The sequence below is a fragment of the Balaenoptera ricei genome, chromosome 8 (genome assembly GCF_028023285.1).
Source record: "Balaenoptera ricei isolate mBalRic1 chromosome 8, mBalRic1.hap2, whole genome shotgun sequence".
Taxonomy (NCBI): domain Eukaryota; kingdom Metazoa; phylum Chordata; class Mammalia; order Artiodactyla; family Balaenopteridae; genus Balaenoptera; species Balaenoptera ricei.
Window position 1 is genome coordinate 28,283,027 of NC_082646.1, and position 72,089 is coordinate 28,355,115.

Below are 72,089 nucleotides of genomic sequence, written 5' to 3' on the forward strand. Positions count from 1 at the left end.
TTATCCTCAACTTCAGGGAAAAGAGAGCCAGTTAACCTTAAATTTGTTTTTAGGAACTACATAGTGTCTGTCAAATGGTCTCATTTGATCATACATTTTGTTAAGGTGGAGATTACCTTACCTTTTCTGTTAAACTATCTCTTTCCAAATCTTTGAGCCTGGGGGAAGAAACAAATACTTGTTCAGCAACATTGTCTACCTGTAAGAATACCACAGTTTAAAGAAGTTTGGAAAGAAGTTTAACATGAATGTTAGAAAAAAATACAATGGCTTTTCCCTCCCCCAGTGTCTAGAATGCCCTAAGGTAATGCCTACACGTTAAGAAGTTATTTTCAATATGAATGAGGTCCCCCTTTTGAGGGGTGGTTTTCTGATGTGGTAAGAGATGGTATAGGAGCTCTAGACCAACATTTTTTCTTTTTTTTTTAACGTTATTTTAAAGACACAGGGAAAGGGGAAGCAGGTCACACAGTTGGGTTCCTTCCCAAGCTAATTGACCTATAGGTGGTCTTCCTCCAGTTGGACCTGACAAGATTTCATAGAAGGGCATACAGAGGTTAGAAAGAGTGGACCAGGGTGACAGGATGCTGTGGGGAACAGCCAGCTAACTTTCCCAAAGGCCAGGATGGGGTGGTGGCAGCATTCTGAGGAGGAATATACGAAAATGGAGGAGTCAAGGCATCTGGGGCAGCAGGGGGTGCCCACAAACAAGCAAGAGAGATGAAGCTAGAAAAGTTGGCTGGCACCTCACCCAAGAGCTCATCCTTGCAAATATTTGTACCTAGTCATTCAGAAGTGCACAACTGTCATGAGTTTAGCTGGAAAATCATGGCCTGATTTGGTTCTTGAAGATTAGTATCTTGCCTCTTTGGGGAGGAAGGCAGCGAAAAGAAGAAAGGAACAAAACTAGAAGACACCGAGGAAATGGGGAGGCTGCTGTTCCTAGCCTGGGCGCTGACTGTGGGCAGTTGGGTGCGAACAGGTCTAACCAGCTGGGCAAGCGTCCCTCAGCAGAGGGGCAGCACCCTGGGCAGGCACTGGGCCTCCACCATCTATGGATCCTCCCCTCCAGCACCCAGGCTAGGTACTCAGTTACCAGCAGCCCAAAGGGCAGGAACAGAGCTCTGCCAGGCTGGCCTTCCCAGAGGGCACGTGTAAGCAGCAAAGCCAGGAAAGTGAGCGACAGGCTTTGCTGGCTTGTCGGGAAGGAGGGCGACGTCTGGCTCGGCACGGCTGGAGTCAGCGCTAGCCTCCCCTCAGACACGGGCACTGGGCCCCCGGCCTCAGGCGCACACAGGCCTCCAAAGCCCTTCCCTCAGGATGGCGCTCAGACCCTCCACCCTGCCCACCCTCCCGCCCCAAACACCAGAAGGTCAAGCACCACTCAGAGAAGGGGGCCTTTAAAGGGCTGTAGAAAATCTTAGAATTCGGATATGGAAGCTACTATGTTTCACTTGTAGCTGAGAGCTCTGCTCCCAGAGCACAGGATGGCTGAGGGGGGCGAGACGGGAGGGTCTCGCTGTGACCCCCAGGCACCGCTGGCCTTTTCAGCCACATGCCTGCATTCCTTGGAAATACATTTCATTAACAGCCGAACGGAACACGCTGAGAAACAGGAGGAATTCTTGGTTGGAACACGCTGAGAAACAGGAGGAATTCTTGGTTCGCTTCAACCCTTAGCAACAGTGAATTTTCACCACCGGGTATTTCGTCTGCTCTCTGAAATGCGCTGGAACTTTCCTTTGGGCTAAACGTGCCTCAGCTGTCCATGGCACCTGACACACTTGGCGACTCCGCCTGACCCGGGAGCACCCTGGGCCCCAGGTACAGGGTCCTTCCTTCCTGACCACCCCCTCGTGGGAGTGCTGAGGCCAGTCAGCCCCCAGCTCTGGGGGTTCAGCGTCCCCTCGGAAGTGACTGCGAGTCAAGCTCCCCACCGACGCCCTCCCCTCTGGTCTCGCTCCCGCCAGGGCCGCTTCGTGCGCGGTGCCGGTCAGCCCCTCCTCAGGGGAGAGGAGACCCGGGCCGACTCTGCTCCACTGACCTGCCGGTGCCCGTCCGGGATGTGGCCGGCCGAACAGCCAGTAGGTGTCGGGGAAGCCACGAGGGCGGGCGCCCTCCCGTACCCTCACGACACGATGCTGCTCCGGGTGGAGCCCGCGGCCGGGGGGGGGGGGGGGCAAGAGGCGCGACGGGGGTGGGAACGAGACGGGGCCACGGGAAGCCCACCCCGGGCCGGGGCGCAGAGGCAGGATGTGGCGGGGAGGGCCGGCCCAGCCGCGAAGCCCGTGCCTCCACCCCGCCCAGGCCCGAGCGGCCCTCAGACCTCCCTGCTGGCCCCTGGGCTCGGGGTGGGCGACAGGCGCGCCGAAGAAGCCATCCCGCTCGAGCCGTCCGGAGAGGCTGGCCCAGGGGTTGTGCCTGTTCGAGGCGTGGGGCGAGCGCCAGGGCCTGAGGGTGTGGAGCCGTCCAGCCGCAGGTCACAGGCTTTGCCTGTCGGAAAGGAGGGCTGCGATGGGGCTGTGCCGACGGAAGGGGAGGATGGAGTCGCCCACAGTCCCCATTTGCCAGGCAGAGCTTCATCGCGGACCCTGTTCTCAGCAGCTGTGCACAGCAGGGACACCCAGGCCTGGGGAGTCTGTGCCCCACGCAGGGCCGCTGGGTTCCTACATGGCAGCCCCGGCATCTCCTGCTGAGAAACACCAGAGACCGTGCTCCTTCCCCGAGCCCACCGCAGCGCTGCAGAGCCCAGGGGGGCTGGGGGCTTCACCTCAAACTTGAGGAAGCCACACCTGGGGGCCGGGGCACAAGCGGGAGTCCCACCTTCCCCGCAGAAGAAGACCCCACGGAGGGTCTATCTTTTGGAAATAAAATTAGACTAACAGTTTTACACACAGAATCTTAGAGCTGGGAAAAGTCCTTTGTGTCATTCATGTAGCTTCGTAAGATTTTTTTTTTAATTAATTAATTTTATTTATTTATTTATGGCTGTGTTGGGTCTTCGTTTCTGTGCGAGGGCTTTCTCTAGTTGTGGCAAGCGGGGGCCACTCTTCATCGCGGTGTGCGGGCCTCTTACTATCGCGGCCTCTCTTGTTGCGGAGCACAGGCTCCAGACGTGCAGGCTCAGTAATTATGGCTCACGGGCCCAGCTGCTCTGTGGCATGTGGGATCTTCCCAGACCAGGGCTCGAACCCATGTCCCCTGCATTAGCAGGCAGATTCTCAACCACTGAGCCACCAGGGAAGTCCCGTAACATGTTTTTTTAATGAGAGGATGGATTTCCTTGAGCAAGAGTTAATTTCCAGGAATGGGTCCCTGGATACCAAGGACTGTTTTGGGAAAGAAAGACGAATCTATTCTGTGAACGCCTTACAGAACTTATTCTATATTGTAGTTCTCTCTGGAAACACATGTACCATTGATCTTTGTAGCAGCCCTTAACATCCTCAATAGAAGCTCTCATTTCCCCATTAGTGCTTGTTATAGACTGAATATTTGGGTCTCCCCAGCATTCACATGTTGACACCCTACCTCCAATGTGATGGTATTAGAAGGTGGGTCTTTTGGGAGGTGATTAGGATTTGATGAGGTCATCGGGATGGAACCCTCACGATGAGATTCTTACCATTGTGAGAGTCATGAGAGAGCTGGCTTTTTCTCTCTGCTCTCTGCCCTGTGAGGACACAATGAGAAGTGGACAGTCTGCAACTCGGAAGAGAGTCCTCACCAGAAGGCGATGATCCTGGCACCTAGATCTCAGACTTCCAGCCTCCAGGACTGAGAATACATTTTTGTTGTTTACAAGCCCCCACCCCGCCCCGTTTGTGGTACTTTGTGACAGCAGCCCAAACTGACTTAGCACTCTTTTCTTCAACTAAATGGAAGAATTTGTGGAGCCCATCCATTTTATGATACAATTTCCCAAATAACCAATATTCTGTCTATACACTCTGATTACTCAACTTTTTTATTTATCAAAATTGTTATTAAAAAAAGCTTCCAGGGCTTTCCTGGTGACGCAGTGGTTGAGAATCTGCCTGCCAATGCAGGGGACACGGGTTTGAGCCCTGGTCTGGGAAGATCCCACATGCCACGGAGCAACTGGGCCCGTGAGCCACAACTACTGAGCCTGCGCATCTGGAGCTTGTGCTCCACAACAAGAGAGGCCGCGATGGTGAGAGGCCCGCGCACTGTGATGAAGAGTGACCCCTGCTCGCCGCAACTATAGAAAGCCCTTGCACGGAAACGAAGACCCAACACAGCCAAAAATAAATTTAAAAAAAAGAAAAAACCTTCCATATTTTTTCCTAATAAATTGTTTCCAATCCAAGTTGTCACTATAATGGTTCTATGATATTAATAATTTGAGCCCTAATACCCTGCTTAAAATAATCATTTATTTGTCTTATGAATAAGTTCAGGGTTCAAATGCAAAAGTTTTAAAAGGATATACTGTGTAAAACATCTATGTCATCCCTCTGACGGAAAGAAGGAGGGAAGAAAGGAAGGAAGGAAAAAACATTGAATTTGCCCTCAGTTTAGCTGCCACTTCCTAAGGGAAGCCCTTCCCAACTCCAGACTCCCAGGCATCACAAATAAGCTCTCATGGGACACTGTCCATACTGTTGCAGGTCATGTTCCCTGAAAAGCTGATTCTGAGACAAGGACAGACTTTCAGGAAGTTTCCTGGGGTGTGTTTTTGGGTATAAACATAGAATTACCATATGACTCAGCAATTCCGCTCCTAAATCATTGAAAACAAACACTCAAACAAACCTACATACACACATGTTTATAGCAGCACTATTCACAGTAGAAAAATCATGGAAATAACGCAAATGTCCATCAATGGATGAATGAATAAACAAATTGTGGTATATACCTACAGTGGAATAGTAATTCAGTCATAAAAAGGAATGGAGCAATTAAATATCAAACAATTACACGTCCAAAAGCATTTTTTTAAGGAATGAAATACTAATACATATTACAGTGTGGATGACTCTCACAAACATCATGCTAAGTGAAAGATGCCAGACACAAAGGTCACACATTGTACGATTACATTTATCTGAAATATCCAGAATAAGTAAATCCATAGAGAAAGAAAGTAGATTGGTGGTCTCCAGGGCCTGATAGAGAGAGAGAAGTAGTATCTTCTCAATGGGTGCAGAGTTTCCTTTTGGGGTGATAAAAATGTCTGTGGGAAGTAAAATTTTTTTAATTGGAAAATGATTGATTAAAAACTAAAGTCTGTGGGGTATTTCTTGGTACTGCCTTTCCCAATTTTCACAGTAAATGGTCAAGTACACAGTAAATGGTCAAGTACAGCAGCCATGGTTTGAGAAAGAAATGATGACCAGGGCTCAGAACACTCACTCAGGGACGAGGGTGAGGGTCACCCCACCAAGTAAGCCATCCATTTTAGCAGAGATATTATCCAAGGATGAGGGGAATTGAGAATGGATGGCACAGGAGGGAGACAATGACTACCAGTTGTGGCCTTGAGGCCACCTACAGTAACAGAGGCTATAGTTCAACACACTGACCCTCCTTTCACTAGTAGTTCATCTCACTCACCCTCTCCCCTAAAAACGATCCATGGAAACTATGAAAGACTTGTTTCCAGAACTTATGCAAAGACGTTGATCCGAGTAAAGGCAACAAAAGCAAAAATAAACAAGTGGGGCTACATCCAACTAAAAAGCACAACAAAGGAAACCACCAACAAAATGAAAAGGCAACGTACTGAATAGGAGAAAATTTTTACAAATCATATATCTTATAAGGGGTTAGTATTCAAATTATATGAAGAACTCATACCAAAAAACTAGAAAATAAATCCAACTAGGGCATCCCTGGTGGCGCAGTGGTTGAGAATCTGCCTCCCAATGCAGGGGACACGGGTTCAAGCCCTGGTCTGGGAAGATCCCACATGTCACGGAGCGGCTAGGCCCGTGAGCCACAATTGCTGAGCCTGAGCGTCTGGAGCCTGTGCTCCGCAACAAGAGAGGCTGCGATAGTGAGAGGCCCGCACATCGCGATGAAGAGTGGCCCCCCACTTGCCACAACTAGAGAAAGCCCTCACACAGAAACGAAGACCCAACACAACCATAAATAAATAAATAAAATTTTTAAAAATCCAACTAAAAAATGGGCAGAGGATCTGAATAGACATTTTTACAAAGAAGATACAGAGATGGCCAGCAGGTAATTAAAAAGGCACCTAAAATCACTAATCAGCAGAGAAATGCAAATCAAACCACAAAGAGATATCACCTCATCCAGGTTAGAATGGGTAATATCAAAAACACAGGAACTAACAAGTGTTGGCAAGAGTGTGGAGAAAAGGGAAGCCTTGTGCACTGTTGGTAGGAATGTAAATTGGCGCAGCCACTATGGAAAACAGTACGGAGGTCCTCAAAAAATTAAAAATAGAACTATCATATGATCCAGTAATTCCACTACTTGGTATTTGTATGAAGGAAACAGAAACTCTAATTCAAAATGAAATCTGTACCCCCGTATTCACTGCAGCATTATTTACAATAGCCAAGACTTGGAAACCCCTGTGTTCATTGATGGATAAATGGATAAAGGACATTTGGCATAATATGCCAAATTATTTATTTATATATGTATATAATTATATATATATATATATATATATATATATATATATATATATATATATATATATATATAATTCAGCCATGAGAAAGAAGAAAATCCTGCCATTTGTGACAGCATGAATGGACCGTGAGGGCGTTATGCTAGGTGAAATATGTCAGACAGAGAAAGAAAAATCCTGTATGATCTCACTTTATATGGAATTTTTAAAAAAGCTCATAGATACATAGACTGGTGGTTACCAGAGGCAGGCGGTGGAGGGTGGGTGAAATAGGTAAAGATGGTCAATATGTACAAACTGCCAGTTATAAAATAAATAAGTCCTGGGGATGTGACTATAGTTAATAATACCATACTGCATATTTAAAAATTGCTATGCTAGTTATTTTTCTCTCCACAGTGTATGCTGATTCAGTCAAGAACCCCCTCCTCATTTCTGATGGCCTGAAGAGCCTCAAATAGAGGTATATCAAAGAATGGGAAAGAGCTTCCTGAGAGATTCAGCTACTTGGTTTGTATCCTGGGCTCCTCTTGATTCACCTCCGGCCGCTGTTACTGAGAGACAGATGTGAGAACAAGCAGAGAATGGGGGCCTGGGAGTTTGCAGAGAATCTGTTCACCGACAAGGAGAGTCCAACTGTCCTCAGAACTTGGATTCTGGACACTGAGCTTGAGAAAGGGAAGCTACTTTGAGGCCAACACAGCACCTCGGACTGTCCTCTGGGTGACCCCTGGGGTACACGACTGGGCATTTTTTGAAATATGAAAATTGGAAATATTTCATTTTTTGACATTAGCGTTGGAGCCCTTATTTTCTCATTCACCAAAACTTCTGCTGCAGAGACTCTGTGCTCATTCTTTTCACCTTCAAATCCAAGTACGTAATAGTGATCAGGGTGCCCTGAGGATCTATCCAGTGTTGCATCCAGGTTCAGTAATCCCTCCAGTGCATGCTAGGGAAGACCAGTGAAACTCTTAACCACAAACACAAACAGAATACTTGGGGGGGGGAAATATGTACGTGATACAGAAGTATTCTGCTAGTTTTACAAATTAAACATGTCAGAGGACAAAAATGTATGGAACCTTTTATGAATCATCAACCTAGATTTTAATAATTTAATAATTTGTATCTCTTGAACATTCAGATCAAGAACTTGTATTTTGTTCTAAGGACTATCTAATGTATTACAGAGATTTTTTTAACTCAAAGAAAAGATTTTATAAGCTCTAAGTACGTCATGATTTATTAAAATGATAGTAATATTAGGTTGGCCAAAATGTTCGTTCGGGTTTTTCTGTAAGATATGAAAAACCTGAACGAACTTTTTGGCCAACCCAATATTAGGCCCTCTTATAAACCAGTAAATAAAATTTATACACTATAAAATTGAGAAATGAATAGATTACAATTTATATTCTTTTTTCTTTTTTTGGTCGCACCACACGGCATGCGGGGATCTTAGTTCCCAGACCAGGGATCGAACCCGTGCCCCCTGCAGTGGAAACGTGGAGTCTTAACCACTGAATCTCCAGGGAAGTCCCTATAATTTATATTCTTAAATAAACATTTTCACCATTATGAAGTCATGGAGTTATTTTCTAATGTTTCACTACACCTGAGTGTCTCAAGGTTAACAATGACCCTTAGGTGCTGCAGACATTGAATGCTGTTGTCTAAAGGTTACTGTTGGAAATTTCCTGGCGGTCCAGTGGTTAAGACTCTGCACTCTCACTGCTGAGGGCCCGGGTTCGATCCCTGGTCAGGGAACTAAGATCCCACAAGCCACACAGTGTGGCAAAAAAATAATAAATAAAATAAATAAATAAAGGCTACTGTTGTCAAGTTGGATATAATCATCATTCCTTTGCCCTCTAACTTTCTGCTGTTGGCTTCCCCATTGCTGTGCCCTCCTATAATTTCCTTACTGCACCACTGGTCAATTGAAAGGTAAGACTTTTGGGGGTCATTTTTTGATACTCATTTCCCAAATTATGACCTTCCACCACAGATAAAGTGAACTCAAAGTTTTCCTTCAGACCTGCAGATATTCTTTAGAGTTTCAGAACTCTAAGAACTTTCAAATGCAAAAATTATAAATAAGAACTTTCAAATGCAAAACTCAGCTATTATTTAAGAAGAGATTTGAGATTCCTGTTTCCAGAGACCCTGAGGAGCCCGTATTTCCCGTTCACATAAGAATACTGGAGATCTATCGCTAAATTATTTAAAGATGCACTTTCAGTCAAGTCAGGGAGATACGAGGACCCAGTTACGTGCCAAAAGCTAAATGTGGAGCATTAATTATCAAGTGCTGTTGGCATGACCTTGAGCGAAGCCTGTGTGTCGGAGCAGATCAGCTCCACGCCTCAATCTTGGGTTCCAGGACACATGTTCAGGGACAGGAGGTGGGAATTTGACCCCTGCTGAGTGAGATCTTGAAACACGGGGTCCAATCAAACATAGGAGACCTTTAAAGTCCACAGCTGTCAATGAGAGCGGGCAAGGAAAGCTTTACCACTGACCCAGGGGAAGGCGGGCAAGCTCCTCTCTGTGCAAATCTCCAAAAAATATATTAAGTAACTCCAGGATCAAAGGGCCGAATCCCACCCACCTGGACCCTGTGAGGAGCAGGAGGTCTGATGACACAGGTGGGAGTGGTGACCCTGGTCCTCCCAGAACACACTCAACACGACCCATCATGAGACCTGCACAGTAGAAATGGGCAGAGACCTGGAATGCACATTTTCCCCTAAAAATCATTGTTCTTTCTAACACCCCAGCCAAACTTTGCCTCTCAATTAAAAGAAAATTAATATGCTTTAATAATAAAACCATAAATGTTTAATAATAAAACCATAAATAATAAAACCATAATATGTTTAATAATAAAACCATATTCTTACTGGAATAGACTGAGTAAGGTCACAGAAGATATTGCCTTTGAAAATAGAACACAAATTATATTTGTTTTCTTTATTTACAAAATTGGAAAATAAAAGAAATGTAAGTAACTTAGAATCCTAACTCCTTAACATACCCCGAGGGTAGCATTGCACTGAATTTCCTTCAAATTTTTGTGTTTTGCTTGATTTTTATTTGTTTATGAAAAATCGACAGAACCTCAGCCTGAGAAACGGTGCCATGAGCTAAGCCAGGCCCTCCACGGGGCTCCACAGAGGCTGAGGGGTCCGCAGGGCAATGAGAGACTCCCAACTGGGCTTGGATCCTGCAGTGTCCCCTACTTGATGCCAGGGCTACTGCGTGCCTACAGGGATGCAGCAGCACTGGGCCAGGTGAGCTGTCTGCTTGCATGAGAAGAAGCCCCGGTGCCTCTGTCCTCCTCACCCTTTACCCAGGAGGCCTAAAACAGGGAAGGTCAAGGGCATCCCACACTGTCTCACCACACTGATCAGCTGAGGTGCTCCCTGTTCACCTTGAGAGGCTTGGGAGGGCAGGATTGGGTCCTGTGGGACTAGGATGTTGAACCAATCCAGGGACACTTTCCACAAAAAACACAACGCAACCTGCACCTCCCGAAGTCATGCATATGGCAGCCCTACAGCACCTAGAGTGCTCTCTTTAGGGCCTTGCAAGGACTGGTTATCCATTCCCTGGGATACGTACTCAGTTCATCCTTCACTCGCTGGCACTGATATTAACCATTATTTATCTCCCCTGCATGGTCACATGCAGTAGTGGCCACCCCAGAGCGCTCCTCCGGTTTTTTGGTTTTCCTCAAGTGCCCTTATTTGCCCTTTGTGCTTCCTCATGCCCCCTCTACACTCACATTTCCTCTTCTTGTTCTTTTTCATCTCCTTGTACTTTCTTGATTCATTCTCTTGAATCCAGGATGAGAGGATTTCTGGAATCAGATTCCTGATGGGATAATCCTTTTTCAAAAAATTGTGTAATCTTGATAGCTGAAAGGCAGAAAACAATTGTGCATGTCCAGAGCCATCCAGTGCAGAAGAACCCCCGTAGAAGGGGTACACAGCTCTTCTGACACCCAGCCCACCTCTATGCCTGGGCCACTCAGGGTTGCTCAACATGGCTCAAGGGTGCAGACAGGGTGTCAGGAGACAGGATGACACTGAGAGAGTGGGGAAGGAGGGCTGGAGAGAGATTTTATAGACATTGAAGTTCCCAGGATGAGACCAGGCCCTTCAGGATGAGAATCATAAAAAGAGGGAACAGGGAAGAGCTACAGAGAGGAGTCTACAGATATGAAATAAACAGAATAAAAAGAGAGACATAAGTAGGAAATAAATTACGTGCCAATTGCTGGTGTCTGTATCCTAATCCTCAGAATCTGTAACACAGGCTTCTGCAGGTACCAGGGCAGTGATGGTAATGGAGTGGCCTTGGGAAGAGAAAGCATGGAGTTTAGGGTGGAGGTGAGAACTTGGGTCCCTGATGCCCCCTCTAACTTCCCCACCCCTGGCAACGCCCTTAAACCAGGAGTAAAGCTGAGGACAGGACATGAAGGTGCTGCCACAAGACCTGAACGTGCAGAGGGAGAATGTCTGCTTCTCACCCAGCACCTGGATCACACACGAAGGACTCTGCAGGTTCAAGTGTCTGTGAGGGAGTAGTGTCCAACCAGAGCGCCTGCATTGTAAGTCAACCCCAAAACCCAACCCCAGAACGGTAGTGCTCAATTCCCAAGAGATGCCAACCAAACACAACCTTATTTATCTTATAACTTGAAGTTTGTACCTTTTGACCACTTTCAGCTATTTCATCCACCTCCCGCCTCTGACAACCACCAGCCTGTTCTATGTATCTGTGAGTTTTTTTTCTTTTTTTTAAAGATTCCACATATAAGTGATCTCATAAGTATTTGTGTTTCGCCGTCTGACTTAATGCACTTAGCATAATGCCCTCAAGGTCTATCTGTGTTGTCACAATGGCAGATTTCCTTCTTTTTATGTGGCTGAATAAAATTCCATTATATATATCTCTCTCACATTTTCTTTACCCATTCACCTGTTGATGGACACTGAGTTGTTTCCTAGTCTTGCTTTGCCTATTTTATTTTATTTTTTTATCCACACTGCATGGCATGCGGGACCTTAGTTCCCTGACCAGGGATCAAACCCGTGCCCCCTGCAGTGGAAGCGTGGAGTCTTAACCACTGGACCACCAGGGAAGTCCTCTGCCTTGCCTATTTTAGAATCAGATTATTTGGGGTTTTTTTGCTATGGAGTTGTGTGAATCCCTTATAGATTTGGGATATTAACCTCTTATCATATATGGGGTTTGCAAATATTTTTTCCCATTCCTAGGTTGCCTTTTCATTTTGTTGATTACTTCTTTTGCTCTCCAGAAGCTTTTTAGTTTGGTGTAGTCACATTGGTTCCTTTTTGTTTTTGTTCCTTTTGGTTTTGTTGTCATACCCAAAAAATCATCACCAAGACCAATGTTAAGGAGCTTTCTCTTTATGGTCTCTTCTAGGAGTTTTAAAGTTTCAGGTCTTACATTTAAGTCTTTAATCCATTTCAAGTTAATTTTTACAAATGGTGTAAGATAAGGGTCCAGTTTCATTGTTTTGCATGTGGGTATCCAGTTTTCCCAACACCATTTACTGAAGAGACTATCTTTTCCCTGTTGAGTACCCTTGGATTAGTTGCCTGTATGTGTGTGGGTTTATTTCTGGGCTCTTGATTCTGTTCCATTGGTGTATGTGTCTGTTTCCATGCGAGTACCATACCATTTTGATTACTATAGCTTTGTAGTATAATGTGAAATCAGGAAAAGTGTTGCCTCCAGCTTTGTTCTTCTTTCTCAGGATTGCTGTGGCTTTTGAAGTCTAGTGCAGTTCCATACGAATATTAGGATTGTTTTTTCTATTTATGTAAAAAAAAGTCATTGGAATTTTGATAGGGATTGCACTGGATCTGTAGATTGCTTTAGGTTGTATGGACATATACTCTCTGAGTGAGACGTGTATGTAGGTGATTTGCCTAAGACTTATTAAAGCAAAACAAAAAAAGTCAAAGAAACTGTTACATTAGAAAAAACTAAACGTGTAGAGTATGGGCAGCTGATGTATGCTCGGGATGATCCAGCCCCTTCCAGGTCAGAGAGGTGGGTGAGAAGCAGCAACTACAACAGACAAGGATGATCCTCCCTGTTTACCCCTCCCCCGGGGCCCATTTTATTCTGGGCTGCATCGTTTAAATTCAAAACACACTTTTGATATAGGGCCCTTGTAGCCATCTTGTTGTGCTACTCTTCACAACCCATGAGCAGGGTCACAGGAAACGGTAAACAGGTCTGGCTTTCCATGTCACCACTCATACAAGCCAGTGCTTTTCCACACTTGATCTACAGATCACAGACAGGTGAGGATTATGAAAAAAACAAGAACAAAGCTTTATTATAAGTTATGAACACAACACAAGGGTTCTGGAAGGAAAACAGGGAGGGGGAGGAGTCAGCTACAGGCAACAGGGGGCATCCCCTTGTTCCAGGACAAGCACAGAGTTGTGCTTGATGCCACAGAGGGGGAAAGGACAGGAAGGCTGCGTGACGCCAAGGCCCCCGATGGCCTGGGTCTCACCCCGCAGCGCACTGTTGATGCGCCGGAGCACTGCTTCTTTCTCTGAGTCTACATCTTCAGCGGTCACCCAGAAACCCAGCTCAGGGGGTGAGGGTAGCCTCAGAGGCTCCCCTCGCCTGTGCGGCAGCAGAGGAATCCTGCGTTTTTGGGGCCTGGGACTGTCAGATGTGGGTGAGCAGTTCGTCCTGGTCCGTTTCTGCCCTCTTGCTGCCTCTGCATCCTTGTCAGGCTCGCTTTTGCTCTGGGAAACCACTGGAGCTGCAGAGGGCGATGGAGGGCCCTCCTCGCTCCCTTTCTTTGAGGACTTCTGGGGCAGCCCTTGCGGTATAGCAGGACCCCTCCTTCTTTGCACTGGCGGGAAACCTCGGGTGGAGCTATATGAGCTCGTGATGGCATTTCTTTGGGGGCAGGAGCTCATATAAGAGGTCTGGAGTTTCCTTTTTTATCTGTCTTCTGCACTCTTGGTGTGGAAGTTTCTCTGCAGAGGTCCAGGCCTGGGCACGAAGAAAGAGACCCCCAGGGGCCTAAATGCAGATCGTGCACCCCCCAGTGCCATCGGGGCCGCTTCTCTGGTCGTCGTTCCTCCCTGTGACTGTGGGGACTTCCTCCTGCTTGGCCATCCCTTTCTGGCTCTCTCCCAGGGCCCTCAACACCGTCTTCTCTGTGCACCAACTACTGTTCGGGACACACCTGGGTGTCGTGGGTGGCACTGGCTGCCCCCGCGCCACACTGACAGTGACTGTGTCCACTGCCGACACTGAGCTGCGGGACATCGTGGAGGTGTGAGCACCCATCAACGCCTTCTTCCGATGGCCTCACCTGCAGATGGAGATAAGGAGCCCCAGAAAGGAGCGCAGGGTCTGCGGGATGCTACAATGTGGTCTCAGAGACTCTGTAGCAAAGCGCAGATGCAGAGTCACTGGACAGACACTTGTGGGCTGGCCTGAGAGTGGATAGCGGGCCATGGACAGCTGGGTGACCCGGGCTGGCCACGGGAAGTCGGTGGGAGCGGGGAGCGGGCTGGGGGCGGCCGAGCCCTCCTGGCAGGTGCTGGTCCCCCAGTGCCCTGGGCGGGAGTGAGGGGCAGGGCCTGCCTAGGTAACTGCCCCTAGAGAACTTGGGTGAGGTCGGTCCTTGGACAGAGAGCTGGGCTCCGAGCGCTCTCCTTCAGATTCCAACTCGGCCAAAGGCGAAGTGCGCACTGTTTGGCCTGTTGCTGGGACGCAGCTCTGGAACCTGTGAGCGAAGAATAGGCGCGCGTGCCCGGGGCCCACGAGGAACAGGCGCGCGCAAAGGTTCCAGAGGGATGGCGCGTGTGCGGAGGACGCGTGAGGACCTGGGGCTGCATAAGTGCTTCCAGATCTCCCAGGGTCTGTGGGTTGCAGGTGTTTGCCTTGAGGGTGATGAGCTTCTTGGCAGGGCAGCTGCCCCTTCTCCCCTGGCCGGCTCTAACTGTACAGGATGGGTCCCCGGCCACCAGAGCGGGAAAGCTGAAGAGCAGGGTACCTGGCTCAGCAGCCGCTGCCCGAGGTGGCAGCTTTGGCATCAGCGCCTGTGCGTCCACCTGCCCTCCCGCCTGGTGACATTGGAGGGAAGAGCTACTAAGAACAGAAGTGCAAAAAAAACCCCCCAAAAACCCAGAAGCGCCTAAGCCACCCAGATCCTGCTGGGGTGACAACTGAAGGGGCAGCCAGGGCGGGCTGGGAGGGACATATATACCAGGCCCAAACCCAGAAAGATCTGAAATGCACGAGTCAGAATGGAAGTCTAGAATCATCCTTGGGCTTTGGGCTGAGCTGGGAGTATAGCCAAACTTTTCAAGGTCTCCAGCTCCACCTGCAGTTTCTTCCACGCTGGGACATTGCCCCAGAGTGGGGTTAAGCTTAAGGAGTCAAAGGAGGCATACATTTCCATCCTCTAGATCACTGCTCACCAAAAAATACATAATGCCAGGCACATATGTAATTTTGAATTTTCTAATGAACACACCAGGAAAATGAAAATGGTGAAGTCAACGTAAATAATAGATTTTTAATTCAGTATCTGCAAAATGTTAGAATTTCTACATATGGCAGGAGAAATGTGGTCATATTTCAAGGGCTCAAGAGCCACATGGAGCTCATTGCCTCCATATTGGGCAGCACAGATATACATCATTTCCATCACAGAAATATATATTGGACAGTCTGTTCAAGATATATACCCCAGGCTATACTTTCATTTATGAAAATAAGGAAATAATCCACTTCTTCAGGTTGGGTATTGAAAAATCTCATCTAGGCCCTGTTCCTAGGTCCTACGTTAGGAATTCAAGAAGGATTTCTGGGGTAAGGTTTTATTGACTGTGGAAAGAGCAGAAATAAACCAACTTAAATGCAAATGGGATATGTGGGTGCCTTCTCTGATTGGGCCAAGGATTCGGTCTACCTGCTAAATTATTTTCTCTCTCCAGTGGCTATGACCTCACATGTAGATACATCCAATGACAACTCGTGATTTCTGACAACCTGAGGAGTGTCCGAGGTTGGCATTCATTTCAAATAAAATCAGAAAACCTTCAACCTGACACATCTTTATCAACCTACTAAAAATCAAAGAGGAAGAAAAATCTTGAATGCAGTCAGTTAAACGTAAAAGAATACCAGTTTCAAGACGTGATTTCTCATCTGAAAACAGAGGCTAGAAGAGATCGGAATAATATCTTTAAACTACTGAAAGAAAAGAACTATCACCTCAGGATACTGATGTAGCCAAGATATCCTTAAAGATTGAAGGCAAAACAAAAATGAAAATAAAACAAAGGCTGATGAAGATGAAAGAAGACAAAATAGTTAATTATCAGGTGGCTAGATATAAAATCATGGGAAAGGAACTTCTTCAGGCTGAAGTGAAATGACACAAGAGTTCCTAAAGTTGGAACTTCAGGAAGAAAGACAGAGCCATAGAAGGGGTAGCATCTGGATAAATGAGATAGCTTAGTTTTCTCCTCTTAAATTCTTTTACTATAAGTATGACTTTTGAAGGAAAAAATTATACCACAATCTCAGAAGGTCAATTCATGCTGAGGTATTACATATGACAACTATAACATAAAGAACAAAGGGTAAGAAAATCTATATTGCTGTAAGACTTCTGTAATACATTTTACTTTCCTCAAAGCAAAAATTGCACCCAGGGACTTCCCTGGTGGCACAGTGGTTAAGAATCCGCCTGCCAATGCAGGGGACACGGGTTCAAGCCCTGGTCCAGGAAGATCCCACATGCCGTGGAGCAACTAAGCCCGTGCGCCATGACTACTGAACCCGCGTGCCCCAACTGCTGAAGCCCGCATGCCTAGAAGCCTGTGCTCCACAAGGAGAGAAGCCACTGCAATGAGAAGCCTGCTCACCGCAAGGAAGAGTAGCCCCTGCTCTCCACAACTAGACAAAGCCCAGGCACAGCAACGAAGACCCAGTGCAGCCAAAAATCAATCAATCAATCAATCAATAAATAAATAGATAAAAATTAAAAATTGCACCCAAAAGAGTTAAATAGGGAAGGAAGATGATATTGAAGACTACTGTAATAAGGGGGAAAGGCCAGGACTCAGTCTGGGCTCAGCTTCACTGAAACAAAAGACAGGAGAGTTTCTCAGTGCTGAGGTGGGGTTGATCTATGGGGTGCTTCCAGAGCATTGAGTTATTCCTGAGTTTGCAATGGTTTTTCTCTGTGATTAGGACATCTCTGTGTGGTATTTAGTACCCATCAAAGTTAGGCTTCTACTCTCCCACAGAGACTGGGAAATATATATGGTAGAATGAACCTAAAAGTCAAATGTAACCACTGTTTCTCAATGTTGGCATTTTATGTGTTTTGTACTTGCTTTCTTTTGTTCATTCCAAGTTTGGAAATGTTTGAAAATACACAAGAATAATGATAAGTGTGGTCTTTACTTCTCAGGAAATCACAAATAATTCATATACAATCTTAATATTTCCCCTTCTTATTGTTGTACCACAACTCATATCAGTTTCCTTTGTTTTATTCTTTGTATGATGTACAGTCAAGTTTGCTTGCTACAGTTTCATGATTTTTTAAAACTCTGCACTTGTTTATTATTGCAGTTTTTAAAAGTTCATCCCACGGTAAAATCTCTAGGTACAAAAAAACCCCACATGTGTTTGAAAGATAAACTCGTCTTTAGAAAAAAAAATCAGATTTTTTAAAATGAGCATCAGAGGAGACAATAAATAGAAACTAATTGGCCAAAATGGGTACTTTCTAAATCAGAAAACCTTGGCATTTATATATTCTGAAAGTGTTGACTTGAAACAAATAGACTACTAGATATTTCTTCAGCAAAGACAGGTTTATTCGGGATCAGCAGAGAATTGCAGTTCAGGGTCGGCCACCATGGTGAGCTTCGTGTAAGTGCCCAAGCGGCAAGGGAAGGAGAATGCTTTTATAGAGGGGACAAAGAAGTTGGGAGGGCTCTAGTCAAGAGCTCACGGCTTTTCACTGGCTGAGTCTTGCCAGGAAAGAAGAGGAGTCTTTCTTCTTCCTGTTGGGCTCTGCTATGGTCACAGGGCACGAGAGCTCCCCCTCTGGTCTCCCAAATCTATTTAATTGAGGTTTCCCTTTATTAATTTTTTACACCATGGTCAAGCTTTGAAAACAAAGGCTTGTCTTCTCTAGGCGTCTTTGATGAATTAAACAATGGACAAAGTAACGTACAGTACGTCTGTCTGTGTTATAAAATAAATATGAGTGGATAAACACCACCCACTTAATCAATGAATAAAATTACATTATTAATTCACAATTTTTTTTTCAGCTTAAAACAATAGCCATTTTTTATAGGAGATTATTTATTTATTTATCTTTTATACAGCAGGTTCTTATTAGTTACCTATTTTATGCATATTAGTGTATATATGTCAATCCCAGTCTCCCATTTCATCCCACCTCCACCACCACCATCCCCCTCCTCCCCCGCTTCCCCCTTGGTGTCCATACGTTTGTTCTCTACATCTGTGTCTCTATTTCTGCCTTGCAAACCGGTTCAACTGAACCATTTTTCTAGATTCCACATATATGCGTTAATATATGATATTTGTTTTTCTCTTTCACAATAGCCATTTATTATCACACAGTTCTGTAAGTCAGAAGTCTGTTCTGGCTAACCTGGGTTCCTTACTCAGGGTCTGGAGGTATGAGGCCAGCTGAGTTCTTTTATTGTTTTAGATGACACCTAGAGGACCAGGAGAGTGTGGGGAGGATGGAAATCAGGAGAAAATATAAAGGAAGTCAGATTGATTTCAAATTATTACATACAATTGTCTATCAATCCAACGGTAATTGTTTGTTGTCTACTTTTTGCTGGATATCTTTGTATTTCATATCCAAAATCAAGGCCACAGACTCAGCTTTCTACTAAGTTTGTCTCATTAAGGAATTTTTAAGACCACACCAATCCAAATAAAAATGGTAACAGATTCTATTAGAAATGTTTATAAATTGTCCTGGGAGAGCAACATAAAACAATGTTTTGTCTTGGGACAAAAGGAACGGTTCCTAGAAGAAGGAGCAGCTGATCCAGGCATTGGGTGCAGCGGAGTTTTGCCATGTCACTCAGGGTGAAATGTCTCCGGGAAGAAGGAAGGCTGAACATTTACCTATGAATTTAAACTGCTGTAATTTTTAATAATCTTGTGAGGAGCAGATAGTCAGGATATCCTATTTATCAAGAGACAGACATGTCTACAAAACTGAGCCGTCACAGGATCAGACGGGTTCTTGCTTTCTGGTGAGCATTTCAGAAAGTAGAATCTAGGAGGCAGGAAACCTGGATCAGAACAGGGAAGAGTCAAATCCTTTCATAGACTTTGACATAGCGCCGCCTAGCGGGTAGCTGTGAGATGGCTGGAGCCTTTTATGATTACTTCATTAATCAAATGTTAAATATGTCTGCAACTGTCACTCAAGAACTAAAGCCACTCCAGGCTTTTTATATTTGAAGGAAAAAAGCCAAGATATGTGGGAAAAAATTTTTTTTTATATTTATTTATTCATTTTTGCTGCACCGGGTGTTAGTTGCTGCACGTGGGATCTTCAGCTGAGGCACCAGGGCGTCTTAGTTGCCACCTGCACGCGGGATCTAGTTCTTCCACCAGGGGTCAAACCTGGGTCCCCTGAATTGGGAGCATGGAGTCTTACCCATTGGACCACCAGGGAAGTTCCTGTGGGAAAATGTTTAACAACAACAACAAACTCTCAGATTTCGTTGAGGGTTCGGTAGCACGGATAGTTTTTAAACGTACGATTTATGACCTTCCCATATTTTGAATCTCAAAAACACTGAAAATGAGTCATGATTTTTGATCCACCTACATTTAAAAATTTCACTGTGCGGTAAAACACGATGACAGTAATAATAGATTTCTTCTTTCTAGTTATTCATTGGCAGTAAAATGAAAGTGACTAGTCTATCTCATAGGATGGGAATTAAGCACGGCCAAATCCCATCTCACCTTCCCTTCTTACTACATGATTCCTTAGTAAATAGGTTGTGTGTCCATCAACCTGGACCCACATATTCTAAATAGTTGAGGTAAACCCAGTGAGAATTTATATCAGGTATTAGTGAAGGGTGAATATTAATCAGTAAAGCTGAGGGTTTTAGGTCTTAAGAAAATATTAGTGAAATTAAAATGAGAGTTTTACCTACCATTGAGTAGTTTAGAGATTAAGCATGAAGTTTTTACAAATATACATACATACGCACATATATATATGCAGAGTAATATTAATGAAATTAAATGTAAAGGTCTGATTTTATCTAAAAGCCAAGAAAAAATTATAATTGTTGGCCATAGACAATGTTCTTGAGATTTATAAGTGCTCAAATACAAAATTTCTGAAAATGCAATTCATTTTGAAATTTTGGTTCAATGTTGAATAAAAACATTTGTGGTGACCTCTTAGTCATTAGCAAATCATATTTCTGCCAAAATTAAATCAAAATATGATCAGATTAAAGAGGTGAGGCCTGTTGTGAATAGGGTGGGAAGAGGATGCTTCAATATAAAAAAGCCCCTTGTAGGTGACTCTCACTCCAGAACTGAGTCACTTTAAGAAGGAGAACCTAGTAAAGGAGAGGTGAGTCTAATCTTACGTAATTTCTTTTTTACCTCTCAGTTTTCTACAAAAGGCAAATATGACAGCCAAAGTTTGGGGAATGGAGTAATTTTTTTTTTTTTTTTGGCCGCACTGTGTGGCTCATGGATCTTAGTTCCCCAAACAGGGATTGAACCTCAGCCCTTGGCAGTGAAAGTGTGGAGTCCTAACCACTGGACAGCCAGGGAAGTCCCTGGAGTAATTTATTAATACAGTAAGTGTTGCCGAGGCCAGCTCAATCCCAGACCTAGTGTGTACACTTAGGGACCCTTCGGTCCTCTGCTCCAGGAGCTGTAGGCAGGACTAGGTTTCAACACCCAGGCTGGAGAGATGATGCTCTTTTTCCTTAATCAGATCCTGGTTGGAGTCCTCTACCACATGGTGAATCGAGTTTCCCCCATTGACTGATTCAACCTCTCAGCTGCTGCTGGGAATCTGAGCCACAGCCGAGTAGGACCAGCTGGCGGAATTTGGAGGATCTCTGAGTCTAGACCAGGATGTCCAGTAGAATGTAACCCACATATCTAATTATAAATTTTCTAGTAGCCACATTAAATGAAGTAAAAAGAAACAATTCAAAATAATTTTAATCAACAAAATGTTATCACTTCAACAGGTATTTACACTGATGATACAAACATTGTTTAAAAGATCTCAATGAGATAGTTTAAATTTGCTTTTTCTTATTCTGTCTTCAGAATCCATTGTACATTTTTACACTCAGAGCACATCTCTGTTCAAATAAGCCACATTTCAGATGGACAGTTGCCACCTGTGGTTGGTGGTTACAGTACTGGACAACCCACGTCTAGTCCATTCACCAACTCAAGTTGAAGCTAAATGATGGATTGAGTCTTTCTTTCCTTTCCTTTTCTTTTCTTTTTTTATATGTAATGCATCTCTCCATCAGTGCACTTAACTTTTTTTTAAAATATATTTATTTATTTATTTATGTTGGCTTGCGTTGGGTCTTCATTGCTGTGCACAGGCTTTCTCTAGTTGCGGAGAGCGGGGGCTACTCTTGGTTGTAGTGCGCGGGCCTCTCATTGCAGTGGCTTCTCTCATTGCGGAGCACTGACTCTAGGCGCACGGGCTTCAATAGTTGTGGCATGCTGGCTCAGTAGTGGTGGCTCACAGGATCTAGAGTGCAGGCTCAGTAGTGGCGTACGGGCTTAGTTGCTCTGGGGCATGTGGGACCTTCCCTGATCAGGGCTCGAACCCGCATCCCCTGCATTGGCAGGTGGATTCTTCACCACTGTGGCACCAGGGAAGTCCCTGGATTGAGTTTTCATTCTAACTAGCATTCCAAATATCAGAAGTTCTGGGGCAAAAGTCAGTTATATTTATATTTATACTTATATTTATATTTACATTTTATGTCATTACCTAGCACGATGGATGGCACATATTAGGTACCTGATATATCTATACAAGTAAAAAGGATAGAGCCCCAAGCACTAATGGTCATTCAACTCATGGAAACATCTTGCTCATTTTTCCACAGAAAGTGATTATGGCTAAACATTTTAAAGAAGCAAGTAGAAGTCTCATCTGCCTAGGTTATCTTGAAAAACTTACGTACCTGAAATGCGGATATGTCTGCTGCCTCTGGTGCATCAATTCAACACAGAGGGAGTCCCATGGAAGCGTTCATTGTGCCCGTTCTGCTCTGTGGCCACTGATAAGAATGAGACCAAGACAAATGGTCAGTTGACGAAGCTGGTGTCCAAGATCAAGGACATGGAGCCCCACCTGAGTAATGTTCCACAGTTTAACCCAAGGACGCTGAAGCTCCAAGGGGAGGCATCTGTCCTAACTACTCCTCTCCACGGAGGACCCAGGAAGAAGCAGCTCTGCTAAGGTCTCCATTAAATATGGGCATTATTTGAATCCTAACGCCTAAATTTTTATCCCCTAAACAATGGTGTTTCTCACCCTGAATATGAATTAGAACCACCTGGAGATTTTTAAGAGGATATAGTATTTAGGTCATGCCTTGATCTGTGTTGTTCAATAGGGTAGGCACTGGTTGCCATTAAGCACTCAAAACAGGGGTAGTGCCATAGAGAAATGATAATATTTTGGATATATTGAGCTTAATACATATCTTACTGAAGTCGTTTTTGAATAAGTTTACAAGAAACTTTAGAATTACACCTGTGACTCATGTTCTATTTCTATTGAGAAGCACTGCCTCAACTATGGCTTCTCAAACTTGAATGTGCATTTAATTACCTGGAGTCTTCTTAAAATGCAGATTCTGATTCTGGACTGGAATAGGGCTGGACTAGCCTGAGACTCTGCATCTCTGACATGAGCCCAGGATGATACCTCTGGTTCCTGACCACACGTGGAGAGTAGCAAAACCGGCACTGTCTGAATCTGCAATGTTTCTGAGCCCCCAGGTGATTCTAACCCACACTGGGTGTGGGCAACCGCTGTGATGGATGAATGTATGTTTGGTAAATATCTCAGTCCACAATATCACTTGTGAGAAAAATGAATTGTTGATTTTCTAAGCGAGTTTACTCTTTGCTCCATGCAAACTTGTATTGGGGATAGCAAAACCAGTCCCAGACATTTTGTCCTTGACAACCCACAGTCTGACTATCAGACATGTCCCAGCATCTTCCAGTGAGCCAATCATCAGAGAACCTAACAAAGTGATTGGCACTGTTCTAGACAACAGGGGCACTTCTGAAGCTTCCTGTGGCTCCATCCACAGTCTTGTTAGAATAAGCAGTTCTGCTCCAGACTCTGATAATTAGGGCTAGCTGGAGATGCTGGCAGTCCAGAAAGCCATTCTTCTCCAGTTTCCCTTCTCGTCTGAGCAAGTTCTAGCTCTAAGTTGCCGTCAAGGTCCAAAGGCATCCCTACTCATGCCCAAGGAAATCTCTGATTGGCTGGGAAAGATGCCTCTTGCTCTGTCTTGACGTTGGCCAAGATAATACTTTTAATCGGTTAACAGACCCTAAGTGTCTCAGATGAAAGGTACTGTAACGGGAATTGCCATCGTTAACAGCATTCCATACAGGTAACTCTTGACTGTTCCAATTTCTCAAAAATCTGGACACTTTGACTGCCTCTAGAACATCTCTAGGGTGTGTAAAAGAATGAAACAGACCTGTACAATTTATTTCTCAAAATATACACAGAAATATTTTGTACATACAAACAGGGAAACCTTATAAATAATGTATGGGGAGAAATGTAATGTCGATAACGGAACTACTCATTTTGAAAGACAACACTGTCACCAAGTGTCCCCTCACCAAAACTGACTGGGAATTTTTAGGGGCCGCCAAACCAGAGGTGGAGATTTATAGGAACCTGGGATGTTTGAAAAATGGTTTTGGACGACCTCCTTGAGGAAGGCACAAAGCATCATCCCAAATTGCAAAACTGGCTCCAGGCTGACTCCTTGTGTCCTCACTCTTTGCAACGTGACATTCCAACTTCTCCCATCAAGAGGCAGAGTTGATTTCCCCACCCTTGAAGTTAGGTGACTTGCCATGGCCAATAGAAGGCAGCAGAAACGATGGTGTGCCAGTTCAGAGCTAGGTCCCATAATGCTTCTACTCTCCCTCTCGGAGCCCTGCTACCCCCATGAGCACAAGCCCCAGTTACTAGCTGGGGCATAAGAGGCATATGGCCCAGTCAGGCCCCCAGCCTGGCTACAGCCAGCCCCCAGCTGACCCCACAGGTGTAGCAGCAATTCCAGCCATGATAAGCAGGGCTGTGAGGAAGAATTAAGAACATAAGCGTATGCTATAATTTATAAACCACTCTGTCAAGCTACGACATTATGTTTCAAAAGCATTTTTGTTATTTTGAATCCCTGTGTGGACATATTGAAAACAGCACTCCAATGATTGTTGGAGAGCAAAGGATGCAAACTGAAATTGAGACTAAAATATATTAGTTTATTCAGATTCACATATTTGTATAAATTACTAGAAAATCATCTGAAGAAAAACAGACACAAATGAAAAAAACAGTCCAAAGAACACGGGTGAAGAAATATGTCAATTTATCACCAACTAGTACATCAAAGATGTAATGGAAAGTGTATGTTTGGTTCTCTGTATAATGCTGTATAATTTTCATCACAAAAGGATTATTTGATTTGTACATACTTGGAAGAAAACAAAGCATTAAGATTATCTGCTGGTGTGAAAACTGGCCCCTATACACAGGGGGCAACGAGAGACTGAAGAAAGAGGCAGCCCGCTCCAGACTAGTCAGTGGCAGTTTTAACAAGCAAGGGAACCTGCTTACAAGGCTTGCCTTGGTCAGCTGAAAGACGAATAGATCTCAGCACCCACCCGCCAGGATCTTGAGTTTACACAGAGACCTTAACAGGGTTCAGTCACGTATACTGTCCACATGGTCTCAAGAACACATTACTCTCTCAAGGCTGAGTTCTTGAAAATGGTTCCCACTGTGGGAATGGTGGGCAGAATGTATATTCCAAGGTCAGGGGAGGGGGTGAGGAGTCTCTGACTGCCCGGGTCCAGCTCTTGGGTCAACTGGCGGTTATGCCCTCTCAATGGCCTCCTCTGACATTTCAGCAAGGAAGGATGCCAGAAAAGATAGCCTAGGGCAGAAACCACTCAACTTGTTATCACGAATGCCAGGGCAACCCAAGCAAGTGGATATACAAGCCTACGTAGGGCCTGGAAGTAGGAAGCATTTGGGGACTACACCTGGGCTGGTACTGACCTGCCTCCCCAAAGGGACAAGGAGAGCAGAAAACTGGATGGAGTCAAGAGAGAGAACAAAGAAAGGCAAGGCTGGATATGGAGCAACGTGTGGATCCAGGAGCATGTGTCTCAGAACTGCCGGGGCTCTGCAGACCAGCTGCATCCCCATTCTCCTTGACCCTCATTGGTATAATTAACTCAGGGTGGGCTCGTTCCGGCTGCCAAGTCATTTCCACCTGTCCATGGAGTTGACAGTTACTTGCTCACAGTGAACCAACCTCCTTGGACCTAACAGCTACTGCAGGAGGCAGTAGTGGAGAGCAAGGTGACGACAATGACCAGATGCGAAGGAGGAAGAGACGCTCAGTGGACCGACTGGGGACTGGGTGGATTGATGGTGTGGGGTTAAGTCTGCAGAGCTAAAGGGGCCAGATGTAGAAAAGGGAAGGGGAATCATGAGGATATAGTCAAGCCCCATCTTATGGATATTTCATCCATATGTTGTATACAAATTCCATTAAATTTGCTCTGAATGAAAAAGAGAGAACAAAATTATCCTTTAAACCATGTCAGTGACTTTATTTACCATCTCATTTGATGAGCTCATAGCCCAGGGTAAGAGGGAAATGGGAGCTGTGCGTCTGCCATCTCTCAGGAAGTCTCAGGACTCAGAGGCCCCTCACAGCCAAACTACCTCACCTTTTGCACTTTTCAAGCAACGTTATTCCTAAGTGCGGGTCACCATCTTCCTCGGGTTCTCCAAGAAACAGCAATCTCTCCCAATGAGAGAGGAAAAATGGGCTACTTTGGCTTTTTGAGGAACAATATGTAGTTCTCCAAAATGGTACATGCCTGGGGGATTTTTCAAGAAAGTTAACCATCAGTAGTGATTTGTTTGTCTTCACATAACGTATGACCCAGATGTGCCGAGAAATAAGAAAAGGACGAACGAATCAAGGGCAGCTGATCCAAGGAGGCATGGGGCAACTTCCACAGCCTACGTGGAAAGCTAAAGAAAGGGAACATCCAGTTGGTGGGAGCTGAAGACAGGGGCCAGTCCTCCTTGGGCTCGGGATGCCATCCTCTCTTCCTACATCGTCACGCTCTCCTTCTCTGTTGGCCCCTCCCAGCCAGAGTTAAAGAGCCACAAGGAAATGCCCGCCCCCACTCTATTCTCCTGTCCTTCTATCCACCCCTCCCTTCTTTCCCTTTGCCATCAATTTCTTGACTTGCTCCCCATTGCTCCCCTCCCATCTACACTGCAATCTGGTTTCTGCCCCACTACTCTCATGAAACTGATCTCCTTGAAGCCCCCAATGATTTCTAAATTGACAAGTCCAGGGGACTACTTCTCAATCTTTATCTATGTGACCGCCAAGCCGAGTTATATCTTAAACAACGTCTCTGTCTTGAAAATCTCTTCTCTTGGCTTCTGCACCACCTTTCCTTTTCTATTCATGAGACTGATCACAACCAGCACTGCAGATTCCATCGAATTAAGGATGCTGTTGCCTACATGTGTGAATGAGCTGTGAGTAAAGTACTGAAGTAGAGGAGACCTAAAGTGAAACGTCTTCATGAATGTCCGTGTGGCTGAGCAGCAAGTTAACCTTTCATAGATGCGCTAAAGACGAAGAGTTAGGTTTTATTTTATTTACTTTTCCCTGGACTGTGTTGAATGACTATCATCTACAAGTTCAGGCTACGTTTTACTGAGGATTAACGCACTGGGAGAGCTGAGAGAAAACTGAACAGTAGAGCTGTCTTTTTCTTGACCAGTTCACTTTACTTTCCCAAACTCTAAGTCTCTCCCTAATTCTTTCTCCTTTTTATTGTAGGAAAATGAACATAACACAAAATTCACCATTTTATCATTTTACAATTCACTGTACCATTCAGTGGAATTTTACTGTCACAATGTTGTGCAGCTATCACCACTGCCTAGTTGCAAAACATTTTCATCACCCCAAAAGGAAACCTACACCCATTTTAAGCAGTCATTCCCTATTTCCCTCTCTTCCAAACCCCTGGCAACCACTAATGTATAATATTTTCCATGTGTATGGATTTGCCACTGCTGGACATTTCGTATAAATGGAACCATACAATATGTGGCCTTTCGTGCCTGATTTCTTTCATTTAGTTGCATCCATGATGTAGCAAGTATCAGTAATCCATTCACTTTCATGGCTGAATTCCCTGATCCTGTTTTCTTCATACTGTTTGAATACAAACTTTAAAATATGTTGAGGGTTAAGCTCTGTTTTAATGGCACATCTATTAGGCCAATTCATTTAAAGAAGGTGAAAATGGAGATATTGTTGTGAAATGATAGTCGTTGAGAAGCCTCAGCCAATTTGATAATGAAAAGTTTGGGAAATGTTGCAAAAAATTGTCTGCTTTATATTAAAAGCCTTTTAAACCAGGATTCAGGAGGTTGTCTTTTTCTTGCAGGTAACTTAAATGAGGCAGAGGGAAATAACTGCCCTTTAAAACAGATTTTGAAAGGATTCTATTTATTCTTAATAGACAAATGGGAGTACAGGTAGTTCACATCCAATATGGACTCCCTGTTCAAACACTGTTTATCGTTCTAGCCACCACTATCGAATTATATTTCTTGAGAGTAAGGCAGCTCAATTCCTGCGTATCACTTTTTAAAATTCATCTATCAAATCCATTAATACAGTACAAATAAGAGATGTTCATGTTTAAGTGCAGTTCAATTATCAGCTATAAAGAACCCCCAGTAAGAAAAAGAATCTTATATCTCTTGCCAGAATGTGGTCAGCTCTGGGGTGCTTTGTTAGCTGAAAGACACATTCATTGTTAAGAGGATAGAGGCTGTTTAAGAGGGATGTGAGCCAAAAAATTTTAACTACATGTATGTGTTAAGAACAGTGCTAAGTTATCTCATATTCTGTATCAGTCAAGGCTCACCATTTTACATATGTGAAAAGCAAAGTTAAAAGTGTTTTAGTAGGGCTTCCCTGGTGGCACAGTGGTTAAGAATCCGCCTGCCAGTGCAGGGGACACGGGTTTGAGTCCTGGTCCGGGAAGATCCCACATGCCATGGAGCAACTAAGACCGTGCACCACAACTACTGAGCCTGCGCTCTAGAGCCCATGAACCACAACTACTGAAACCCACGCACCTAGACCCCATGCTCAGCAACAAAGAGAAGCCACCACAATGAGAAGCCCTCGCACTGCAACAAAGAGTAGCCCCCGCTCTCCACAACTAGAGAAAGCCCGCGCACAGCAACGAAGAGCCAACGCAGCCAAAAATAAATAAACAAATAAATAAATCTATTTAAAAAAAAAGTTTTAGTAACTTACTAAAAGGCACACAATCAGTAAATTTGAGCAAGAATTCAATCCCAAATCTGTCACACTGAAGTTTAAGCTAATACTTGAGATTAATAAAAACAGCACTAAATTAAAAGTTGAGATTTTTTATTTCATACTCTTTCACTAATGCTCTTTGGAGATAAATCATTTCATTTATATGGGCCTTACTTTTCACAACCATAATAGTTGGAAGCTTGACTAGATGATCTGTATGTAGTCTTCCAATTCTAAAATGTTCCCCTAATTTGGATCCCTACAATAATTGCCCTTGCAATACATGCATGCTGCTACCAAGTAGCAGTAGAGACTACTAGTTCCTTTTTTATCCAAAGTGGGGAGTGTATTTTGACATCAGATTTATCCGTCAATAGTACAACCTGTTAATATAACTATAAAATAACAAAATAATCTGGTATTATTTCCTGTAAAGCAGAAGCTTTACATTGTGTCTGTGTATCGTATCAGAATCATCTGTAGGTTTTTAAATATAGAGGAAATCCAGAACCCATTGAATGAGAATATTCAGAGACAGGACTTGGACATCTGGATTTTTGGGCTCCCATCATTCGCACATTTTATTTCATTTTATTTTTTGCCTATGTACAATATTTGTCACATCCTCTTGAATCTTTAAAAGTTTCTTTTTGTTTTAAATTTTAGAATATTCCATAATCTTCACCTACTTTTCATAAGGTGTTATCTGTTAGGTTTATTCGATCTTGTGCTTCTCCTGGTTAAGACTTCTTTTTTTTCTTTATTTTTTTCGGGGCCTTGCCTCATGGCTTGCAGGATCTTAGTTCTCTGACCTGGGATTGGACACCAGGGCCCCAGCAGTGAAAGCGCCAAGTTCTAACCACTGGACCACCAGGGAATTCCCAAGACTTCTGTTTTAAATGACTTTTTTTCCCACTCTAATTCATTCCTGGGATCAGTTTCATGTTTAAACATTAAAGCAACCTTGCATTACTAGAATAAAGCTACTTTGATTGTGATATATGATTGTTTTACATACCATGGATACAGTTTGTGCTTCTGTTTACACGTATTGCATGCATGTTCAAAAGAGAAACTGGCCTGTGATTGTATTCTTGTAATATTCTTTTTACTTTTGATCCGAAGCTTATGTTGGCCTTATAAAGATTTTGAGCAATATATACTTTTCTGTTTCCTCGAAGATTTTTATGTAAGATTACCAATATTTCTTCCCTAAATATTTGGAAGAATTTACTTGGAAAGCCATTTATCCCTGGAAATCATTTTCTGTAAAAGTACTTAATTATACAAACAAATTTTGGAGTAGATACAGGTTTTTTAGATATTTTTTTCTTTCTTGGGTTAGTCTTGTTAGGTTGCATTTTTTAAGAATGTGTAATTTTGGATGAATTTTCAAATTTATAAATATAAAATTATCATAATTTTAACAGCTTTGTTGGGATGTAATTTACATACCATAATTTCAACCCTTTAGTGTATACAATTCAGTGGTTCTTAGTGTAACCACTAAAAGACTTGTGTAACAATCACAACCATCCAATTTTAGATTTTTGTCCCCCCACAAAAAACCCATTACACATTAACAATGTTTTTTTCATTCTCCTCAACCATCTCAGCCCTAGGCAACCACTAATCTACTTCCTGTCTCTACAGATTTGCTATTCTGGGCATTTCATATAAATTTGACCATACAATATGTGATCTTTTGTGAGTGGCTGCTTTTACTTTACATAATGCTTTCATTGTTCATCCATGTTGTAACATGGATCAATATTTCATTCTTTTTTATAGCTGAATGCTATTCTATTGTACGGATATTCCACATTTTGTTTATTCATTTATCAGATTGACATTTGAATTATTTCCACCTTTTGTTTTTAGAAATATGCTTCTCTGAACATTCACGTACAAGCTTTTGTGCAGACATAAGTTTTTATTTCTCTTAGGTATATATTTAGTAGTGAAACTGCTGGGTCATAGGGTAACTCGATGTTTAACACTTGCAGGAACTCTCAAGCTGTTTTGTAAAATGGCTGCACCATTTTACATTCCCACTAGCAATGTATGTGGGTTTCAATCTCTTGTCTTATAGCCTAGCATGTCGTCTATGCTGGAAAATGTTTCACATGTAGTTGAGCAAGATGAGTATTTTACTGTTCGGTTGAGTGTTCTGTAGACATTTATCAGGTCTTGTTAATTCATAGTCTTGTCCAAGTCTTCTATATCGTTGTTGATCTTCTGCCTAATTGTTCTATCCATTATTGACCGTGGAGTACTGAAGCCTCTACCTAATGTTGTGCAATTATCTATTTCTTCCTTCAATTCTTCATGGATTTTGGTATTTTCTTCTTCATGTATTTTGGTTTTATCTTATTCAGGGCAAATATGTTAAAAATTTTTGTATCTTCCCTTTTTTTATCATAAAATGTCCCTTTTCATATCTAGTAACTTTTTTGTTTGTTTTAAAGGCTATATTTTCTGGTATTAGTATAGCCACTTCTTCATGCTTATGGTTGTTATTTGCATGATGTATTTTTTTCATCCTTTTACTTTGTACACATTAGACTTTTGAATCCAAGGAGTGTCTCCTATAGAAAACATTTTTTTAAACCCAGTTTGACAATATCTGCCTTTTGATTGTACTGTTTAATTCATTTACATTTAGTTTTTATTATTGATATGGTAGTATTTATTTCTGTCTATCATTTTACCTTTGGTTTTCTACATGTTTTATGTTTTTGTTTTTTGTTATTGTTGTTGTTCCTCCATTTTCCTTTTATATTAAGTGGATATTTTCTACTGTAACATTTAATTCCTTTAATGATTTTTAACCATATTTTTTGAGTAATGGCTGCTCTAGGGCTTATGTAATACATCTTGTCAGAATCTCTTCAGATGTATACTAGCTTCATTCCAGTGAGAAACAGAAACTGTACTTTTATAGAGCTGTATTCCTTCCCCTCTTTTTTGTTTTTGTTACATTTCTATATGTTACATACTTAACAACATATTATTATAATTATTACTTCTCACAAGCTTATCTTTTAAAGGAGCTTAGAGAAGAAAGTAGAGCAAATAAATATTTTTGAGTTTGTTGGGTTAATCTATTTACCATTTCTGGTTCTCTTCCTTTCTTCCTGTGGATTCAGCTTATGATCTACTGTCATTTTTATTCTAATACAGCTTTGTTCTCACTGCCTTCTTTGTGCCATATCATCAAATATATGATATTTCTTTATGTTATATACAGAACAATCCAAATATAGTCATATTGTTTATGCACTTACTTTTTAAATTAGTTAAGAGAAGAAAGGAGAAGAAATTTGAAATTACATTATCTTTTATAATTCCCTACACAGCTGCTCTAGTCAGCATTCTTTGTATTGTTCTTATGGCTTGAGTTACTGTCTGCTATCATTTGAAGAACTTCCACTAGTATTTCTTGTGAAGCCCATCTGCTAACAATGAATTCACTCAGTTTCTCTTTCTGTTTCTGGGTTATGGTACAGTATTGATGATAAGTTGTGGAGTGGTAGGAAAAACTAAAATGCGATGTACTGTATGATGTATGTTTTACTGAAGTGGCTTGGTCAAATTATAATGATTTATGATAGAAATCACCTAAAGCAAGCATCACAATTCTCCAGGAATGTTCTGTAGAATGCTGATGTTAATGATGAATATGTGAATCCCAAATCTTTCATTTGTATTGACCTTATCTCATTAATTCTTCTCCCAACAATGCCAGAACTAGACTTGAGTTCTAAAGTGTACCTTCCTCTTTTCCCATAGAAATGGTCCCACAATTTCAGAAAGTTCTCAAAGGTGAAAAAGTGCACATGACGTTTATCACGTTTGCAAATGCCAATGAAAATGCTAAGGTAACACTGTCCAAAATGCAATATTCTTCTGTGAGAGCACCCAACTTCAAACAAATACACATATTCTAAATACAACTTAGATCTGTGACATGTTTTGGCCAATGAAGTGTGAGCAGACATGATGGCCTTAAATGAGCAGCAGAGGCCTTAAATGGGCTTGTGCAGTTGGGCTCACCTCTTATGTTTCAGTGAACTTTGTGAGAAGACAGGGCCTGGGAGCTGCGGCCTCACAGCAGAGTTCCAGAGGAAGATGTGTGGGACAGACCTCAAACTGACACACAACATGGAGCAAAGCCAGCCATCTAGAGTTCTAAAAGAGAGCCACTGCAGCTAGCCCATAGGTCCAAGAAAAATAAATTCTTGTTTATGTAACTGAGTTTTGGGGCAATTTGTTCCAAAGCATTATCACAGCAAGAGCTGACTAACACAGCATCCTCCAAATCATTGTTATGTAAATGGCTGCCACCATGCCTACATTAAGGCAATTGTGTACTCAAATTGTGAGAATTCTTGAACTATTGGTGCCTCTCCAACACAATGTACATGGCTAAATTTCCACAAATAAGTTTACTAATATACCACAAAGATCTCCCTAAACTTTTATTAAATGTAATGCAAAGTTCTTTCTTTTCATTTTCTGCTTCTACATAGTTAAAATGCTTTTTATCAATGTAAAATGGCTCTTGCTGTTTGGCTTCTGTGGTTAGAGTCTTTTGAACTCTTTGGCTTTTCAGCTCCTAGGCTGTAAGATTTGAATCAGCAAATGCCCCAAGGAGAAAAGCTGCACTAAATGTCAAGCTTACGTCTGTGTTTCCCTTCTCTCCAGAACTTGGCCCACATGTCTTGGTGTCTCTCTAACATTCAGATGCCAAGGAACAGATGTTTTCTTACTTTATCCAGGTTTTCTAAAATTTCTTTAGACTTCACCTGATCTTATGTTATTAGTGAACTATCATCTCAATTACCACTAGGAAGAAAATTTACAATTTTTAAAGAAAAGGGAACCCTGGTACACTGTTGGTAGGAACGTAAACTGGTGCAGCCACTGTGGAAAACAGTATGGAGGGTTCTCAAAAAACTAAAAATAGAACTATCATATGACCTCACAACTCCACCCCTGGGTATAAATCCGAAAAAAACAAAAACATGTGTTTTCAAAAACATGTATTGGAAGAGATACATGCACCCCAATGTTCGCAGCATCATTATTTACAATTACCAAGATATGGAAACAACCTATGTGTCATCAAGAGATGAATGGATAAAGAAGATGTGGTACATATAACCAATGGCATACTACTCAGCCTTAAAAAAGAACAAAATTTTGTGATTTGCAGCAACATAGATGGACTTGGAGGGCATTGTGGTAAGTGAAATAAGTCAAACAAAAATAAATACTGTAGGATATCACCTATATATGGAATCTAAAAAATACAACAAACTACCGAATATAACAAAAAAGAAGGAAAGTCACAGATATAGAGAACAAACTACTGGTTGCCAGCGTGGAGGGGGAAGAGGGGGCAATACAGGGGTGGGGAAGTGAGAGATATAAACTACTGGGTGTACGATAGGCTCAAGGATGTATTGTACAACACAGGGAATAGAGTCAATATTTTGTAATAAATGTAAATGTAAAGTAACCTTTAAAAAGTATATAAAATTTTTTTAAAAAAGAAATCATACCGAAAATTGGAAACAATTTAAATGTCCATCAACAGGAAAATGCACATATAAATTATTGTATTTCCCTACATGGGAATCCTACATAGCGAGGAAAGTACGTGAACTAGACACATCTTTACATGTCAGCATGGATGAACCTAGCAAAGATAACACTAAATAAAGCAAGTAACAAGAGAAAACGTAGTAGAATACTATATGCTGTTTAAGAATACTTAAAAATGTAGCCTAAATATAAAGACATCCATGGCAGTGATGGAGACCAAGTTCAGAAGAATGGTTACCCAGGGTCAGCTGGGGAGTGGCTGTGTTTGGGAAAGTGGTCACACCAGACTCTTCAACAGGAATGGTAATGGTTCACTTCACACGCTGGCTGGAGGATGGAGGAGTGTCTGCGATGTTATAATGTGACCACGCTGCATGTAAAAGCCATTGCTGACCACATCTAGGGGATCTGATGCGCGGGAGCTGGTAGTGGGTGGAGGCATCCAGAATGTGGTGGTAGAAGAGGAACGTTGTACACGTAACGCCTAAGGCCTGACCAGAGGAGGACCACTGTTCTAGAAACTGGACACAAATCCAACTTCTACGGCCAATGTTAAAAGACAAACTGAGGCATATTTAAAATTTTAACACTTTATGTGAGCAAAAATAGATTCAATTCAGGCACCACAAAGAGGAAGTGGTGAGGAGCACTCCAGCCACAGGAGCTGCAGAGATTTTTATTTTAAAAGGGCAGAAGCAAAGCAAGGAAATGACTGATTTGCTATAGCTTTAAAGCCTAATTGGTGGTTTGTGACTGGTCGTCCTCAGCTGTGTTCATCACCCTGAGGCGCTGACAGGCTTAGATTTTGATTGGTTTATGTAGGAGGCCGCATCACTAGAGCCACCGCAGGCTAACGGCCTCCTTGCAGGGTTAATTTACTAACACCAAGGGTCTGAGTCCTTCCTCTTACTCAGTCACTTCTCTTCCTACGCCTCAGTTTCTCTTCTGTAAAGTGGATATTCTGTAGTAAATTCTCTGTGGAGGTGTCAGTACAAAACAAAGTGATTATTAGTAACCACGATCATGTCCTGAATGCATGGAACACGTCACCATTTGCCAACCACTGTGTCAAGTCAGCAGAAACTACAGAAATAAGAGCTCTCCGCAGAAATTCACACACCCGTGCACCAGGTAACAGACCACAGTTAGACGTTCACTCAGCCTTTCATGGGTCCCTCACGGAGTGCACGCTCTCTCCTGGGCGGGGCGAGCACAGACACTTATCGGGAGTTCAACTACTTTTAAAATGTGTTGATACAACCATGTATCACTTCTGTTTGGATCAGTCAGCAAACGCTTTTTGGAAACCCCAAATTCTCCACACCTCCTACCTTTCGCGCTGCCTTAGTCTCGAAGCTCCCGTCCCTGCTCCTCAGGCCAGGTCCCCATGGGAGGCGGGGCTGCGTGCGGACGCAGGGCGAGAGCACTGACGTCCTTGAGCCCCACCCCCACGGGGCCGCACGCAGGCTTAAACCGCAGCCCTGCGGTGCGGAAGGTGTTGAGGCCGGCGGCGACAGCCGTCGATGCGGGGGCGCGGGAGCGCGGCATGGAGGGGCCTGCCTAGGTGGGGCCCGTGGCCCTGCGTCTTCTGGCTGCGACGCGGGTCCTGCACACGCTGCGGCGCTGCAGCCGCCGGGCGGTGGGCGCCCGAGGGGCTGGGTGGTGAGCCGGGACCCCCAGGCGGGTGTGGGCATCGTGTCCGCAGCCAGCGTCCCCGAGGCCACGCTCTGGCCGTGATCACTCGGTGAAGCTGCGCCGCGACAGCGTGGCCGACTTCTGGCCCTGTGAGGGCCTGTGTGCGCTGCAGGACTCGCTGCCTCTGCCGGCCATGTGCGCTTCCCTGCAGAAGGGCCTGCTGGACTTCAACGCTGACCGCCACCTTGGGGTGGACTGGACGCCGCTCTTGAGCACCCTCTGCCCCTGATCTGTATCCAGAGCTTCTTCCAGCCACGGCTTGGCGAGACAGGTTTGTAGTTCCCGCTTCCAGGGGCCCTCGTGTGGGCGCTGCGAAGAGGGGTTTTAGATGGTGCAAGGTGGAGGGTGGGCACTAGAACCGGTGCCCAGTGCCCGGGTGTGTGTGCACTAGATAGGGCGTGCGGCTGAGGACCCCTGCCAGCTTGGTGACCTCGGCTGAGTGCTTTAAGGCTTCTAGGTCTCAGTGTTCTCATCTGTAGCATGGGCTTAATAGGACCCACTCTCTGTGGAGGTTACAAGGTCTCACTCTGTTAATGCTTGTAGACTCTACAATGTAGAACACTTAGCACAGTTTGGAGCATCGTTAATTGTTGCACAGATGTTACCTGGTCTGTTGAATGACTTTGCCTTGTACACACCAAAGCGATTAGGAAATTGATATATCCCAGCTTCATTTCCTTTCCATTAAAACAGGGCTCAGGAAAAAAATTTTTTTTTTCAATAGTCATATCATATAGTGGAAAGAGCACCAGTGTGAAGGCAGCTTAGGGTTTGAATTCCAGGGCTTATGCTCTCTGTGGCCTGGGCAGGTTTCTTTTGCATTGCAATCCCCACACTTGTAAAATGACATTAAAAACCACTCTTTCTGTGGGTTCTTAGAATTAATTAAGCAGGTTATGTGTGTAAAGTATCCTGGCACTTGAATGAGTTGTCAGAACCACGGGCTGCTGGAGACTATGCTTCTGCCCTAGGTAAGCTCCCCTTCTACTGGGTGGCAGGTAAACACAAGCACAGTAGTCAGTGCTCTGGAGGAAGTGAGTTCTGGTGCTACAGAGCACAGAATCTCTTTTTTCTTTAATTTAATTTTTATTTTATATTGGAGTATACTTGATTTACAATATTGTGTTAGTTTCAGGTGTACAGCAAAGTGATTCAGTTATACATATATCCATTCCTTTTCAGATTCTTTTCCCGTACAGTCTGTTACAAGATATGGAGTAGAGTTCCCTGTGCTATGCAGTAGGTCCTTGTTGATTATCTATTTTATATATAGTCATGTGTATGTTAATCCCAAACTCCTAATTTATCCCTCCTCCTCATCTTTCACCTTTGCAGAGCACAGAATCTTGGAAGGGAAAGTTCAGGGTAGACTTCATGGAGGAGGTGCCATTCTTTCTAAGGATATGTAGAAGCTCCTGGGGTGCCAGGACGGAGCAGTGTGTGTTAAAGATTGAGAAATATAAGAAAATATGGCAAAACTAATGTACAGGACTGGAACTCAGGGTTTGGGAAAGAAATGAGAGTTGATACTGGAAACCTAGTGAGGCCCAACAGAAAGGGGCCTTGTTTGTCCTGTCAGAAGTTTGGATGTTTATCCTGAAGGCTGTGGGAAACACCAAAGAACAGTGAAATGGAATTCTGGTTTAGAGGCTCACTGGGACCTCCATGTGGAAGGCAGTTGATTGGGTGCAGGGTGAATTGTAATCTAAGGGTCCCACTTAAGTTATAAAAAGTTGGACTGGATTTTGGAGATCTGAGAGAGAATGGGTGAAGCCTGGTGACCAGTTAGAAAAGGGAGGACAGCAAACGTGGGTGACAGTTTACAGCTGCATCTTTTTGTGAGATACAGAGCACAGTAGAAAGGGATTGGGGGTGGCGAGAGGATCTTACTTCATCTTCAGTGCTTTAGAGGGTCCTGGTAGATGGGTCTGGGCCCAAGATACAGATCTGGGCTTTTTGGGAGGACAGGTGTTTGAAGGCATGGGAGAGACTTAGGTTATCCACAAGAAGATCCAAAGAATCATAGGTTTGAGAGTTTTTTAAGTGGGTATATTTGAGGATGTTTATAAGCTGAGAGAAAGTAGCCAGCAGAGGAAGGGTGTGAAGATCTAGGAGAGGGAATGATTGTTCATTTGTTTTTGAAAAGCTGAATACTTATTGTGTGCCTAGCCCTCTTCTAGGATCTGGGGTTCACACCATCTGTTATCTCTCCTGCAAGGACCGTTCAACTCATCCCCTGGTGAAGAGAACTCAGATTATTCTTTGCATCCCATTCAGGTGTAAGAACTGTTCTGTACCTCTGAAGGGACTTTACTTAACCAGAGTAATAAGTTAGAAATCAAAAGAAATTAGAGCTGGAAGCGACCTTAAAGGCCACTGTACTTAATTTTGCCTAATATTTTACATTGAATATAAGAAAAATTTATTGTAGAGCCCATTCTCTTCAGAGTTCCTTCACTGAACTTTCTTTATGTCTTGCATACAGTGGATCTAGCTTGTAAATTTTGGCCTCCTCTTAAATTTGCTTCTTCATCCATATTACATTTTGCCCAGACTATGGCAGAAACTCCTGGGTGGTTTCACGGCCCCTGGGCTCAGTTCCTCTAAGTTCATCTGCCTACTCGGGTTAAGTGATCTTCTAACATAAAAAGATACGCTTAAAATAATGCTGCTAATGGCTTGCCCACACAGAGTTAGTGCATACTAGCTGCCCAGCGTGTGCCCTGTCCAGAGTCGTTTAGTCTGAACTGTGCTCGGCCAACCCTCATGGGGCTCTTTGGCCCTGAGGAAGGGGAGCTTTTTGTGATCACTCCCTTTATCTAATCGGTCCTTCAGCAGCGAGACGCCTTTTTCTAATCAACGGAGGCACCCTTACTCAGCCAGTGGTAGTCCCAGGCCTCATCACCTTTGGGATACAAGCCATGCTCTCTCCCAGGCTTGCTTTGGCCAGCATCTCTATTTTCCTTTCTGTCTCTTCTCGCACTTGGACCCCTGGCCTTTAGTCATCCCCACCTGCAGTATTTACTGTGCCCAGCAGGAATCAGGCTTGAGTGTCTCTTCACAGATGTTCCCTCTGCAGTTAATGCACCTCCTACTCCAACTCTGCATACTCTCATCTTTCTAGATTCTACTTCAGGGTTATCATGAAGCCGTCACTTAGATATAATTTTTTGCCTCCATAGGAACCTCTGTGCATAAAGGTTATGTTTACTTATCTCATGTGATTGAAATTTTGAGTTTATACATCTTCCTTCTTAATGAAGGCTTTAAAGGCAGGAGTCGTTTCTAATCTTTAACCCAGAGCAGATGCTTTTTTATTTATGTAGATACTTTTTAATGATGATAAAATGTACGGTTTAAATCACTCATTTTACAATAATTTTGCTTTAGGTTGTGACAGAAATAAAGTTTACAGAAGTCGTGTTCCTGCGATAAGAAATAAAGATGTGACCTTCCAGTTGTGTAAAGCTCATGAATGCTGTGTAAGTGCGTCGGGTGCGCTAAGGAACCTGAAGCTAAATGGGCTAGTTCTGAGAGAGACTTAACTATGTTAACAAAGGTAAGCCTTCATTGTGTCCTGCCAACATTTGATACTTGCTTTTGGGGTAAACTAAAAAAATAAAATTTTAAACTGTTCCTCCCCATTAAAGGGATTGAATAATTGACTTCTTTGGTGCACCTGTGTCTTGAGAACCGTCCAGTTGGTGATGGAGGTTTAGAAAGTGAATTTCAGTCTTGTTTAAGTCTCTTCCCATCAGACTGGTCTCGTGATTTCCTACACACCATGTCTATCTACCTTTTCCTGTCTACCTTTCCTTGGTGGTGTTCATGCCTGGATTGTCGCCTGTACCTGCTCAAACCTTGGTCCATTCTCATTTGTACCATGGAAGTTTGTCATGCTGGATACTGTCAGAATTAATCTTACTTAAGTTTGTGTTAAGCCACAAACCACACGTTTTGTATATTTTCTGTTTTTTGTGTTTGTTTATATTTCTAAGGTTTCTCTTCAAAAAATATTATGGGAAGGGATATAGCAAAACATAAAGAGCAAAAAAGTCATCATTTTCTTTAAATTGTTAGAACATCTATCTACAATCATAATTATAATGCACTGTGGTATGTGTTAAAATAGGAAATATATGTAACGTCCCGTAGGAGCAGCAAATTCAGTGGTGTTGGTGAGGGTGTGCCATGGAAGTAATCACAAAGCAGGTGACTCTTCATTGGGGTCCTCAAACATTAGTGCGCGTGCCCTATGTCCAGTAGTGGTCTGAGGGGGTAAGGAAGCCTGCCTTTCAATTTGAGGGAACAGAGGGTTTGAGGTCCTCTCTCGTCTATTGCTCTAGTATACTGCATAGCAGCTAATAAAATACTGTGTTTATAGTTGACATTTAAATTGCTGATTGATCATCAAGATTGGCATGTATCTGCACCCGAATGTTCATTGCAGCACTATTTACAACAGCCAGGTCATGGAAGCAACCTAAATGCCCATCAACAGACGAATGGATAAAGAAGTTGTGGTACATATATACAATGGAATATTACTCAGCCATAAAAAGGAACGAAATCGAGTCATTTGTTGAGACGTGGATGGATCTAGAGACTGTCATACAGAGTGAAGTAAGTCAGAAAGAGAAAAACAAATATCGTATATTAATGCATGTATGCGGAACCTAGAAAAATGGTACAGATGAGCCAGTTTGCAGGGCAGAAGTTGAGACACAGATGTAGAGAATGGACATATGGACACCAAGGGGGGAAAACTGCGGTGGGGTGGGGATGGTGGTGTGCTGAATTGGGCAATTGGGATTGACATGTATACACTGATGTGTATAAAACTGATGCCTAATAAGAACCTGCAGTATAAAAAAACAAACAAAACAACTAATACTAAACTTTCATTGGGTTATTTGTATGGAAATATGTTAATATAAATGTTTCAGACATTACATGAAATTTCTAAAAATCTTATATTTGTATTTGTATGGAAATATGTATGGAAATATGTTAATATAAATGTTTCAGACATTACATGAAATTTCTAAAAATCTGATATTTGTATTTGTATGGAAATATGTATGGAAATATGTTAATATAAATGTTTCAGACATTACATGAAATTTCTAAAAATCTTATATGTTCTGGTATAATGTTATAAGTAATAATCCTAGTTATTACTTTAAAATGTATATCTCAGAAATAACTAATTTTCTTGTCAACTGCATTATTATGAACTTTCATCAAATCTTTAACCGTGGTCATTTTTAAGTCTTTTGTCATTTACAGACAGTTCTGGTTGTACTCTGATGATTTTGCAAATATGTTCCTATAAAAGGGTTTCATCTTCAAGAAATTCATGGAAAAGACTCTGACAAGTACAGGTTTCTGGTAACGGACTGTACTGCTGAACTGAATGAATAAGCATTTTCAGAACTCTAATGAAAAACTGATGAACTCATAAAAGTGCTAACAAAAGATCAAGATAAAAAAAAATTAATTACATGGGACTGAGTGAACTGATGAGGATGAGTATAATTTTTGTGACTTTCTGTCTGAATTTAAAAAAAAAAAAAAAAAAGATTGGCATGTATCATTGGAAATGAAAATCGGAAGAGTCTTATGCTTTTTAGGTTTTTCTTTTTTTTCCTTTTTCTCAAAAGTATGTAGTACTTTACTGAGTGGTTGGCAATAAAGTTTGCAGTATTCAGTGTATTCAGTTTTAGTACCTAAATAGAATTAAACTGTTGCTGTAAACTGGAATAACACTTTGTTACTGACAAGTTTTAGAATGCATCAGTTCATCAGTTACCTGTTTGGGAAGATTGTAGTTAATGATTTTAAGAATGTGGCTATAAACCTTCAATTGACTCAAGAAAAGCAAATAAGTCAAGATTGACAAATGTATAGGCTCTTCATCTTATTGTGTGTGTGTGTGGTTTTTTTTTTTTTCCTTTTAGTTATTTGTCAAGGTATAAAGAACTCTATCACTCTTAAGACAGTAAACTTCATGGGCTGTAATCTGACATGGCAGGGAGCAGATTACATGGCCAAGATCTTAAAGGCGATTTTATGTTTAAACTTTCATAAAAACATATGTGATTGAAGCACATTACTACATTGACACAGATGGCCATTAATTTTTGTCTTTTGATACCTGTGAGTGCATCTTCACGTTGTTGAAAGAATATGACCAGTTTTCAGTTTGGGATCCTACCATTTAGTAAAGATAGTCCACTTAATTTTAGAAATAAGAGATTTAATATATAATACATAATAATACTTTTATGTATTTTTAGTTACTGAAAACATTTATTGTGATGCTGTGAAGAAACTATGCCATTATAGTCTTCAAGATTTAAATGAATCAAGTGTCTATTAGCTGCTGTAGTTTATAAACTAATAAAAATTACTACATCAGCAACTTGTAAATACAGTTTTTAAACTAATGCCTTAACAACTTTACAGTGGTTATAATTACTGTATTTAGGCCTAAATTATTTAATAATTTGACATTAAGCCTTTTTAGTAGTTTGATGGTGCAGATCAGGGATAGGTAAACTATGACTTGTGGGCCAGATCCAGCCCGCCGCCTGATTTTGTAAAGAAAGTTTTTATGGAACATAGTCGCACCCATTGTTTACATGGTAGCTATGGCTACTTTCAGCCTACACCAGTGGGGTTGAGTAGTTGCAACTGAAACTGTATAGCCCACAAAGCTGGAAATGTTTAAATTTAGATTTTAAAAATTGAAGAATTCTTTGAGCCTATACAGGGCAAGTCCATTGACCCCTGGGGGAGAAAACAGTCAAGAACTTGGGTGCCGAAACCAAATGGCCTAGGTTCAAATTCCTTTTCTCCCTTTTCATAGCATTTGACCATGGGCAAATCACTTAACGTCTATGCCTCATTATGAGGTTTAAATGAACTAATTTGTATAAATAGTGCCTGGTGCATACTAAGCACTGTGTAAGTGATTGCTGTTATTTTTGCTTGGAGCTTTTATAAGCTATTGTTAAGAGGAAAATGACACTAATGATTTTCCTTTTAGAGTGTCAAAGGCACTTTGAGTCTTTTATTTTTTCAAGACTGTAACAAGACTTTTTTCATTTAAAGTCAGTGTTCCCTGTTACCAGAATTTATTTTATGAATGTAAAGAATTGAATGTCTTTAAGACAAGACTTGTGGTTAAATGTCAAACCATTATTTTCCCAAGGTACATTAAACTGGCTCTGCATAGTCCAGGCCTCTAAAGTTTGTGTGCATACCCTAGGTAGCATGTGAGATCCATTTTGTAAATATAGTTTTTAAAATAATGCCTGGGATTTCCCTGGCGGTCCAGCAGTTAACACTCTGTGCTCCCAATGCAGGGGGCTTCCGTTCGATCCCTGCTCAAGGAACTAGATCCCACATGCAATAAGTAAAAGATCCGGCAGGCCGCAACTAAAGACCCGGCATAGCCAAACAAGAAAACAAACAAATAAATAAATATTTTTTAAAAATAAATAAAATAAAATTATGCCTTAGAAGTTAGGAAAAGAAAATATTAGAACCTATTTAGCTTTGTATCATTTAAAAAATATCTGTGTAGTTTATAATGTACATAAATTATATGTATAGAACTTCGTGTATATAATTTGTTAAAAAATAAGATGCATATTAAAAAGTTTTCTTATGGGTTGCCCAGTCAGGTGGTTGGAGACCATTGGAGGACAGAATGATGACATTTAGAGCCTCAGCAATGATAGAATTTAGAACCAATTCCCTGACTTAGAAGATAAGGAAAATAATTCTTAGACTGTAATTGAGTTGTCCAACTTTACATAACCTGTTCAGAAACAGGTCATCCAGTGGCTGGAATCTAATCACTGACCGACTAGAATCTGGGTCACTAGGTTCTTAAAGCTGAACTGACTGTTTAATTTCTCAGGTTGATTCTCCTGGCATATATGCTTGATATGTGTGTGTGTAAATCTCTGACATATAAGCCATACTCAGTAGGCACACCCTGTTTCCTTCTTGAAGCATCTTAATTTCATCCCATTAAATCTTTGAAGTATCAGACTATCAGAAGGCATGAAGAAACTTGGGCTGAGAGTCTTCGTTCCAGGATACTTGATTTTGACTGTATGCCTGGTTTGAGGCGTATCATCCTGAACTGTAACAAGCTCATTGGTGACCTGGGTGCTCGTGCTTTTGCAGAATCTCTTAGTGAGGAATTATGGCTTGGAGGTAAATTCTAAAATTGAAAATATTGAATTTTTAATATAATATATGCTTAGCTTTTGGCATGATACTGTTGTGATAGGATTTTTTTAAAGCCTCATTTTTCTAATAGCTTTTATGTTGCTTTTAAACTTTCTCTAAGAGTTGCATATAGTCTTTACAGAAAATGCAGAGTAACAAGAGAACAATTACCTATAAACTTAATACCCAGACATAATCACTGTTCATTTTGGTGTATATATTTTCAGTCTTTTTTTTCTATAAATATATTTGTACACTTAGGGATTACTAAAATAGAATTGTAGTATACTTGCTATTTCATATTCCTGCTTTTTTCACTTAATGAGGTATAATGTAGTATTCCATCATATTGATGTCCCATAGTTTAATCAATTCTTTGCAATTAGATTTAGACAGTTTGCTTTTCCCTGTCACAAACAATGTGAATACGTTGTATATACATCTCTGTGTCCATCGGGATTACTTCTGTAGAATAAGGTACTAGAAGTGGAATGACTAAGTGTGACATATTTTTAAGACTTTTGATACACATTGCCAAATTACCACCCAGAAAGGCTATGCCAATTTGTAGTCCACCCCAAGAGTGGATGTAAAACCTGCCTCTCACAAACACTGGCTGGTAGCAGTTTTAAAAAACTGTAAGACTACAAAAATGAGTACCTCTCCCTTTTTTATGCAAGTGGGATTACTCCAAATTTTATAACTTTTTTCAGTTAATTTAGTATGACCATCTTAGCAAGTCAGTAAATTTGCATCTACTGCATCATTTTTTTGTGACTGTTCAGTGTTCCATTATATGAATATGCCACAGTACACATAGCTTATCCAATCTTGTATAAAATGTATGTCCAGTTTTTCAGTTACAAATAGTACTCCGATATATATCCTTACCTATATCTCTGACTATTTCTTTTGGTTAAATTCGTAGAAAGAGAGTTGTTGGGTCAAAAGAGTATAGACATTTTAAAGACTTTTCTTACAGAATCTTGGCTTAATCTGATAGGAGAATAACCACATTTTGTTTTATTTTGTATTCATTTGATTTACTGGTGAGGTTTACTGGCTGTTTGCATTAATTTGGCTAGTTGGTTAATTACACCCTGTGTCCATTCTTCTGTAGTGAGAGTTTGTAAGGGTTGTATCATATCCTGTCAGATCCGTATGTCTGACTTGCTATTTCTGTGTGTCATGGGGTGTTGAAAGACTCTAGTTATTTTAATGTGATGGTCCACGCAATACTTAAATAAATGACTCATGATAGTTTCCTTTCATGTAATATTTTTTAATACCTGTGCTTTTGTGATGATCCCTTTTGTTTAAATGAGTAGGTTGTTCAGCCCCAGAACTACTAGAATTCATGATCATTTGTTCTGGTTTTTGTCTGACCTTTTACTGCGAGAGTTCTTGACCATCATACTTTCATGATAGGTTTTTAGTATGTATTCTCTATTCACACATTGTTTGAATTTGTTATTATTTGTATCCTAGAAAATGGTACTTTTCTAATGTTGTACGTCCCTTAGGTTTTTAGCAGATAATTTACTAATTAAAGTGAGTTATACTTGTAAATTGTTCTTATCTCTACTCAGAATAGAGGTGAACCTAGATACTAAGCCTGCTTCCACCAAGAGCATTATTTCCTTCTTGTGCAAACTCTGAATTCTTGCAAGGAGTACTTTATTCATTTGTCAGTTTCACAAGTAATTTTTTTAATACCTACTGTGTGCCAGATACAGGTTTAGGCACTATGGATAAAGCAGTGAACCAGACAGACAAAAGTCTTGCCCTCATGGAGCTTACATTCTAGTGAAGGAGTTCAGATAGAAATGAGTAAACAGATAAGTAATATAATTTTAGATAGTAGGAAGTGCAAAAATATCTTAATGTAAGGAGAGTGAGTGGGGGCAGGTAGGACTCCATTGGATAAGTTTGTTAGGGGACAGCTTCACTGGAGAAATGGCATTTGAACGGAGACCTGAATGAAGAGAGGAGCAAGCCATGGAAGATCTGGGGTAAGCACATTCCAGGACAAAGAGGCAATGAGTATGCAGGCATGTAGGTGGGTGGAGTATTTAAGGAAAAGCAAGGAGGCCAACATGACCAGAGTACTGAGTGAAGAAGAGTGTGGTATGACATGAGGTCTAGGTGCTAGCCAGGGGTCTGATCTTGTAAAGTCTTGAAGGCCAGAGTAAAGATTTGGATTTTTCTAAATGAGTAGAGGGTTTTGAAGTGGAAAAAGGCATGATCCAAATAGTATCTGAATACGGTGACCTGGTATAGAGAATGGACTTGAGAGCATAAAGAAGAGAAACAGGGAGACCAGTTAGGAGACTATCACAGTGGTCCAAATAAGAGATGTTTATGGCTTAGCTTAGGCTGGAAGTTTGGAGCAAGTGAAAAGTGGTTGAATTCAGGTTGTATTTTGAGGGTGTAGCTAACAAGTCTTGCCGATAGATTAGATGTGGGGTATGAAGGAAATGGTAACAAGGAGACAAGTCGTTGACGATTATGTGTGCAACTGGGTGATATCACTTAGAAAAAGGGGGCTGATGGGATGAGCAGCTTTTGAGGGAATATCAGGACTTTGGTTTGTTATCTTAGATGCCCTTTAGGTATCTAAGTGTTTGGACAGTGCTCAGACTGTACTTTCTATCCAGAGGTATCCAAAGCCACTTTAGATGCAAAATGTTGAAAGTTGACCTTTGCTGCTGCCAAAATAGTAGCCACTGGAGGCAGTCTGCAAGATGGCATCTTAGGTGTTTGAGGAAGAAATTAGAATACACAAGGGGGAAATAAGTGTATAATTATATAATGTAGATTTCATATTTAATTTTATGGGAAAAGCAATAATTAGTTGGCTTTTGGTTTTAAATGGAAATAGCCACTTACTGGGAAATAAGTACTCTAATTTCAATTTATTTTACTTTAGATCATTCTGTGATGAAAGCAGTTATAAGAAATGTTCTCCAGATGGAAGGAGTGCCAAGTCAGAGGTATATAACATGTTTTAGTTTTCTCGGAAGAATTTCTCTTTAATGGCTTGTTTTTCTTTCTTTCTTAAAAGAAAATTATCAATTCTGCCATCTTAAAACTAAGTTTTTCATCAAATCAAATGGCTTTTCTGTTTTTGAAAATGTTGTGTGATGCTTTAATTTAGGTTCCCAGAAATGCAGATTGAAAACCTTTGATTAACTTAAAGTATCTTAATTTCCAATTAAGATCAAACCGTCATAAATTACCTGTAACTTAAATGGCATATTTATCATTTCTGTCTCAGTACCAGTGGATAACTTCTCCATCGTGAAGGAACCATCCAAAGCTGCTAGACAGAAAAAGAGAACTATAATTTTGGGAAGTGATCAAAAAGGAAAAGCTACTATTAGAATTGGTAACTCTTTCTTGTTTTTAATGTTACTAGAACTTATACCCCTTATGTTTTCCGGTGTGCTAAAATTAAAACAGCCAATATTAACCACATGCATATTAGGAGACCTATGATTATTTTGATACTTATGAGAATTTATAGAATATAGATATAATAAATGAATTTAAAGAAATGTTAATATTAACCAACATTATTGTTTGGATCTCATAAAAACTTCGTTATTTTGAAAATATTTCCTGGTTGATAATTACTTCTAATACTTTGCAATTGAAATTTGGTGTGCACTTTGATGATAATTTTAGTAGTGGTGCTTTTGAGGAATGATTTTTTTTTTAATGCAGAATTACCTTGTGTGCTATTAGAAACAAAATTTCTTTCCAGTTCCAACCTTCCCATTGTTTCCTGCTTCTTTCTTAGAAATGCTTACTTAAATTTTTGAATCAGGTAATATCTTGTTTCTCTCAATGATAAAAAAAACTTGAAATATGTATTATCCTCACAAAAGACTTCTACAGACAAGTTCATTGACCTAGATTGAACATTTTAGAAAAACAATGTTTACTGTAATGTATATTTAATTTTCCAAATGGTAGTTAACCCAGGATTTTACAACTAAGCCTATTATTTTGTAACCAAATGTAATAAAAAGCTTTTTAAACCCTTTAACAATCAGTGGTGTAAGTTTCACATTCTCCTGAATATAGAAATTTGCTATAATTTACTTCTACTGATAATGTTTGTATTGTTTCTAAGAGACCTTAACTTTTTATTTTCTGGAACATATTATCGTTAGTCACAAATAGTCTTTATTTTTTTGGTGATGAGAATGAATAGTAGGAGCAGCATTTGTTAAACCAAATCTAATATGAAACTGACTCTTTCTTGTGAGTAAGTTTGAATTTTGAAACAGTAAAGCAATAAGGTTTAATATAAAGCAAAATAATTTTTTTATGTTTATGATCTGCCAATTTCCCAAAAAAAGTTCTGTGGTGACTTTAGTTATATACCAGATACATTAAAATCACCAATGGACAACACATCTTTTATTCAGGTGCCCTCTGAAAGTTTTAAAAATTTGTTGACTTAATACCACTGAACGGTACACTTTAAAATGGTTAAAATAATAAATTTTCTGTTTTATATATTTTACCACAATTTTTTTTTTAAGAATTTCACTTTAAAAAAAAATAATAATTAATTAATTTATTTATTTTTGGCTGTGTTGGGTCTTCGTTTACTGTGCGAGGGCTTTCTCTAGTTGCGGCAAGCAGGGGCCACTCTTCATCGCGGTGCGCGGGCCTCTCACTATCGCGGCCTCTCTTGTTGCGGAGCACAGGCTCCAGACGCGCAGGCTCAGTAGTTGTGGCACACGGGCTTAGTTGCTCCGCGGCATGTGGGATCTTCCTAGACCAGGGCTCGAACCCGTGTCCCCTGCATTGGCAGGCAGATTCTCAACCACTGCGCCACCAGGAAGCCCCACAATTTATTTAAAATGTGTTGTTTGAAGATTTTTGGGTTTTATAAAGGTATTGTATTAGCATAACAATGAAAAATTTAAAAGACCACCTCTAATCCCATTATCCTGTCAAGCAATATATACATTTTTATTTTCTCTTCCTGCTGTCTATAAACATAATTCCATATAGCTTCAATATAATTTGCCATGTTTATCTTTTCATACTAAATTTAAATTTTATGATTCATAGTTATACTTTTTAACATTGTATTCACAAGGTTTCATTGAGATGGTCAATTTTTTAAATTGGTGAAAAATTGGAAATAACCTAAAATCAACTATTGTAAACATCTTCATAAATACAGCTTTTTTTTTTCTACTTAAAGATGTATGTTTTTGATTCTCTATTAATCAACTTGCTTGGACAATAGTGTATTAAATAGAAGTTGTTAAGAGTGTTTATGAAGTCAAAAAAAAGCTTATGATCGTCTGCCAATTGTTATTTCAAGAGAATGATATTTTAATAATCAAATAGTACAACTAAGAAGTTAAGATTTGTGATATCACACTAATTAGATATTATTATTAAAAATTTATATCATATGTAAAGTGTTCTTAAAATAGCTAAGTTGACTTTTGCTATGATATTAGAAATGGAAATATATGTAAATAAAACATGTATATGTAAAACATATTAGGAATTCTGTAAAATTAGTACCTGGTGGTATATAATAGGGCATCATGGAATGAGAAGAAAACAATTAAACTTTTTTTTTAATTTAGCATGATTAAACAAAGTGGAAATGTAACTGAAGTATACAAGCTCATTGAGCTATTTGAAGAGTAATTTTATTTCTTGGGCTTTATTTTGTATTTGCCTCAGTTATTTGGAGACATAGAGGTAAGCCAAATCAGTATCTGGGTATATACCTAGATCCAGGTGAGTATAGGTGTGAAATAATGGTGTGAATTGTGACACATTTATATTGAAATTATGTATGCCTAAAAAAAGATGGGAACTTTTATTAGAAATATTTTTTATCTCCTAACAAGAAAAGTGTAATTAAAAAAATTTTAATACAAATGTATTTGCATTAGTTTCTGAAAGTAAAGGAAGGGTATACACATACAAACCACGTGCATACAAACTTTTTTTTTTGACGGTAATTAAGTTGAAAAACACAATAAAATAGCACAAAATGAACTGAGCTCCTATATATTTTTAAGAGGCATGTAAATCACACAGGATTGTGTGGTGATTATCAGTAAGCTACACTCTATGAAATATTTGTCTTATATTACCACATACACTCCATTTTACCCTGCATCCTAATGCTGCTAAAATATAGCAGAAATCAGCAGCATAGCACAGGGAGATCAGCTCGGTGCTTTGCGATGACCTAGAGGGGTGGGATAGGGAGGGTGAGAGGGAGGCTCAAGAGGGAGGGGATATGGGGACATGTGTATGAATATGGCTGATTGGCTTTGTTGTGTAACAGAAACTAACAGAATTGTGAAGCAATTATACTCCAATAAAGATCTATTAAAATAAATCAAATAACATAAAATATAGTAGATTTGAAGGATAAATATAACAATTTTAACCTATGATATTTGTTTTCAGTAAATTCAAATTAAATATTTAAATGTGAATTTTAATATATGGCTTGTTCTAAATAAAATATTAACACATAAGTCTAGTTTTTGCAACCAAATATTTCATATAAAGATACTTGCCTCCTTACTACTGAAATATAGGATAAGTCTCCACATTTCACTATTTTATCCAGTGGGTTTCATTTGTTTTTTTTGTGTATTTTCTATATGAAATCAAAGGAGCAGTGAAGGTTGACAGGCTTGTAGGAGAGTAACATTGACTCACCTACTACCCAGCAACTTGCAGCCTTATAACTTTTATTGTTTTTACATAGAAAAATTCATCTTAAATTGAAATTTTGGTCTAATTCTGAAGATTCTGTTTGGCAGAAGTCATGGGTGTATCTGTGTTTCTGTGTCCTTGAGATTCAGAAATGCCAAAGGTGTTCCAAGATTCAGTAAACTTGAGTGTTTCTGCATGATACATGAAATGTATCATACTTTGGGATTATTTTAAAAATTTATTTTTGCATTTCTGCACATCTCTATACTTTTGTTTTAGTTAAAATAACGTTACGGTAGAGAACTTATACTTTTAAAAAATGCTGGCTTATGTAAAACCTTTGTACAAAACGTTCCTCTTTTTAATGGCCTTGGCATCATTGTCAAGTGCCTGTTTGATTCCTTTCAAAGTGTACACATGTGACAGTTGCTCTGTAGACCTTTGGTGCATCTTGATTCCTTCTTTTCATGCTTTGTCAAACATAGGCTTGGCCGCAAAGAAACCTGTAAGTAAACACTCTGCTGGTAAAGAATGTTATGGTCCTGAACCTCTACCACTTGGTGTGTCTGGTTTCCTGCCGTGGCGTACTGCAGAACGTGCAAAAAGCAACAGGTAACGTGTTTGCATTCCCTGTCTTTTTCAGTCGTTCAGAATTCTTTATTTTGGAACTTCTATTATGTGGGAGGTCTCTGGTGCTTTCTATAGAGGCAAAAAGATAACTCACACATGGCTTCTGCCTAATGATCCCTCTAAGGAAGAAAAACAAAAAGTAATTGGGAGTTTCAAGTTGTTTCTCAAGTGTCACAGCAGAGGTAACCCCGTGGGAGTTTTGAGGAGACTAAAATTATCTCCAATTGTGCAGGTGAGAAAAGTTTCACTAAAGGAAGGTGTAGTTGAGCCAAGCCCTACAGCACAGAAGTAGGAATTCGGATATGTACGAATGGGAAAAAAGACATTTTAGGCATGGGAAATAGTTTAATGCAGAATGGATGAGAAATATGCATTAGACCTATTCTAAATCAACTGGCTTATTAACTCAGTAAATCAGATTTAGTGAGTCAAACTAGCTTTACCTGATTATTTATCCAGGGGATAGCTGTTCATAGTAATTTTTGTCATAGAACAGTAAATAAAATTGTTGAACTATAGCTTTAGGCTTGCAAAGTGAAATAGATTGCTCTAGATGATTTTTAAGTGACTTACTTGGTAGTATTCACGAAATTGGGGATTAACAATTGCTTAAGAAAACAAAGAGAATTGATTTTAAATAGTACTTGAAGTAGTTACTGTGTAAAATATCTGTTCAGTTGCTCATGTTAAATTGATGTTTATAATCCCCATTGGACAACCGACTACTTTTTTGCAAATGGTAATGTGAATTGCTGTTGCATAAACTATAGTGTTGAATCCCCAGTCTTTGCACTTGAGTTTAACAACTCTGTGGTTTCCTATCTTCTTCTTGAGACACTTAATATCAGGTCCATCCTCGTCACACAGAGTGGTAGATTAGAGAATGATTAATATCACCATTTAAATAAGGGAGACTGAAATCTCAACCATCCTGAACATAGGAACTGAAGGGGCCTCTCAGCAGTTCAGAGAGTTATCACCAAGCCAGTCGGCTGAATTCTGTTCAGTTTTCTCTGTAGCAGAGCCCTCCAGGTCCTTCTTTTGAGCTTACTTATTTTTATACCCAATTCTGTATGGATACTGTACATAATACTAAATAGTTGTATTAACTGAGTTTAACTGGTGATGTATTTACATCAAGATCTAACTTCATTTTGTTGATATCTTTTTAGGGGCTTTGCATTCATCAAAGCTCGTGATGTATGTAATCAGTTGCTGGTGTGTAGCTATCATATTTATGATATATAGGGCTTGAGTTGGGAAAGGTGGATGGTCATTCTTCTTGCTTTTTAAACTGACAGAGCCTTACAAGAAGCATTTCCCTCTCTGAAATAAATCCATGTAAAACATGTTTGGTCACTCTCCCAATGCAACTGTGTAGTTGTGTGGATTTGGCACACAACTGGCAGCCTTGTAGTTGTCTGTAAACAAGGAAGCCTGTTCTCCAGTCCGCAAATCAGCTGTTACCCAGTGAAACGAACTTGACTGCCATTTCTGACCCCTCACATGGAACTGTCATACTCAAGAATGTTCATATGTTTGCAAGAAACATTGTTTGCAGGCTATATGTACAAATTCCTGATCTGAAAGCCAATATAAAGCAACATCTCCCTCACCTCTGCTCTCTCACCAAGGCCACACACATTCCCTCGCTTATGGCCTCATGGCAAGCTAATACTGTGTGTATCAGATTCTCCTTCCCAGTGGTTCTGGGAGACTGCATAGTTGCTCTGTGAAAGGCACCACTGCTGAGGTTGAGAGAGGAGCATCTTGGGTGTCAGTCCTGCCTTTGCATGCCCAGAGAGAGGAGTGTGCACCTCGTTCTCCTGTTGGGATTTTCCTATGCTGCAGGTTTGCTGCTTGTTGTCAAAATGATGTCCTAGTGACTTGTCTTCTGCGTAGTTACATAAAGCCAGCACACTTCTTTATGATCTGTAGAATTTATGGTGTTGTGGCCAGGTCAGGTTTTAAATATTTGGAAATGTCCAGTTGAACAACATTGCAGTGGCAGTGAAGCTTGACAGGAGAATTGTATTACTGTTACCCTAGTTTTGGCTTAAGGGTGATGAGAAGGTGAAATTTTTGATGGGTCAGTTTTAGTTGTGTATGTGTATGTGATTTATTTTTTAAAAATTCTAACATCTATCATACACAGCTTAGATATGTTGACTTTCTGATTATTCTTCTGATTCTTTCAGTCCCTTTACTGATGTATTTTCCTCTGAAAAACTACATTTTCTTCCGGACTGTTTTTGTCTGATAGTGAAGAATAAATTTTTTATTTGCAGTATAAAGTTGATCTGAGAGAAAATGTTTACCTTGGCTCTTCACTTGGCTTCTGTGAAAGAACCTTAATAAAATAATATGGGCAATTCCCATTACTAATCCTAACCATGTACAACAGAGGTCTGTACAGTAACATAGCAAAAAAAGTTACTGTAATTTTACTTAGTCATTGCCTGTTTTAGACTAAGGAGCAGTGAGAGACATTTATAAATAATAATACTTCAGATCACTTTTGTTAAATGTCCTCTAATATTTGGATATTTGGTACCTGACTTGTGTTATCTTTTTTACAATCTTGTCTTCTTTCTTTGCACTTTAGTTTAACAACTCTGTGGTTTCCTATCTTCTTCTTGTGACACTCCGGTCCATCAGAATTTCCTGTGACTGTGACAGTAGAGAGTCCTTCCTCCTCAGAAATCGAAGAGGTCAATGATTCCTCAGAAAGTGTTCAGGAAGAGCCAGAGAAAATCAGTCTGAAACAAGAAGCATTGCCGGTACAAAGTTATCACTTTAAAGCTATAGAGAAGATTATTTTTCAAACGGAAGCCTGATTGCAACACGGCACAGCTTGTGTGAGGGTTCTGTTTTTCCCTCCCATCTGCATTGTATCCCCTTGAATGGTTCCTTAAGCTTAGACCAAGGTGAATGGTGGACATTTGAACTCTAAGAAATAAAAATCAAAACATGTCATTAGTAATATATTTTCCTTTCCTTAGAACCTTAGTATATTAGATTTAGGGAGAACCTTAGTGATCATACGATAAAGAAATTCAGTTCTGAATGAATATAGTCAGCTGATTCAGTGCTCTTGTTTTACAGATGAGAAACTTGACAGTTCTAGTAGAACTCTCTTTTTATAAGAGGAAAATATGGCCTCATTTTAAATAAAAGTAAAGTTGAAAAAAGTTTTGATGTTGATATTCTCCTTTCCTAAAATAAAAAATATCAAGAAGTTACATTATATTACCAAATAAACCAGACCTCTAATGTCATTCCATACTTTTGTTTGTATGGACAGAAAAGAAAAATTGATTTTCATAAGAAATTTTTGCACCTCAAAAATATTTATTTTATTTGAACTTAATGCAGAGCTGAACATTTCTAGTAAATAAAGGAACACTATTTGGGGGGACCTTGTCTTTGTGCTACAAAGTCCATGTTTAATTTTTTAAAATTATTTAATATGATTTTCTTTTCGTATGAAACATGAAACTTGACAGGTTTCAGAACTAATTATCCCATTGTTGTAGGATTATGGTAATTACTCTTTGATTTTTCAAAAGAGAAAGTTAGATTTTTATTTTTTAAATTAAAATTAATGATAATGTAGAGACATTTTAAGAAAAAAACTTAGGAAATTATGAAATGTTAGAGTAGGAGAAATCTATACTTCATGTAGAGTTACCCCCTTTCATTTTATAAGTGAGCACCTACAATTTGTAACATGTAAGTGGTTTATTAGTAAATGGCAGAGTACGACAAGACCCTAGAGCATCTAACCCACATTCCTTGTCATTTTAGATGTGATGTATTCATTTCCTTCACGAGAAGACCAGGAAATTGTATTTCTAAAAGCAATGATAGACACTGGGGAAGACCAAGAAGTTTAAACACTGGGACCACAGAATAGCAGATTCAGAATGCACTGAGAACGCTTGCAGCTCTCCTCCATTTTCACAAGACACTACAATGATGGTATCAGAGTGTTTAAGTATATAAGCCCACAACAATCAAGAGATTTCAACATAGTTTTGAAAGACGGAAGACAAGTGGAAGAGTGTGAAACTGAAGCAGTAGAACAGATGAAAAGCTTCACCTAGAATATGCACAGAGACCACCTGCAACTGAGGAGGATTCTGACGCCACCTGCAGAAGTAGCCCCATGCTCAGATGCGCATGTAGGGGAGAGGGTTGAGTTAGTTAAAAGTGTGACAGAAATAGGGGAGCTCATTGAAGGTTTGGGTTTGGAGGAGTGGACTCCCAGCCCCGCCCTCACGCTCCTGAAATGAGATGATTTCATTTTGAAAACAGTGAAACTGGCGAGAACTAGGGCAGCTAGTATGAGTTTTTACACCCTAGAAAATTGTGTTTGGGAAGGATCCTATTACAGTTACTCCCCGCTTCTTCCTGCATAAGAAACCAATCAATCGTTGACTTCAGGGAGCTTTCTGCACTCATTCTTAAATAGAAAATAACTGTCATTTGCCTGATAGTTGAGTAAAGTTTACAACATGAGAGAGGGGGAAAAAGAGTGAAAACATATCCTAGTAGAACCAGGGACAATTTAGGGAACAAAATAATTTAAGAAAAAACCCTGATTAGTATCCTGAGAGAGGTTTAAAAAGAGCTAGCAACTATAAAATAAGACTAGGGTGTTAATTAAAAAGAGAATGGTCAGAAAGCAAGAGAGGGGTCTTGGAAATAAAAATATGGTTGCTGAAATAAATTCAGTATGAATTTAAAAAATTTCTCAGTATATAAAAAAGAAAGACACAATGCAAAATGTGATAGAAATATGTTAGAAAGGCTGCATCTGGGAGATCCAACATGTTACTGTTAGAAACTCGACCCAGAAAAAAAATGGAGGGAAGCTGTCAAAGGGCAACAAAATTCCCCATAGCTGAAAGTAGATATCAGGCCTTAGATTGAAAATAGTTACTCAAGTTTTGAGCAAGATGAACAAGAATAGACTCATACCTAAGCACCCTTCATTGTGAAACTTTAAAATACTGAAAAAATAAATTAAAATAGAATAAAATACTGAGAGGATACATCCATTCCAGAGAGAAAAATACTGGTCACCTAAAAAAAAAGTTAGAATCTGACTTTATCATACTTGTCATCAGCACCATGGATCCTGGAAGGCATTAGAAAAGATACCTCCAAAGTTTTTCAGGCACATAATTTTCACCCTAGGGGTTTGTATCCAGCCAAACTATTAGTCATAAGTGGAGGCTGAATAAGATATTTTGCACACAAAGAAATTTGAAAATTTTACCTCCTGTGCTACACCTTAAGCTATTTATAGAAATAATCCAGCAAAATGGGGCAGTAAACCAAGAAGGAAGGTAATAGGGGATTCAGTGCAGAGAGCAGCTAGTCTAGATTGGAGAGGCTTCTATTGATTGTGTGATTGAGAGCTTAGAAACACCTTGAGGCATATTGTACTTACTAGGTATTAGACACTGTTGGAAAGGAGGAGGAAGAGGAAGAGGAGAAGGAACTTGAACTCCAGAGGAGAAAAGGCTATACTGACATAAACATGAAGCAAACTAAACTATGGTTGATTTTTAACCTACTAATGGTGAGGAAGAGAAGAATCCACTTAAACTTGACACTATAGATGTCCCCTTTTTCAGTGACACCCAGGGGTAATGACCACCTATGTAATTTGTTGTCCAAACCAGAACTTGTCCAAACTCCTTACACTTCAATAGTGTAAGGAGACGCTCTAATGCTGTAACATCAGGACAACAGGTATAAACTGGAACAGCCCAGGCGGCTTGGGGTATGTGGTCACCCTGCACAAGGGCAGTGACACTGACACAGTATGGAACGAGGTGTAGTCTATACACAGAGACACAGTACGTCTGCAGTGGGCAATATTAACTTAATTGTAATAATGGCAATACTGTCTTGGTTTGCAGCTTTTATTGTCAACTTGCATGTAATAACAAATAACTAACCTAAACTATACTTAGTATGTATTAGTATTAACTTGGTATGTACTGAAATGTATTGTGTACTAGTATGTAATTAGTATATATTAGGCTCTAAGTGTTTTGCATATATTAACTCATTTAATCCTCTGAATAGCCTTATGAGGTTGGTGCTAATATCATTCCCACTTTTGAGAAAAGGAAGCTAAGAGACAGGGAAGGAACTTGCCCAGGCTGTACCTAATTTAGGGTTGGATCGAGGCTTTGAGTTTAGGCTCTCTGCCTGTTCTCTTAAACCTTACTCCGTACTGACTCTCAAATAACAGAAGACTTAACTGCACATAGAACAGAATATAAATTTCAACTTTGACAACGTAAAAGCTAGGTTTCGAAGGTAGACAGGAGGTAGAAAAAAGGGAAGATAGTATGAATGTCCTCATTTTACAAAGCGTGACGTTGAGAGAGTTTATAGTTGATCAACAATGTCGGTTTTTAAGTATATCACTACAAGTCAAAGAGATCATGAGCAGTGGAATAACTAATGATGACATAACTTTACTGAGCAGTGTGGACATAGGAAAGAGTGTAAAGGAACTAAACTCTTACTTAGTAAGTTAGAAAGTGAACAGATAATGCCTCCAATTTAGTGAGAAAATAGTCATGTAAGAGTATTACTTGGAAATGGAGAAGAATTCAAAATAACAATAGTTGGGCCTCCCTGGTGGTTCAGTGGTTAAGAATCTGCCTGCCAAGGCAGGGGACACGGGTTCGAGCCCTGGTCCGGGAAGATCCCACATGCCATGGAGCAACGAAGCCCGTGCGCCACAACTACGGAGCCTGTGCTCTAGAGCCTGCGAGCCACAACTACTGAGCCCACGTGCCACAACTACTGAAGCCTGCACACCTAGATCCTGTGCTCCACTACAAGAGAAGCCACCACAATGAAGAGTAGCCCCCACTCACCACAACTAGAGAAAGCCTGCACGCAGCAACAAAGACCCAACACAGTCAAAAATAAATAAATAATAATAAAAAAAAGAATAAAAAATAACAATAGTTGACGTAAACCTCATAAAAAAGGAAATCCAAACAGCCAGTAAACACAGAGAAGTGTACAACTTCATTAAGTAATAAGAGAAAAGTGAGTCAAAACCAATGAAACTACATGCCAATCAGATTGACAGATACATAAAATCTGGTAGTATCAGGTATTGTAGACCTGGAGTACTATGGGAATCTTCTACCCTGCTTATACTGGAGTATAAATCGACGCAACTACTTTGGAAAGCATTTAGCACTCTCCATCAACTGAAGGTATATAAATAGCCTGTGACCCAGCAGCCCTCACCCCCGCCCTGTGTAAATGCACCAGAATAACCGGTACAGCAGGATTCCTGTCCATGATTTGCATTAGCACAAACTGAAAACAAACCAAATGTCCATTAAGAGTCAAAAATTAAATAATGTGTATTCGTACAGTGGGAAAACTATCAAGCAATAAAATTGAATGAACGAGATCTACAGGCAGCAATGTGGATGAATTTTTTAAACCAATGTTGAGTGAAAGAAATAAGATACACAAGACTTCATATACTATGATCCTCTACATAAAGTTAGATGTTGAGAAAACTAAACTCTTTTGTTAGGGATGCATGCAGGTTAAAGGAAATGATTGTCAAGAAGTGAGGATGGTGTTTAACCGGGAAGAGGGAAGGAGCTTGTGATGAGAAAAGGATATGGGGGGGTTTTGAGATACTGACAAATATCAATACTTTCAGATTTGAGTAGTGGTTATGTAAGTATTCTCTTTTTATTTGTCACATTGACAGTTTTGTTCTGTGCACTTCTCAGTACTCATATCGTATTTTACAATTAAAAACCTGAGTAAAGAATCGGTTGCTTCTTGAATGCTGTATGTGGGAGTGGGATGAGACTATTTCATTTTAAGCCCTTCACTACTGCTGGCATTCACATGTTCATTCATTCAGCATTAATTGAACATATGCTGTGTACCAAACACTCTTCTAATTTTATATGTGTTTTAACTCGTAATCCTCACAAGAGCTCTGTGATATGGGAGCTTATCTCCTCACAAAAGCTCTGTGATATGGGAGCTTATCTCCATTTTATAGATGAGGAAGTTGAGGCCTAGAGTTATAGAACTTGTCCAAGGTTATATAGCTAATGGGTAGTGCCAGGCCCATTTGCCTCAGAGAATCTGAATTTTTACAATATAATCTAAAAGAGAAATTTAATTACTAATTATAAGCAAAAAAATTGCACATTAAAGAAGATGGCAAGTTTTCATCTATCCAGTTAGAGAAAAACACACTGTGTTTCACACATGTACATCTTGTATTGGCAGGGATTTTCCTTATTAAGCAATTATTTATTGACCGTCTACGTTGTGCTAGGCACAGGTGCTGGGGATAAACACTTAATAAAATACACCCCCTATCTTCAAATAACTTGCACTCTAAGTGAGGAAGTAAGCCAACAGTTATAGTAGAGGTTATATACTAAATGATACATCACTGATGGCAGTTTAAAATCTCAGAAATCTTTTGGAAAGAAGTTTGGAGATAGGTACCTCAGAGCCTTAAAAATGTTCACTTGCTTTGATCTCAAACTCATTTTTATGGACTTATTGCAAGAACGTTATTCTCAATATGGAAAAAAGCCTTCATGCATAAAAACGGTTATTTTGTCTGATAATGTTGAAAAGTTGGAAAGAATTTAAATGTGTAAAATGGTTAACCAGTAAACCCACTCAGTGGAATATTTTGTAGCCCACAAAAAAAATCAAGGTTATGAATCCCTTGATTATATGAGAAATGATTGATTTCAATGTCAAATGGAGAAAAGTTGAACATAAAATTTGATATCCAATATGATGGGAGCTTTGTCCCAGAAAAATCACACTAGCCAGTGTCGAGAAGGGAGGAAGGAGAGCAGATGACAGGAAGGAAAATTATTCCAAAGCCTTATCATTAGTCTTATTTAAGTAATAGAATATCAAGCAATTTTACTTTCTAACTTTTTTGGTTCCATATTTCCATGTAAGGGATATGAATTATGAATACTTTGTAGGAAGAGGGTACACTTTTTCACAGAAATTTAACACTGTGTTCTAATTCCCTCCATTAGAGGGAGAAACTATTTCATGTAATTGCACTTTGATGTGCTATTTAGAACTAGTCAGGAATTTTAGTCTACTTTGCTCTGACTGTGGGGAGGGTTTTTTGTTTGTTTGCTTATTTGTTTAGAATTTCTTTGAAATCAGTTTTAGAAGATTGATTAAACCATTATATTAAAAGTAAAGGAAGTTTGTAATTTTTTTCCCTTTTTCCCAATTGAAAACTTGACTGGCTTTAGTAATGAAACATTAAAGAATTTGAAGTTCTTAGACTCTCAATTTTTAAAACATATTCTGAATATAAAAATAGATGTTCATTGAGCAAATGTTTGAAAACAATGAACAACTTATTGAAGGAAATAAAAGCCACCTCTGCATGTACACACACCTAATCTGCTCTTTTGTCTTAAAAAAGTATCAAAAATATTTTGCCATATCCCTAAATATTCTTCTACATCAGAGAATTTGATTAAGCTTATGCATCATCTCCCAGGAAAAACGCACAGATATATTTTGAATGTAGAACTCCTGAATCCCATTCATTAACTCTGGTGGAGACCTCTTGTCATTTTTTCTTAGTGGCTTCATAGCGCATTCCTTCAGACGGTGAGCTGTTTTTATTGAAACCAATCCCAATTTGGAGGCTCTTAGCTTTCTTCTAGGGTTGGTTATGAACAATCTTATGTCATCATGTTGGTAGATAAATCTTTGCCCACATCTTTGATTTTCTTAGGGTAAACTCCTGATGTAGGATTGTTGTTAGGTACCAAAAGCTACTCTCCAGAAAGTGATACCAGTTCCTCTCCAAATGATGGCATATAATAGAATTCCTCATTCTTTAAGTGATTGTTCAAAGCAGTTAAATTGTATAAATATACCTTACTGTCTTCATAAGTATAGGTATTCTGATTGTTTATCGCTGCATAAGAAACCACCCCGAAACAGTGGCCTAAAACAATGACAATCATTTATTTTGTTCACAAACCTGGAGGTTGAGTAGAATATTAATTCTTTTACTACACTTTTACTGATTGAAAACAATACCTATTAGACTAGCTCACAGTTCTGCAGGTCAGAAGTCCAGGCACAGCGTGACTGGGTTTCCTGCTCAGATACAAACGGGAACATGTGGTTTCCCTCCTGAGAGTGTTAAAGCACGTGAAATTTAAGTGTAAGACATTGAGCCCCAAAAGTTGAATGTTCACCATAGTTTGTGTGGGTCACAGAGCTGAAGTCAAGATGTCAGTCTGGCTGTGTTAGCATCCAGAGGCTCTGGGAAAGAATGTCTCCAAGCTTCTTCGGCTTGTTGGCATAATTCAGATTCTGCAGTTGCAGGACAGAGGTCCCAATTTCCTTGCTGGCTGTCAGTCGGGGGACAGTCTCAGCTCCTAGAGGCCTCTCGCTTGCCTTCCCTGCCACAGCATTGGACTACTTCAGAGCCAGCAATGGAGAGTCTCTCTCTTGTCCCTTTTGTACTTCAATTCAGAAAGAGTTCAGGTCCTTTTCATGGGGTGCCGGAGTAGGTCACATCCACATAGAATAATCTCCCTATCTTAAAAAATCAACTGATTTTGACCTTAATTCCGTCTGCAAAATCCCTTCACTACAGCACCCAGATTTAGGGTTTGATTGGATAAGTGGAAGGTTTGTGTACTTCAGTAAGTAGGAGACTTAGGGGCTCTGTTAGAATTCTGCCTATTGCAAGCAGTGTCCCCACTTCAAGGACCGAAGTGTCTTAGTTCCTAAAACTCCTAAGAGAGTTTATCAGTGTTCATTTTATTTTTTTGACCTTGGTGAATGGGAAGACTACCACCTCCGTGAACAGTAATGGCACCCAGCTTCTTGAGTCTACAGTGTGGCTCTGCTACTTAGTGGTGTGACCTTGGCTGTGCTGCTCTACTTACTCTACTTCCTGCCTCTGTTTCCCTCATCTGTAAAATAACATGGAGTTAGTTCATTAGTCATGGATTGAATGTTAGAGGAGTGGAACAATGAGCAAGATGTAGCGTTGGCCCTTTAGCAGTGGAGTGAGAGGGGAAGACGCACAGCAGATGTCTCATCCTGCACGTGACATGCTGTGACGGGCATATTCAGGGCGTTTAGTCAGTGTTTGTGGAAGAAGAGGGGGAACTGTGAGGCAAAAAATGTCATCTAAAGAGGCAGTCCCTAAGCTAAGTCTTAAAGGACTCGTGAAAAACTGGTGAGTCAGCCGGTGAAGGGCAAGGACACTCAAGGCAGAGAGGACAGCGGAAGTCCAGAGCCGTGAGTGTGAGAGGGGTGTGTTACGGAGCCACAGGCACAGGCTCTGGAACATCAGTGCAGTGTCACCAGGCAGTGGCAAGTGCCCCTAAAGGAGGCAGCGAGGAGGAGGAGAGCGGTCTTAGCCATCCATGTACGTGGAGCTGGTTTCCTCAGAAAATAGCTAAGGATGGAAAGGACAAGTTCAGGTGGCATTTTAGACCACTGACGTCAGTATGGATGAGGAATTTGAAGAAGCTTGGAGACAATTATGCCCCACTCTTCTGAGGAACAGTGTTTTTTATTTTCGAGTGGGACTTTCACGCTGCCACCTCCTCTCCTGTCCCTACTGAAATGTTTATAGTCCGGCATAAGGGAGAACCTGGCTTAAGTAAAGTTAATCAGGTTTCTTTACTGTACAGCTTCTCGGGGCTGCTGTAGGCTAATGTTCATTCTGGATCGTCACAGCAGGCGTATGGTACACAGCCATCCTCAAAGCTATTTGACTCTAGAGTCCTTTTTTAATAGAAGTGTCTAACAACTGGTTCCACCAAACAGCAATTTGGTAACTTCTAGACCAGGTAATAGCAAGAAGAAAAGGGTCTGAAATAAGGTATAAATGAAGGGAGGAAATAAGTTCTAATTTTATTTGGGAAATTACAAGCAAGGCTTGATCTTGGGAAGAAAGGAAGAAGTAGGAGGCGGAGGCTGAACCCCCATCTGTGTGACTAAGGTTGGGTGGTGGTATCATCGAGTTTGGAAATAGGGGATAAAGAACTGAATTGGGGAAAAGACTTTAGTTCTGCACATGTAGAATTTTAAAGCACCTGTAGAATTCAGGAGACAAACTGGTAGATAACTGGACATGCACGTGAAGACATGGAAAGATAAAAATTTGAATGTCATCAGCACTTAGCAGTCATTAAAATCATGAAAATGGATGAGATTTCAGAGAATTCTGAGTACTGACAACGTTTAAGTAATAGCAGAGAAAGAATTCTGGGAAGGAGAGAGGTGATAGAGTTTCAAGAAGGAGGAAGTAGATGACAGCTTCATCCTTCAGAGAATGTAAGTGTCCATTGGATTTGGGCAGTTAGGTCCCCAGTGACCTTAGAGCAGTTCAGTGAAGTGGTGGACAAGAAAGCCAGATTGCAATAAATTGAGAGTGTAGGGCTGCCTGTGGGGGTCAGGTGGGGCTAGTGAAGACAGTGGGAATAGGTTGCTCTGAAGGAGTTTGGATGAAAAGAGAAAATAATTAGCAAAGAAGATTTTTTTAGAATGAGAAGGACTTATATTTTATATGTTGAAATGAAGGAACTGATAAAGGAGATCCTGAAGATGTAGATAATAATTTAGAGAATTGGGGAAACATGGGCATATGAATAAGAAAAAAACCTTGCACGGTATATAAAAATCACTTGTATCCTTCGAGTTGGATGGATACTGGTAAGTTTGGGAGGAAATAAAGGTAAGGAGATAGAAGTTAAATGAGTTTATACTGATAGCCACAGTTTTCTTTGACACAGATTTTTCAGAGACACATATATACACATACATAATTACAGTTTTAAAATTCTTTCATAGTTACATGTTTTATTAATCACGTCTGAGAAAAGTCATTGATTTTCATTTTGTACAGCATTATCTTGTAAGTACAAGATACAGTGACAACTTCCAAGCTTTTTGCATATCAGAGCTGAAACTGAAATTATCTCCATAATTGAATTTTCACTTCTTATTTGTAATAAGTTTATCCTTAGGAGGATACTTCATAATGTTTGATCACAGATGAGTTTGGGCATTGCTATCACTCAATAATGTTAAGCATCTGTCAGGTTCTCTCCTATACTATATATTAATTTTTTCTCCATTAAGCAAATATTTATTGACGGCCTGTGGGAATAAGATACACCTAGGTCCTCGTTCCTTGGTATATTCACAAAAGCCTCTGAAACTAAATTTCCAAGTCAGGCCATACTAAGGCCTGGCACAATAAGTTTTCATCATTAACAGTTTTTTTGTATTTGTGGTTTTTTGTTTTTGTTTTTGTTTTTTTGAAGCAAGGATAAGACACTGTCTTAACTCAGTAGTTGTCCATTGATTAATAAGTCAAAGAAGACATTGATGAAGCATGGTATTTTTAATATCCTTTCCACAGAATTGGTAATGGGCCGTCCTGAAACTCTGGTGAGATGCTTATCATTTTCAGATTTTGGAGTGGCAGAGAAAACCCTATTATACCTTGAATTATCTCTAGAAACATGAATTCAGCCAAATAAAAACAGTGCCTCTGCCTACTGAGGTTGTCAATTTCCATCTTAAAAAAAGTGAACATTTCTCCTTTAGATTAAAATCAAGAAAATCCCCTCTGTCCAGGATGCAATAATGGGGTACAAGAAAGAGGAAAACTGAAGGTATTCCCTCTTTACACCTGAACAGTGAATTCATTCTGATATCAAATATTTGTTATGATTCTGCTATAACCAGGTGCTTTATTGTGTTTAGAGATCAAGTTACTGCTCATTCTTGGTAAGTAAGAAAAATCCATGTTTTAGGACTCTGAATAGTAACTTTATATATTGTATATATATATATATATATAATAAATATATATATTATATATATGTTCCACCTATTCAACAAAATTGTAATTTTCATCATCTCTTACAAATGATGAACTGTACTTACTCTTTGGAAAGGGCTTATAGGGAATTAAAGTCTCCATATACTTTTTATATAAGACCATGGAAACCAAGTTCTCAACTGGGAGCAAACTTAGGTTTTGCTATGAAGGTTTATGCTTGCCTGACCTTAGAGTGGTATGCCAGGAACTCAAGGTGAAGTTTTTTTCGTCTAAGTTACTTTCATTGAGGCCACCCTGAAAAAATTTGGAGGGAGTATTTTTTGAAATAACTTTATCCCAGTAACCCTTTAAAAATGCTTCAGGGTATGGGGAACATAACTGTCAAAATGTTCAAGCAACTCTCGTTGATTTAAGTGTAATTGATCAGGAGCAATAGAGGAAAGAGCTGGGTACAAAAGACAAAAGACCCGAGGCTATTTCATGTATGTTTTTGGCTTATTGTACAAAACAGAGACAGTCTCATACACTCACGCAGCCAAGGTCCCCTACTGTTCTCTCCTTTTAGTAGAAATAAAAGAGAGCTAGTTTCTCAATAGCAACATTCTATCCTTAAGTGGGTACACAGTGATATTCTAATGGTCTCTGGAGCAGAGAATAATTCCGTGGCAGCTCTGACCTCCAGTCACCGGGTTCTCTGTAACTTAGTCTTTCATGGCCAAGGACTATACTCATTATTTCGATTTATATTTAGCATCTCAAAATTGAAAGGATTCCATGGACAACAAAACAGTAAGTGGCTTCATGAAGTGTTTTAGTATGGATAAAATAATAAACTATAAAAATACAAATCATCAGTAAAGCTTTTTCTTTCCGGAGAACTATATTCAGAAATTACTGTAAGCATCTAAGGTGTGCATGTGTGTTTTTTCACCCATGATCATGTTTGTGTGTGTGTGTGTGTGTGTGTATGTGCATTCCACTGCTACAGGAGACATGCAAAATAATATCAGATTTGCTACTATATGAAGTACTGGTTTCTCCCAAGAACTGTGTGCTCGCAGGGTTCGTTCAGGAAGGTGAGTGCCTTACCACCACATCGCAGTCATGTCTCATCACCTTCGGCGGGAATAATTTACACTTTAACCTTACATACAGGCGTATTAAATTAGTATTACTCATCAGAACTTGCTTATTAACAAAACAAGCTGAATTAGCCACTGCAGAATCATATTTGGAAATTCAATGACACTTTTACATTTTTAATAAAGGCTCAGAAATATTATTGCAGAGCAGGTGGTACAGAAAACTGTGGTCAAATTTGACATTCATTAATAATTGAAGTGTGGAACGTGACAGGTGAAAATTGATATTGATTTCTTTCCTCTAATATTTGGAAGAGTTCTAAAAGGTAAATAAAATGAGATAACAAGACATATCAAATCTCACTGATTTCTTTGATCACCTCCTCCCCACATATCACTCCTTCACCTACCATGTTTTGAATATTTCAATGCCCATAGTCTTTCCAGTTCAGTGCATTATAAAACACACTCAAGCTGGGTTTCAATCATATTAGACTGAAAGCTGAACAATTTTATGAAGGATTATTTAAAACAAAATGCATCTTGAGCCCAACAGCCTTTGAAACCAAACAATCCTGGGAGTTCAGTAAGGAAATGTCAACACTGTGGAGAACTTTTGGATTCAGAAAATTCAGTAATCCTATTTGATGTATGTTAACTGTATCAATATTAACAACCTTCTGCTTGATTTCAGCACTGATTTGAGAGCTGAGTTACTACTGGTCTTGTATTTTAACTAGTTGTGAAAGCACTGAGAGAGTTGTTCTTGGATTGATCTTGACCTGCCTCTGGGAATGCTCTCTGTTCTATCCATCTTGAAAAGCTTTATTCAAGGGCATTTCTCTGCCTTCCTTCTTCTCATCTGCACCCCTTGGGAAAACGAAAGATGCTCAAATATAGATGTTAACACTGCAGATGCTCTGTTTGGCAATGGTGTCTTTCAGCTTCCCAATAAAAAATTATACTGCTGACCACCCATTTGACTGAAAAGTGACTCATTTTACTGACAGATATCTGGATTGAGATGTCAAAAGAAATAGGTCATTTCAAATTTCCTTTTTAATTTTAAGTCATAGCTTTGTGTTGCAACACTACTTGTTCAAAAGTTAGATCATGAAGGTTCCTTCCTATGACCTCCAAATAATTAATCAAAATGTTCTTCAATAGGCTATATAAAAAGCAAGCAGAATATTCCTAATTATCAATCTTTCTCTTGAGTCATATAGTTCCTATAATTTCAAGGAAGAGAAACTCAAATGTAAAGTGTTACAATAGCCAAGCATACCAGCGCTGTTATCTAACCATTCAGCAATTTTCTCTGCCAAGTCACTCTGAACCTTAGACTACTGAGAATGTCTTTTTAATTAATTTTTAAGGTTCTCCTCTTTTGAGTTAAAAAATGGTCACAATTTTATAAGTAAAATTAAAGAAAAAACACAAAATAGACCATCTGAGATATTTCCATTAGGCATTATATATATATATATATATATATATATATATATATATATATATATACATAATTTTAATATCTATACATATATAAATGCACTGGGATAAATCTCCATCTTCTGTGTCAGTCGGACATAGGTCCATTTTCTTAGGAATAGGGAACTCCTTTCACAATGGAAGTGAGGAAATTGGCTGGACCTTCCTTCTTGAATATAATTCCATGAAGCAGCCATTTAAGGTTGTCTGGATCTTGGTTCCTTCTAGCAATCTACTACTCCAACAGTGTGTAGTTCATCAAATTCAGGTCTTTCTGAAGCCAGGCTAGAAACACAAAGTGAGGTGGACGACTGAGGTAACTGACCAAAAAGGAGGAGGAAGAGAGCAAAACAATTTCCCAATTTCATTTTTTCCCATATTCTCTGTGCTTTACAAGGGAAAAAATATTTGGGTCTGAGTTCCTTTCATTCATAGCCATTGTTGGTTCAAAGTCTGAGAAAAAAAAAAAAAGGTAAAAACGAAAATATGGAGTCCAGAATTCCGTTAGCTCTCTTGCAGGCAATATCACAACTTAAAAGGCCTTCCAAAATGAAGGGATAAACTTTTAAAAATATAGCCCAATCTTTTCAATCTAAACAAGTAAACACTAAAAATACATTTTAGAAATCCAGCAAACACACTAACCACAGTCAAAGCAAAGGAAGGCTTATGGCTTACCAAATGACAGTGGCTATCTACAAGAGAGAGAAAGAGAATACTCCAAAATTCTATCTGACCTGGCAGAGCTCAGCACAGCTACTATTCTTCTTTCCTAAAATCAAGGCATAAAGAATTTGAATAAAACTTGCCTAAATGTCATCCACTGCCTCCAAAAGCAAATTAAAGAAGGGAGTGTCCAGAAATCAGGATGAAGAAAACTGCTTAGAGAAGACCATTCTCCTATCAGTGGACCACCAGGGTTTTTCTGGGTAATAAAATGATAAGAGACCTTTTTGTCATCTTCTTTTTATAATTTATACATGTAAATTTCAGTTAACATTTAAAAAATATCCAATCAGAATGACAGGCATTTCCAGAAGTATCAGTTTTTTTAATCCTCACCCTTTTACACATGTGAAAACTGAGTCTCAGTATAGCTGTCAAGGAATTTTCTTAAATCATTGAAGGTGTAAATTTGGAACCTAAGTCTAAATCACTTTCTCATTTTATCTTGGCTAACTTCTTAAAATTCTGTTTAGGGACATGGGGAGGGGGAAGGGTAAGCTGGGACGAAGTGAGAGAGTGGCATGGACATATATACACTACCAAATGTAAAATAGATAGCTAGTGGGAAGCAGCCAAATAGCACAGGAAGATCAGCTCGGGGATTTGTGACCACCTAGAGGGGTGGGATAGGGAGGGTGGAAGGGAGATGTAAAAAGGAGGGGATATGGGGATATATATATATATGTATAGCTGATGCACTGTTATACAGCAGAGACTAGCACAACATTGTAAAGCAATTATACTCCAATAAAGATGTTAAAAATGTATATATGAAAGCTATACTATAAAATAGATACAGTGATAATATATCTGAGAGGTGAAATTATGGCTGCTTTTAAATCTATTTTTGGATTATTTGATTACATGATTTCTCTATAAAGAATATGAATCCCTTGTGTAATAAAAGTTACTCAAAACGAAAACCAAACCAAACCAAACAATTCTTTTTAGGAAGAGAGGATAAAATGAAGGTTTGAGCATAGAAATCATCTAGAAATCACTGAAGATACTGGACTTGTAATGCAGTTTCATTTGTAGTGGGTTTGGCTTACATTCTTATATTTAGTTTTATTTCTATACAATTATCAAAGAAAGAGAAAGAAGTTGGGTAATATTTGCATTTGCAACTAATCAAAGCAGAATTGCTTTTAGCTTTAACAAAAAAATCGTTTTGTGATCTCAGATTAACATCTTTATTCTTAAATGGAGCATAAATAACATTTATTGGCTAAGATTATTTGCAATAAACAAGACTGTTTACTGTTTACCACCTAGAAGATGACTATTTGTAAGTCTCACTGAGTATGCTAAAAGTTTATACTGAGCTCTCATTTTACCAGAGTGAATTTAAATTAACTTCAGCAGACAGAATTAATGAAACCGGGTAAATGATGCAAAGATATTCCACAGGGTATTCTGTTTTAATTAGAGATAGAAAATGTGAGTCATTAGAGGTTTTTAAAAATGTTGCATTCTATTACTTTCTCATATTTTAAATCTAGGAATATAGATGAAAACTAAAACATGTTAGCCACCTTAGTTCAGTTTTTAATGTATATCAGCTCTGAATTTATATTGAGTGAATAGTAAAGAGTCTGAATGAAGAACATAATCTGGAGGCATTCAGGTACAAGTCATAAATTTTATTAGAAGTTGAGTGTTAATTAACAGGCAGCTATATAACTTAACTATAAAGCCACTACAATTCAAACATTGTAGCATTACTACATGAATGAACACATATACAAATTAAACAGAAAAGAATATCCACAAATACTTCTAAGTATGTCTGGGAAGTTTGATTGTGATAAAGTCAAGGGATAATCTCTAAAACTGATGCCTAGAAAACTACACACCCATTGAAAACTAAAGTCTGTACCTCACACTACATACCAAAATAAATTACACCAGTTGCACATGTAAGAAGCTTGCAAGTTGCCACTTTATCCTAACAAGATGTGTCTTTTACAAATGTTTTCTCCCACTCTGTGGCTTTTCTTTTCATTATCTTGATAGTGATTTTCACAGAGCAGAAATTTTCTATTTTAGTGAAGTCTAGCTTATCAATTCTTTCTTTCATGGATTGTGCCTTTGGTGTTATATTTTAAAAGTCATTGCCATACCCAAGGTCATCTAGGTTTTCTCCTATGTTATCTTCTGGGAGTTCTACAGTTTTGTGTTTTACATTTAGGTCTGTGGTTCATTTTGAGTTAATTTTTATGAAGGATATAAAGTCTGTGTTAGATTTTTTTTTTCTTTTTTTTACTATGGACATCCAGTTGTTTCAGCACTATTTGATGAAAAGACTATCTTTGCTCCATTGTATTGCCTTTGTTCTTTTGCCAAAGATCAGTTGACTGTATTTATGTGGGTCTATTTTGGGGCTCTTTATTCTGTTCCACTGATCTCTTTGTTCTTTCACCAATAACACCCTGTCTTGATTACTGCACCTTCATAATAAGTCTTCAAGTTGGGTAGTGTCATTCCTTCAACTTTGTCCTTCTTCAGTGAGGTGACAGCTATTCTGGGTCTCTTGCCTCTTCATTGGACTTTAGAATCAGTTTGCCAATATCCATAAAATAACTTGCTGGGATTTTGATTGGGATTGCACTGAATTTCTAGAGATTAAGTAAGAAAGAACTGACATTTTGATAATACCGAGTCTTCCTATTCATGAACATGCAATATCTCTCCATTTATTTAGTTATTCTTTGACTTCATTCATCACGGTTTTGTAGTTTTCCTCCTATAGAGGTTGTACTTATTTTAATAGATTTATACTGAAGTATTACATTTTTGGCATTGCTAATGTAAATAGTGTGGGGTTTTTCTTAACCTATTCCACTTGTTCATTATTGGTATATAGGAAAGCAATTGCCTTTTGTATATTAACCTTGGATCCTGCAACCTTGCTATAATCACTTATTAGTTACAGAAGTTTTGGGTCAACTCTTTAAGATTTTCTACATAGATGATCATGTCATCTGTGAACAAAGACAGCTGTATGTCTTCCTTCTCAATCTGTACAACTTTTATTTCCTTTTCTTGCCTTATTGCATTAGCAAGGACTTGCAGCACAATATTGAAAAGTTATAATAAAGGAGGACATCCTTGCCTTGTGCTTAATCTTAGTGGGAAAGCATTGAGTTTTTCTCCAGTAAGTATGATGTTAGCTATTGGTTTTTTGTAGATCGTACTTATCACGTTAAGAAAGTCCCTCTCTATTCCTAGTTTACTGAGAGTTTTTCTCATGAGTGCATGCTGGATTTTGTCAAATGTTTCTTCTGCATGTATTTATATGGTTTTTATTTTTCCTTTTTTGTCTTGGATGGATATTAATTAATTTTCAAATGTTGAACTAGCCTTACATACGTGACACAAATCCCATTTGGTCATGGTATATAATTTTTTTATACTTTTTTGGCTTCAATTTGCTAACATTTTGTTGAGAATCTCTGACACAATTTTTATCACATTTCTACTATAAAAGGTTTGGGATTCTAACGAATTTAAGGTATTAATTAGTCTTATCAAATTCTGCTTTTTATTCAAAGATACACCATAGCAGAACCCTGAGGGAATGGATGGTG

The 72,089-nt window shown here is 39.9% G+C and overlaps 1 long non-coding RNA gene and 1 pseudogene across 1 annotated transcript; one reads left to right on the forward strand and one right to left on the reverse strand.

Annotated features, from left to right (window-relative positions):
- Positions 1-10,915: 10,915 nt before the first annotated feature.
- LOC132369673 (uncharacterized) lies at positions 10,916-35,388 on the reverse strand. The gene is made up of 3 exons (XR_009504461.1): positions 35,340-35,388; positions 21,934-22,029; positions 10,916-10,994 (listed from the first exon to the last, which is right to left on the reverse strand). It is a non-coding gene; the product is annotated as an uncharacterized LOC132369673 (long non-coding RNA).
- A 7-nt stretch (positions 35,389-35,395) lies between these two features.
- On the forward strand, positions 35,396-55,152 carry LOC132370125 (centrosomal protein of 78 kDa-like; annotated as a pseudogene).
- Positions 55,153-72,089: the final 16,937 nt, after the last annotated feature.